Below are 72,089 nucleotides of genomic sequence, written 5' to 3' on the forward strand. Positions count from 1 at the left end.
ACTACACAGTTTGGTTGGTCGTCAGAGAAATTTCGATTTGTTTTAACATCAAATCAAAACATATAAAAAATGTATGTTGTAAATGACGATGAGCTGTAATTGTTTATCTTATCACCCTTCACTACGACGAAATACTTTCAGCCACTTCAGACTTCATTAAAGGTTCCAAAACTATTTAAGTTTTACAGGCTATCAGACGAGCTTAAACACGATCTCAAGTCAAGCGAAAACTTAAGATTTTATAGTTAACTAAATGCGTTTCCGATCATGATTGGAGTAGACGGTGCAGCCAACCATTTGATTGGAATTTAGATAAGCTTGTCTTTGTTAAGCCTTAAGCCGTGGATTACTACATTCTTAGATGTATAAATAATAGAATTAAATTACAAATGCAGTCAAAACATTGTCCTCATAACGAAGTTTTAAAAATAACAAAATAGTATTTTCTTTCATTAACGCGAGTGTTACACATTTAAATAAAACACTTTTAAGGATTAAAACGTGTATAATTGTAACTGTTTTTACATTAGAAGAAACATTAAATTTTACATTACACATTTTTACATTAAAAAAAAACCTTTGACACGATTTTTGTCCCTACTCTTGTAAACAATCTGGAAAATATTAGAATTAGAGGTATGCCATTAAGTCTTTTAAAAAATTATCTTTCTCAAAGAAAGCAAAGAGTCAAATTTGAACAGTGTTCCAGCGAAGATACAGATTTAACATAAGGTGTACCTCAGGATAGCGTATTAGGCCCTACTTTATTTCTAATATACATAAAAAATTATGTAACTTTAAAATCGATAAGGCTAATATTTTCTCGTACGGTGATGACACAGCTGTTGTCTTTTCTGGAAGTATCTGGGCAGATGTAAAAAACAGCTGAAAAAGGAATGGCTCAAATATCTACTTCGTTGAAGTCTAATTTAAACCCTCTCGAAATACGTCTAAAACTAATCATACCTGCTTAATTATTTATAATTACAATCACTCCGATGGAGAACTACATTCTGAAAGTTCATGACTGTAAATTTATCATACATACTAACTGTAAAAGTCCCCTAATCAATAAAATAGACAACTACAATTATCTTAGTAGTACATACATTTATCATTTAAGTCGATATTTAAAATAATGTTCTTACCCGTTACCTTACCTTTAATAATTAAATTATTCTGTATTGTGAGGGTATTTATACAAATAGTTAATAAAATGTTTCGTATATTTTTCTTGACATTATTTAACATTATAAGTTCACGATATATGATTGGTTTTTGCTTAAACGCTTCAAACATATGTTTTGCTAATTATCTGAATAAAACGGGATGAATTAGAGAAACCTCAAATGTATGTGGTTCACAGTACCTTTATAAATTATTGGATGTACTTTTTGTTGAAATCCGCTTGGTATTTCCTAAATAATTAAATAAAACTTCACACACACTGATACTGCTGTCAATACAGTACAGTTTCCTACGAAAAAATAAAATTTCTTCGAAAGACTTATTATATTAATAGGATATTAACTAAAATTATGTACCTATTCTAATTAATATTAACCAAGTAGCAATTTCAGAGTTCAACGTCAAACAAAATTCCTTCAGGACGTTTCACGATATTTGGGCGCTATATTAGTTTCCAGAATTCAATAGTTCACCCTCCTTACCTTGAATTTATGAAGTTTAATAAACATTAATATTCTTAGACGCGCTGTAATTTTAGACTCCAAAATAATTAAGAACATTCATCAAGACATTATATTTTTTTATACAAATACACTTTTAAATCATAAACACAAACATAACTTTTAAACAGATAAGCAACAATATAGACATCAAAAGGAATTCTAAAGGAAAAAATTTTGAGAAAATAAATGCCTTTTATGCCTTTTTATAACTTATCCTTGTAAGTAAAGCTCTCAGTAATATTAAATAATATGAATATATTAACCAAAGTAAACATTTACACACATTAAACTAAGCGTTTGGCTTAACCAGTGGGAGACGCCTTTGCACAGGATGCCGGCTAGATTATGGGTACCACAACGGCGCCTATTTCTGTCGTGAAGCAGTAATGTGTAATCGTTACTGTGTTTCAGTCCAAAGGGCTCCAAATCTAGTGAAATTAATGGGCAAATGTGACTTAACATTTTATGTCTCAAGGTGACGAACGCAATTGAAGTTTCGTTAAGAATTTTTTGGTTTCTCAAGAGCTGAGAGACCAAAAAATTTATTCCTGAGCGGCACTGCATTGTAATGGGCGGGGCGTATCAATTACCATCAGCTGAACGTCCTCCTTGCCTCGTCCCTTGCTCACATAAAAAAAAATAGTAATATTTACAAAAGCCAGTGTAAATTAATTCCTAGCAATAGCAACGTACGTTATATGAACAACACGAAACATGTTTAACTAAATTTTTAGCATTTACGTTAAACTGAATATTATTTATACATTTGTCATATAAAAAAATATGTATAAATACGTTATTTATAGTAATTGTCACGTTTAAGCTTGAACATCAGTAGCAAAGTGTTATTAAATAATGCTAAAGGTGTTGAGACGTGTTCAAACGATCTTGAGACGGCAACAGGATGATAACAAACGGCCGTTCCCAATTCAAATTCAAATATTTTTATTCAAAATAGAATGTGACATCACTTATTGAAAGTCAAAAAAAACTACAACCCATTCCAAAATGAATGCCTCAGGCCTGAGAAGAATGGGCGCAACAAACTAAGCGGGCTCTTTTTTTTCATCAAAAATATATTTTACAATTATTAAAGTAACATTTACAAAGTAACATTGTACAAATGAACTTACTATTTAACAGCCTGAGGGCGATCGCTCCATTCCCAATCAAAGGTATTATTAAGAAAGTCATTTATGTTATAGTAACCTTTACTACACAAACGTTTTTTAACAATTCTTTTGAATAACGAAATACTTTTGTTTTGAATATTTTCTGGGATCCTGTTGTATATACATCGCCCCACAAAACTTTAACAACTTAGCTGTCCTGGCTACTTTGATCCGCCCTAGGCCTCCTTTTCCGCCGCCCAGTTTGTACTTCTACTCCGCCCTAGGCTGCTGCTATCACCGCCCAAGTTGCACTGCTTCTCCGCACTAGGCTGCTGCTATCACCGCCCAAATTGCACTGGTTCTCCGCCCAAGGCTGCTCCTCTCGCTACCCCGGTTGTACTGCTCCTACTACTACTTCTTCACTTGCACTATTCACTGCGCGCGTACTTTCGACAGCGATCCACTGCCCCTTACTAGTACGATATACCGTCTGATCCGGCACGAATTACTACCACTCCGGTAAAAGTACTGAGGGGTTTAGCTAATCAAACCAGCCTTGTACTATCATAAATTTTATTACTAATTGAACTATAATTATTTTACATACTAGACATTTTGCGAAAATTATTAAAAGTGCGTTTTAAGAACTAACTTATTTTACATACCGCCACCTATGATGAACTTATAGAACTAATCACAACGATCAAGCGATCTGTCGTGAACATTCGCTGTTTATAAATGATACACAAAGGCACACATGAATAATTTAACATTGCAATAGCACACTACATTACGATTACACGTCAAAGAAGGATAGTAAATGCAATTATCGCAAGTGAAAAAGAGATAAGTCTAATTTGCTAATTGCTTCGTATTTGCATAGCAAAAACACAGAATCATTCACCAGATATGGTTTTTTACCGTACCGTAGATATGATTTTATGCCTAAAATACGATTAATTCATGTGTTCATGTAATAAAAGTTATAAAGTAGTAAAACTACATTTAAATTAGGGTATATTAGGTGTTATTTATTTAAAAAAAAATATTGATTATAATATATAGCCATGTTAATGATATAAATTATTTGTACATAAAATAATAAAAAACAGACATATCATAACAAAACCGAAATGTATTAACAGTAAGGGTTCCATTTTTTTCCAATTTTACTAACGACGGCTCCCAAAAATTTTAAAGTTTACAATTATTATTTGTTGTATATTATATTATTTATGAATGTATTTTTGTTGAGGGTTTATTACAATAAGATAATAGGAGAAACAGAAAATGATCCATTGATACTTCTGCAGTTAGCAAGGGATATACCGAAAAGGCAGTGTTACTGAAAAAACTCCTACGCAAGCAGATAGCACTTACGGTCTACGTCGGCTACCTCCCCTAAAACTTGTTTTTGTAGTTTAATAGTTCAGCTATACGCACTTGTTTATTAAAAAATATTAAATTTCGTACTACATTCACTGCAACAAAGCCTTTTTTACATGGTTTCCTAAATTGTCCTAAAATATACTACCTCGATCATCCCGCAGCAGACAGGGTAGTTGCGGTATATTCGGAGTATTATCGTATCGTTCCAAATGTGTCGTTGTCGATTTTGCGAGTAGACCTCCTGGTACGTTACATACATTCCAAGATTAAGTACTAATATAATATCAAATAGCCTGCTATTACTAATCTCATTCATATTCATTCCACATACATTCATACCACCTTTATTATAACACTTTGAAAGCCAGAACTTATTATAATCATCATAAAATTAATTATTTAAGAAAGACGCTCACTAACTAACAAGAAAACTCAAGTAACAAGAAAAATCAAGCGGTTACGAACGCTATTTATTCTGCCTACGATTTCACTTCTGGTTGATTAATCTATGACACATACTATTTGTCCTTGTCGCGCTGCAGTTGAGATCATATTCTCTATCTTGCTCGAACCACCACGTTAATAATTCGAGATTTATTTGTAAATAAGAAATAAAATCGTGATAAAATACAAACACGGCGTTCTTTTATATAATTTCGTATGGTATGAAATACCTTCACTCTTATATATCTTTCAAACATAGTTTTTACATTTTCTTAACACACAGGTTGGCATTTTAGATTATTTTTGTCACGCCACGAAAACGTTCCGCTTAGCTCGCTGCTATTAGCCGACTAAATGAAATTACGACAATTGTCTGAATTTGTCTGCAACATTTTGCGCGCGCTAGTCTGAGTCTGCAATTTCGCCTGTCAAAGTAAAATAAACTGCGAAACAGCGCCATCTATTAGAAAAGGAGCACACTAGGTTCAACTTACGCACAATACCAATACGTAATCCAGATCTAAACTAGAGGGCGCATCCAATACCAAAACAAAATAGACACTATGGAGGAAATTATGAAAGCCTTACTAAATATTCAAAAAGAACTGAACCTACAAAAAAATAGAAATTCAGAAAAGTGGCGAAAGGGTCACAGAACAAGTAACACTTAACATAACCAACAAATTAGAAGAGAAATTCACCATATTGGAAGAAAAACATCAAACCTTGAAAGAAAATGTTGAACAACAAGAAAAAAGAATTCAATTTATGGAAAAACAAATAAGACAAAGAAACATAATTTTCTTCGGTATTGAAGAGAGTGAGACATCATATCATAACTTGGAGAACAATATATTGCAATTCATAAGTGAAAAATTGTTCTTAAAATTGTATTGTAGAGATATTCAAGAAATAAAGAGAGTGGAGAAAAAAGGTGATAGCCCGCGACCAATAATTGTAACCTTTTCTACCCTAGGTTAAAATTCAAATTCTTAAGCAAAAAAAATTATTAAAAGACACCCAATATTACTTGAACGAAGATTACCCTAAATACATATTAGAAAAAAGGAAAGAACTACAGGAAGAAGCAAATAGAGAACGCGAGAAAGGAAATAAAGTTACGATAAGATACGATAAACTTGTTATATTAAAACCAAATAACAAAAGAACACTGACGACATCACCAGAGTCAGATCCCAATTCTCAAGCACTAGTTGGAAATATTACAACTAGACCCATTAAGAAAAACAAAATAAAACAAATAAACCCATCTTAACCCAGATTAAACAGTGTCTCAGAAGGAGGTCTAAAACCAAGCATTCGAAGCTACTTAGTAAACAACAATGTCAACACTCCACATAACCAAACCAAGGACAATACAATCAATAACCTACATTCATAGCAACCAACTCCCCCCCCCCCTCCATCAACAATGCAACATTCAATCAATTCATCAACTAAGCAACGAAAACCATCTTCCAATCCGGCTGGTCACCGTGGAAGATCAAGACCAAAACCCTCTAAAGAAGACATCTCCAAACAACAAATAACAAAGGCCGGCAACACTCTTGTAATTTCTCTGGTGTTGCAAGAGAATGTGTGCGGCGGCGATCACTTAACACCAGGTGACCCGTACGCTCGTTTGTCCTCCTATTTTAAACAAGAAAAAAAAACTCCAACATCTTCAATAACAAGAAATGAATTAAAAACCCAAGAAATACATAACTTAAAAGAAGAAAGATCATCATCAGAACTTTATATATACCTCCTGGTCGCACATAGCTCAAGAGACACATGGTATTCTTTAGAGGAGGCCTTCACCTTCACTTGAAGAGGGGTTCTTCCAACAAACTTATATTTTATTATCTAGACCTAAACAAATACTTGTAAATATCATCACAAACTTTCTTTTATTTATTTTTTTTTTGTTATGTAACTATGTATGTATCTTACTTTTTGCATGAAATAAAAGGCTTATTATTATTATTGCACGATATGCTGCTATGACATCAATTATTGAACTTATGATTTTAACAGAAATGCCCTATATATCAGTAGTTTTTTTCATGTCTAGAGATTTAAAAGTTTTAATCATTTCTCCAAGGCTAACAAAACTAAAATTGAAACTTTGTTTACATTCTACAACATTTTCCAGGAGAAGTGACTCAGCAACACTGGTGGAGGAGACAAGAGTGTTTGTGATAGAAACTGGAATCTCAGAAAAAAAATCTCAAAAGCAATAGCAACCTCCTGCTGAGATTGAATTATTGTATTGTTTATTGATAGATTGTATTCAATGTTGCGATCTTTCAATCTTCCAGATTCCCAGTTAATGACATTCCAAGTCATCTTAATTTTATTTGGTGCATTTTTAATTATTTGTCTGATATGCCTGGACTTTGCAATAGAACAAACACTTTTAAATAATTTAGAGTATTTTTTAACATACTCGAGAAAAGATGCATCACGATTATACAATGATCTCTTACTATATAGTTCATATAGCCTTTGTCTGCTCCTATGAATGCCAACTGTTGCTCAGTCATTAAATGACAGGAGACCACCTGATTTGACTGTCGTAGAAGAAAATATAGAAGCAAACTCTATTTTTATTATTTTAAATAACATATCATAAATTTCATTGGGATTAATATCATATTTGAATAAATCCAAATTTGAGAGTTTAAGTGACACATTACCTCTATATTTCTCCATTCGCCTATTATTCACAGGAACAAACGTAAACTTTTTAATTTTAGTACATTAATTATTGACCTCAATATTAAAAGAGGCTAACTGACCAAAGTGATCTGAACTCAATTTGTTAATTATTGCCTGAGAAATGGGTTTATAATATTGGTAAATATGTTATCAATACAGCTTTTGGAGTTGCTAGTTACTCTAGTAGGCTAAGAAAATATTGGTTAAATCGTGTGATTGGAATAAAGATCTCAAAAAAATATTCAGTCTATCTCTTACTTGAGATAAAAATCGTAACTATCGTTGACTTTTCTGTTCCAATAAACTTATCGACGGTAACTCACCTTATCCGTACATGCTGTCTGTCAATGGGACGACGTATACCTTACCAGCGATAGAAGTTGGGTATGAAAATTGCAATTCACGCGTCCCAATATAAGGCGATAAGAATGACTTGTATATTGGGACAGCTTCAGTTTATTGATAGCTAATTACTGACAGTAGAAGGTAGTAATTTATCTCTATCTGTAGATAGCATATTGGGAACGGCCGTAACACAATCTAGTTCACAAATTGAAATAATTGAATAGTGTAAGACTATGGACTATGAAATATGATTCTTAGAATATTGACAATACTGATATCATTAGCAGAACATCGTATTTTGAAAATCATATACAATAGATTAAAGAATTGTTCAAGCCTATGTGAGCCTGATAGCCATCGATCTCAACAAAAACTCAAATCAGATTTATTGAAGCTCCAAACAATATTTTGTAGGGCACATGTGACCCAACATTCGGGTCACATGTCAACCCATTTAACAATTGCTAACCGTAGCTTGAATGTTCGCCAAATTGCTCTCAATGTATTTAAGGCCTAAATGGCTTTACTGTATTTTAAAATAAGTCATTGAACTAACTTCGATCACTGAGATAATTCATTAATAGAATTATAATACTACTAGTAGTTAGTAAAAAGATCCAAATTTCGTTTAGTAAGTTTAATGATATCGAAAATTCAGAGGTTACAGATAAATTACCTAAAGATAAAGATTTCTGTAACAAGTTTAAAATATTACAATTTTTTAATTCAAACAGAGTAGCAGATTATGTGTTAAAATATTGTATATAAATATATTTCATTATTACTTTAGTTGTGTATATAAATCGCAAATACCAAGTAATAAAAACAGAAATTCTATTCGTTCGGATTATCGGAACATACATCATATTCACCCAACCAGAAATTCCTTTTTCTTACTAACATTCAGTTTCCTCAAATTCCCCAACGTAATACGCAATCAGGAACACTTTAGTTGTGAAATTAAGTTTCGTTCAGTCCACAACGTAATAAACTTGACGTTAGTAATGTTGTAGTAGTTAGTAGGTTTGTAAACGATGATTTAAATTATAAAATAAAATAATAAAATAAGTTCTAAAGTTATTTACTTAGCTAATCGAGTAATTCTACGAATACTAATTCGTAATAAACTGGATAATATTCGAAGCGGGGATATGTTTTTTAATTAATTTGGTTGAACAAAGACCTAATTTAAACATTAAATTTATTTATCAGTGGCAAGAGACTTTACGAGAGATTATAATTTATTGTTAAGTACTTCTTTAAAATGGATTATTATACGTACAAAATAGGATAGTATTTCTTGAACATAAAATAAATTGCTTAAAACATATATAGCCTTACAAATAAACATGGTATAAATGCCTGAGAATAACCCAAGAATATGCCGGAACCGGCACTACTGCTGCAAGTTAAAAACATTAATTTTAATAGCTTTCTACTACTAATTAATTAATTTCTACTAGCTAATTACAACGAATATAAATAGCGAGAATCATAAATAACTGTAGCGCCGCTATTGCACTATTCAAACTATTCTGAATAGTGTAAGTGGAACAATTTATATTGAAGATATTCTCATGTCACCTACACGTTTCTGTTGGATACATTTTATATTTTTGTAAGACGTTAGTTTTGTATACGTTACTTGGGAATACGAAACCTTGTATAGCTACATTTTTAGCATTAATCTGGCTTATTAGGTTTTAGTGTTTTGAATATTGTCACAGATATTTAAGTTAAAATAGCTTTGACATGCAAAACATTTTAATATATAGCTTTACTGCACCTAGCAGTTACTGTCAATTATATTTTATTATTCTTAGAAGACGCATATTTACTCATCTAAATGTAAATATATAATATATGTTTTATAATTTATCTTTTGGGAGCATGAGTTTGTTTCAAAGTATATTAAAGCATAATGTGGTATAATAAACATATACATTATTATATTATTTAGTAATTCAGACTTTCATGGTAGACACAATTTTCTCTGCCTTGGAAACGAATGTAATCTTCACATGGTGGACAGATGCATGTCAAATATCTTCCATTCCACCAAAGACCAGCCAGTTGGCCAGCGATATACTGCACCACCTGTATTCCACCTTCATGGGCACCTTAATAGCTTATAATAAAACCAAACTAAGATAGTTTGTATTGTGTCTCGTTGTTGTGGCTTTGAGATAGCGACTTAATGAGATTTATTTATAAATACCAAATATAAAATCAAATAACAATACACGAGCTTAGTATACTTTGATTTATATCTCTTTATTCAATATTATTAACGTGACTTTATATTTTCATGGCAGAGATGCATATTTTACTTGTATCCGGGCAATAATTTATTTAGAATATCATTAGCGTATCAAATAAATAATGTTATACATTCATTCAATGTTACACATCAGACTTACTCGATGGTAAGTGGCCAATTACAATAATAATTATAATATATCAATACAGAGCATTGGAGAGATTTCTCATTCCATTAATGGTAAATATTGATTATTAATATTAAGCCATTCATCTTGCTAAATACGTTTACTTATTATTCACAACACATCTTTGTATCTTAACTTCTTCTTTATACATTTGTCTTCTCAAATAAACAATACCGCATAATCTTAGATATTACAAGCGCCTAACGGCCGTTCCCAATATTCAGTCTGTCTCTTACTTGAGTTAAAAATCGTTACTATCATTGAATTTTCTGTCCCAATAAACATATCGACGGTAATTCACCTTATCCTTACACGCCGTCTGTCTATGGGACGACGTATAGCTTACCAGCGATAGAAGTTGGTATGGAAATTGCAATTCAGGCGTCCCAATATAGGGCGATAAGAATGACTTATCGGGTATATTGGGACAGCTTTAAATTATTGGCAGCTAATTACTGACAGTAGAAGGTAGTAATTTATCTCTAACTGTAGATAGTATATTGGGAACGGCCGCTAATCAACATGTAAACTATCTCACGCTCTGTCACGTAGGTATTGTATTATATCAGGAAGATTATCATTACAATATTTGACATAACTACTAGACTTTCCTCAAGAAAGTATTTGATTGGATATTTCTTAAGAAAACCTTCGAACAATCAGTGATATATCGGTACCCGCTGGACAACGTGGATGGATTATACAACGAACGAAAAGCTGACAAAACAAAACCTTAAGGATTATATCCGCTGAGACAGATGAATAGAGCTAAAGTGAAAATTTCCTAGAGAAACTTGCACAACATCTATTAAATCCTCATTTTTATTTAAATGCCTGAATACTTACACTACTGTTTTGATTTTTGGATAGGAATTTTATTTACAATATACATTTTATTGTGATTTCATGATCAAAAATATTTCTGCGGAAAAAACACTTGAAACTATACAATATTTCTAGAATAATACATAATACTATTCATTGTTATTTGAAATCCAACAGCTGATGTTAAATCGTCTTGACATAACTCACACGGTTACGTCTGTTGACACAGATAGGGCCTTCATTTATTCAACGGACATGACAAATCATTGCAGAGCAAGATTTAAGCCCATCGTAAAACATATTTACTTGATTAAATTTATTTGATTAACGCGAGTGTTACACTTTTAAGGAATTAAAATGCGTGTAATTGAAACTGTGTTTTTACATTTAAGGTTTCCTTAAAGTTACATTTTAACTCGACTTCTCACACTGCTAACTTGATTTGTAATATACCTAGATTTATTATAATATAACTAAAACCAGGCCGTTAAATTGTAAGAAATGAAAATGATTGACAATCTACCATTATAATTTCAAAAGTGATGAAGACATATATATTCCCAATTCCAAAAGTTACACCAAAATGACTGAACACGGCCTATGTAAATAAAATTTCTGAGCTTATTATGAAGAGTGACAACTTGGGTAATTTATCAGAGAAGGGTTCATCGTGTTGATACGATATTTCAATACTCGTAAAGGCTTATTCAATTTGGAAGGTCAGGTAACAATGTCCCTCGCAAAGTCTTAACCCGATTGTTTAGCCATGAACACGCAAAGTGGGAATATTTATACGATGGAAAGTACAAAGATGACATGGCTTCATGTAAAACAAAAAACTAATAATTATTGTACGTAATGAACAGTTATGAAAGTAATTTCAATAATAAACTAATTGTATGTCACAATATTTTTATGGCAAAAGAGGACAATCAAGTGTACGAGTAATATGATATTACATATATATATATGTATATATGTATATATATATGGCGGGGATTCAAATAACCTACTTTACTTTACGACGCGCGGCGTTCTGGTAGTGTGGAACGCGAGTAAACGAAAATGTTCTTTTTTTGAAATTTATACAGATACCACGCATCGAGCAATAAGAATGTGGCTGTCTGTAAAAAACTCTTTGAGCATGAAGGGTTTGAACGAATAATAGGAGTGTTGTTATGAAATTCAGTACAACATTACAACACTCCTTTGGATGATGTAATGTTTATTAGAACATTGGGTGTTTTAATGTTTGCAATAAGCTAACTGTTTCAGAATCTTTAATAGAGGATGAAAAGCATGGGTGTAGATAAAATAACTAACAAGTACGTATTTACATTACTAAACAATTGAACAACTACCACGTGATTTCCAAATACCAGTGTAAGGAAATTAACTTTATTAACTACTAATACAAACTGTATTTTAATAAAAGCTATAATTTATAGAAATATGTTAATATCATCTTATTTAAAAGAATATGAATGATTATAGACATGAGTTGAGGGGATGTGTTCAAACTTTAATAATTATTTATATAAATATGATAAACATTCGGGACAAGTACCCTATTCTGGAGTCTGGACTGGCTATAATATGACTGTTTGTAAGTTTATAAAGGGAAATTAACACACACAGTCAAATATAGTTTTAGGCGACGCAAATAAGTGCCAAGATGTGAACTACAAAACAGTAAAATAGTGGGTCTTTAATATTTTTGATCACATTTGTTGCCCCGCTTAAGAAACTCGAACCATGAACCTCGCTTCCATTCCTACGGAAAGAAACAATACTTTAGAGAGGCATTGTAGGTGGCAGTTAAACACAATGAAAGTTGAGCTGCACAACTTTTGTTAAATGTATGGGGTATACCATATATACCAAAGCCTTTTTAGAATTTAATGATTTAAATATACGTTCTACTTTTTCAGATTTAATTTTTAGTAATAATTGTTAATGTTTAAAGTTATTTTCCATTAATGAAGCCGGTGACTTATTATTATAAGCGGGTGCAAAATATTCTACAAAACAATTCACAATGTTATTTCTGTCTCTAGCTGGTCGTTGTTAAGTGCTGTAGTGTGCACTCGCCCTTATATTATGCTAGCATATAAGTATATTTTTCTACGTAATAAACGTTTAGTTATTACTCAGACATTGGTGTTTCACTTACATCCCGATAGGAACCTTACATGACGACCCTGCTGGGTCGATAGCTCGAGCGTCGTGTTTCACATGGTATCATATTGCTCTTACAATGAAAAGTTATACGATTCGTTCCCAGACTGTTTCTGCATTAACATACATAGACCTTGTTTTAAACGGTGTGAAAGTGCGAAATTCGACTTATAGTACGAGAAAATGGGTGGCTCTCAATCTAAACAAGAAAAAGTAATAATAGCTCAAAGTGCTGCTGGAAATGACAAGAACGAGGCTACGTCTATGCAGAAGGAGTTGACATATCACGTCAGCACAACAAATATTATACTCGGTGTGATCCTGCTCATCGTGGTTTTGGCACTGCTGTATGGCATATATTATCGCATCTATATACGCTGTTCTGACAAAAGAGTAGAACGGCATGTAGCGCATCATATCCTGTACCCTCGATCTTGGCGCCGTCGTCGTGATGAGCTTCGCAAAAAAGAGGACGATGGAGTACGTCCAACAGTGCGTGTTTAAGTGAAAAAGAGTGCGTCCCGCAGTAATATAAACTGACTTTTTCTGATTTTTTTTTCTCCTCTAGATTTGCGTGAAGTAACATGTTAACAAACATATGTAGTAGGTATATAGATGTATAATAGGTATATTAACTAGCATTTAAGTTATAATTTTCTAGCAATGGAATGGAACTCACGGAATTAAACGAAATCTATGAAGAAAGTCTATAAGACAATACATAGTTAAATTAGGTTCAAGTCGTCAAACTGTCAAAATCCAGTCCGATAAGAGTTCAGAAGCTAAACAATTGTATGACAAATTTTACATTATTGTTAATTCTTTAGAAAAAAAGGAGTTAAGGGTAGGAGACCTTGAATTAATAATATAGATGTTAAATCTTTGTGTGAGGAGATAAATAGCTTTTGTTCAGTATCGATAATAAAGGAAAACGTCAACATGGAGAAATTTTAATTGAAAGTTGCAGTTTCTCTACTGCCTATAATGACTGACGACGAAAAAGTCACCAAGCAGCCTATTGCAAATATTGAAATGTATGATGGTATGTTAGAAAATAGTTCTAAACCAGCTTTGATTATTTTATCTTAAAATCTAGACTTTTGGAAGGTACTAAACTCCGTTTGTCTCAAAGTTATGCGACTGTTCCAGATTTAATTAAAGACATGAAACAGTTTCTGCTTACTAGGAAATCTGACACAGCGATTCAACAGCAGTTGCAGATGGCCAAACAACATCAAAAATCCATCGAAGACTTTGGTAAGTCTATTGAACAGATGTTTGTGGAACTAACTATTTCGCAGTCCAACGGAGACTCTAATAAATATAACATCTTAAAACCTATAAATGAGAGAAATGCAATAAAAAGTTTCTCTGATGGGCTACGACATACGCGACTTAGTACAATTGTCGCGGCACGCAATTATGACACCTTGAAGGACGCTATTCGTGGAGCTATGGACGAGGACCTGTCATACAATTCAGAAGGTGCAATGCTGAACTACTCGAGAGGTACTTCACATCACCGACCGCAATTCCAAGGTAAATATAACACAAGTACATTTAATCGCGGTTCTAACTTAAACCGTTGACGCATATCCTATGCAAACAATTTTACTTCTCAGATTCTCAGAAGATCGCATTTTAACAATAGTCAAAACACTTCGCGGCAAAATTTCAGAGGCAATCGTTCTGTAAGCCGTAGTAATTACAATACTCGAGTTTTTCGGGGCCATAACCGACCAAATAATAATGGAGATAATAGTACTCGTACTGGTCGAGTAAATATAGCTCAAACGGAAAATAATACCAATCCGAATAATAATGAATCCGCTAGTACATTTTTTCGTCAACACACATAATCATGCAATTTGTTCATGCAATTTTTTTAATTCTATTATTTTGTACCTAAATGGCGTACAAAGTACATGGCTTATTGACACCGGAGCATCGTTGTCAGCGGTAAATACGAACACGTAGTTTCTAGAAATATTCCGTTCTATAATGAAAAGATAAGCATAGATGGTATTGGTGGGAAAATATGTTCTGAAGGCTTTGTTTATTTAACTTTGTGTCATAACGATTTAAAGTTTATGCATAAATTTTATGTAATTAAAAATTTACCTTGTCAAACCAATGGAATAATAGGTCAAGATTTTCTTACAAATTATATGTGTAATTTAAACGTCAAGTTAAATACTTTAACCTTAAAAACTAAGACTAGCCATTGTACATTGCCCTTAAAAATAGGACCAAATTTATCAAATAATTACATTACACTTTTACCAAGATGCGAATCTAGTCATTACATCTGTACTAACTTAACTGAAGAAGTTGTAATTAGACCTAAAGAATTATGCGTAGTTGTTTATCTAGCAAGTGTTGTTGTCAAGCCAAAAGATAATAAAATCCCTATAAAAATTTTAAACACAAGGGACGAAATTGTGAAATTGAGTAGATTTATAACAGAAATAGACAATTTAAACTGTTTTACTATTTGTTAATATACGTATTCTGACCGAGTCAAAAAATTATTTTCTTCTTTAAATCTAAAGCATTTAAATTTGGAGGAAAAAACTTCTATAGAGAATATTTGTGCAAAATATAACGATGTGTTTTTCTTAGATGGGGATAAATTAGGTGTTTCTAATTTATATAAACAAAAAATATATTTAAATCATCGGTTTTTGTCAAACAATATCGTCTCCCGAAGTCCCAAAAAGCTGAAATTGATAGGCAAATAGGAAAAATGCTAGAGGATGGTGTAATAGAGGAAAGTATTAGTGAGTGGTCGAGCCCAGTTTGTCTCGTACCGAAAAAACAAGATTTTTCGGGCGAAAAGAAATGGCGTGTAGTGATTGATTATCGAAAATTAAATAATAAAATTAAAGACGATAAATTTCCTTTACCCAACATTGCCGATATTTTGGACTCGTTGTCAGGTAGTGTTTATTTTAGTCATCTCGACTTAAAACAAAGCTATTATCAATGTGACCTTGAACTTGAAAGCAGAAAGTATACTGCATTTACGACAGATAAGCAGTATCAAATGACGAGGCTTCCAATGGGATTAAAAATAAGTCCAAGCGATTTTAGTAGATTAATGACTTTTGCTATGTCAGGTCTTCATTATGAAAAATGCCTAATATATTGTGATGATTTAGTTTATTTTGGAAGAAATTTGAACCAGCATAACAAAAAAAAAATTGAGCCGTCACGGGACGCCTGGCAGATGTGAAACATCGATATTATTTTGTAAAAGTAATATGCAGAAAAGAAGATATTGTGATAGGAACTAAATATGTCATAATGATAAAACAAAATATTACGATTTTTTTTCAGATAACGATGACTATTTATTGAATAAACATTTATTTTCATTAAATACAAAAAATTACGAATTTATTTCAAATCGTGACTACTTAATTCGTTTAATCAGTGACTTCGGTAATAGTTATATTCGATGTTGCCTCTGAGGACGGTTTTACTGTGACAAGGCGACGCGTCGCCACGGCATGCGTCGCCACGCCAGAAATCGGTTTTATGTGCGGCTATAGATGTTTCACATCAAAATTTTATAGATATTTTAAATAGACTTCGTAAAGTTAACTTAAAATTAATCCTTATAAATGTCAATTTTTAAAGAAAAAGTTATTATATTTAGGTCATATAGTTTCATCAAAATTAATTTCCCCTGACCCAGAAAAAATTAAATCAGTTCAAAATTATCCAAAACCAACTAATTCAAATTGAAATTCAAATTCAAAAACACTTTATTCATGTAGGTCACAAAAATGACACTTATGAATGTCAAAAAAAAATATATAAATATTGTTTCTTATTGAATTTACCGCTAATTTAAATTATAATAGTGACGATGTAAAATGTTTTGTGGCGTTTGCCAATTATATTACTCAGACATTGGTGTTTCACTTACATCCCGATAGGAACCTTACAGTGCTCACCTTCACGATCTCATATCAACGTGTCTCGACTTTTACGGAACTTGACGCGCTTTTTTTGTAATATTGTATTGTCCTGGAAACAGCGGATTCTACACTGAAGTTCAATACTTTTTATATTATTTATAGTTTGAGAAGAATTTTTTTCAGTAAATATTGTATATACCGAGTATTTCAAGAGGAAGGATAGAAACATTTATATTAAATATATATATCAGGCTCGAAGACAGTTGAAAGTAACATAATATAAAAGTTTTAAAATGAATGTGGATATCAAGAAGACAGCAATCGTTCACACAATTAAGCCGAACTGCGATGTGGGAGACGCCATTATGGAGATTTTCAATTTCCTCTCACAACAACGTTAGTCGGAGCCGCAATCTACTACAAGTGTAAATCGACTCTTTACTGATCTAATTGTCAACATGCGCTTTTTATATTTGATTTATGTGTCTGTCTATGTTGAATATATTATATATTTATATGGTAAATAAGTTTTTGTGGTAACACGTAGTAGATACATGTAGTGGTACAAAAAATTTATATCGAGATTTGAACATTTATATGATGAATATGGATGTTTGTTTCCAAGTTATGGGTAAGTATATTGTATTGTATTAAATATTATTGTATCACAATCCATTGTAATACAATCTCGAGTATAGCTCTCAAGTATGGAACCCACAATATAATAATTATATAATAGAATACAAACTAATCAGCGTAAAATTTTAAAATTTCTATATTATAGGTGTAAATCCTTTGAAAACGACTACTCATTAAGGTGCAAAAAACATCGCATACTACCTGTCCAAGAAACAAGGAGGATTGCTGATATAACTACTCTAGTTAAAATTGCTCAATCTACAATTGATTCCCCTGATCTCCTTTCACTCGTAAACCTTAGAGTTCCTCTAAGGATAAGTAGGCAACCAATTATCATACAAATTAGTCATAACTCATCTAATTATAGAAATAACTCATTCTTTATACGATCTGCGAATATCTTTAACAATTTGATTGACTTTCCTGACTTCAACACGTTTGATATATTTAACTCTAAGCCTAACACTATTAAATCATTACTTTCAAAATATTGGTTTAGTAAATTATAATGTAAGTCTGAATTAACTATAACTCTGACCCAATGTTCTGACTATTAATATTATTTTATCACATGTCCTTAATTTTAGTTCTTTATTAATTTAGAATAAGAAATCCTATTTAATTTGTATTAAGTATTTTCTTGTATAGATTTAGCTAGAATAATAGAATTCTTGTTGAATTTTACTTCTTAGTTACTGTATTTTTCTTTACTGTATATTACGATAATTGCTCTTGTTAACATATAAGTGAAAACTGTATTAGTGTAAACTGTAAGTTTTCCAAATAAAATAAATAAATACCTAGTCTGGTATAAAATAATTTAAGTAAAAGTGTGTCAATATTATGAGGTATAATAAAGTGTGTATATATTAATAAAATACTTTTTAAATAATAGTCGTAACTGGTCATATTTATGGAAGGAAATATTTATGGGTGCAAGTACTCGTAAATGCTTCTGACAAAGTCATCAAAAATTCTTGAACGCTTTGTAAGCAAATATTTTATCTGTATTTAACAAGCTCCTTTTAGGGTTAGTTGATTAATTGATGTTTATAATTAGGGGTACATATATATAGGCTCGTATCTATTAACCAAGAAGAATAATTATTTTACAATCTGGAGCTTCTTTTATTTGCTTACTGCAGCTAGAATATTATTTTAGTTTGATTGAGGTTAATCTGAGAATAGTTTCTCAAAAGTAACACCTCATTCTTAATCTAGGTCTTGTGCTATTTTCAATTTAGGTGTTTATTTCAGTCTTGCTCAAACATATCGAGCTCCGAGTTTGGTTAAGTACACTTATAGAAATATATATAAGAAGGTTCTACAAGTGACATAACCGCGTTAAACATGTAGTAAAATAAGTAGTGATTTAGTATTAATCAGGAGGGCAGACGTGAAACAACACGTAAATGATGTACGTACTTCATTATAACTAATGCGGATACTGTTCCACAACCGGCAACTACATTGGCCTGCAAAAGTAAGTATCACACTTTTCAAATTAATTTATTTTCTTAACTATAGACGGTAGAGATTTAAGATTAAAAACGTTTTGTTGCAAATTTTATAGGCTTTAATTCTTAGAAACTAAAATTATACATTAGCAACATTTTTAACTTAAAAAAGTTAAAACAATGAAAATAGACATTTTTAGTTTAGTGTAAAAAAATTCAACTAAAATGTTATTTAATTTTTAATAACTGGTATTGCCTCCTCGAGCTCTGATTACAGGTTCGAGCCGGTTTGGCATACTGAACACTAGGTTTCGGAGCCAATGTTGGGGAATATTCTCCCATTCTTCTACCAGGGCCTGCTTTAGTGCCCTGAGGGTAGTAGGTAGTGGTCTGCGATTTCTGACTAGCCTCCCAAGCTGATCCCAGGCGTGTTCAATCGGGTTGAAATCAGGACTTCTTGATGGCCAAGCCATCACGCTGATACCGACCTCCTGAATATACTCTTGTACGATATGAGCCGTGTGTGACCGGGCATTACCATGCATCATCATCGATCTATCACCCATATTTGTTAAATACGGCCATACATACTCATTGAGAATCTCTTGAGCATATCTTTGCCCAGTGAGGGTGCCATTTTCTATGGCTAACTCTGTGCGACCTGATATGCCAGCCCATACATTTTACTCTTTCTGAGAGGCAGGCTTGAAGGTATCGCTCACCAGGTCACCTGTAAACACATCGCCTTCCATCAGAAGTGTAAAGGGAGAATTGAGACTCATCTGCAAACAAAATTCTTGACCATTCTTCTTCATCCCACTGCATGTGTTCACGGGCGTATCGCAGTCTCGCTACTCGATGCTGTCTCTCGAGTTTTGGGCCACTCGCTGGTCTTCGGGGTTTCAAATTTGCTTCAGCAAGTCTTCTTCTCACTGTACTGTCACTAATGTAGTCCCTCCGGATCTGAAGTAGCTGTTGCTGGACTTCAACTGCATTTTGGTGGCGATTTCTTAACACAGTGGAAATAATATAACGATCTTCTCGGGCACTGGTACACCTGGGTCTGCCATTACAAGGTCTCCTCAGATAGTGTCCAGTCTCTTCGTACCTTCGCTTTACCTTCTGGACCGTTCGTACCGTCACACCCACCATTCTTGCAGTGCGACGTATACTGATGCCTAGTTCCAGAAAAGCCATGATCCTAGCACATTCTTCAACTGAAAGAGGCATGATAAATAAATGTTATGTGCTTTTTAGCATAAATTTTTAAAACAAAACCCATCGATCTTGAAAAAAATTTAAAACAGAAAGAAAAATGTGAATGGTAAAATTGTAATTCGGAAACGTCCACTTTGAAAAAGGAATGGTTTTGTTTTTGAAGTTTTTTTTCAGCCAATTCTTAAAAGAAGGTTACCGACTACAAAGTTTTTATGTACAAAATTAAATTCTCTTTGGAGTCCTTTTTATTTCGAAAGTATATCTTGTGAACTTAAAACGTTATCCCAATTTTAAAAGTGTGATACTTACTTTTGAAGGCCAGTGTATATGGATCAAAATAATTATAGTTAATTATACATTATATTGGTAATTTTTTTTTCACTATTGCTGTCATTTTTCACAGTCTCTCAATATCCGAAGTGCAAGCGTACATAGCGATGTAAATAAAAAATAAATAATAATAATATAAATAAATAAGAGACAGTCCTCTCACACTGAATTAGAATATTTCTATTATATTCTTGGTATGATTTCTATGGTTTGGACACTTAACTTGTTTCATATGTTTTAACATGAGTTTCCATATAAAAATAAATCCTATTTTATATACATTTTCTTCTACTTCTAGTTTTGGTGATAAAAATGTATTTGTTTTTTATTTAGAACATAAATTATAATAATTATTTAACCATAATATAAATATTCATACGTAATAATATTAAAAAACGTAAAATGTTATGTATTACAAAATTCAGCCTGTTTGAAGTCGGAATGTTCATCTGCTACAACAGATATATCATAATAAATTTTTCTATCGTCTCTTATGTACATACACATACTTGCACAGAAAGTTTATTTTGCTGTTTTCGTACATAGGAAGGGACCTATAGACTAAAAAAATCAAATATATTTTAAGTTTGTTAAGATACATACATACTAATAACTCTATATTAATTTATTATATAATAACGTATTATATTAATTTTTATTTATAATTTAAATAAATTAAAAATTCCATTTCAACATATAACTTTCAATATCACGATTTACCAACGAGAGTTCTTGCCATCGTATAAAATAATTTAATTAAGATAGTTATGAAACCTTTTTGAATTGATCTTATTATTGACATTGAAAACTCGAGAACTCGTTTCTGTTTCAGCATCAATTTACCAATTAAATATTCGCAAGTAGAAAATTTTTGTAAGTATTTGTTTATTTATTGAAATGCTGCTTTTCATTTATTTTTTTTTAAATACCGGATAAATCTGGATTCAGCTTAAAGTTCAACTACAGTAAAGGTGTCAAACATAAATCTTAATTAAATTTGATCAAACAAAATTCTTTCCGTAATAATTTAAGTTAATTTACATTAAACGTAGGTAGGTAGTTAATTATTTTAGGCTTCTTTGTTTTTATTTGGTAAGAAAATCTTTGGAGTTGAAATTCCTGCCAGAATCCATGGTAAGTAACAAGCCCTGCCCGTTACGATGCAGCGCCGCATGGCTCTTGATTGAACCCAAAACTGCTCACGTCACTTGAGAGACTTAAAAGACGTAATTTCAGAGATTCGTACAAACCAAATCATATAAATGTTTGCACAAACTTCACGCCCAACAAGCCGGCAGTACTAAAGACGCGAAGTGGGAGTAACTTGTAATCTGTATGTGATGATTACAAACCTAGTTAATAGAGAAAATATTAAAACAGGCTGCTTTTACGGTAAAAAAGTAATCATATCTTTACAATTCTGCTCTTCGATGGACCTGAGAGCTCAGACGACTTGTTCGAGTTGAAAACAGCAGCCATATTTCACCACCGGACATCACCTCAAAATGCGAAAGTGCAACCGCACAAGGTTTTTTGTGCAATCTTCCCGTGAGATAATTAAGACGTTTAGGTTAAGTTAGCCGTATATTAACATCCTTTGTCGAAGACCATGTAAGATCAGGGCGGTAGCGTGCTGTTACAACTAAAAAGTCTGATAATACTGTTGAAGCCAGAATTCGCCGAAATCCTATCAGGAAAGAAAAAACGTTATCGCGAAAAACAAAGATTCCGTTGGGACTCATTCGCGTATTATCAAAGAAGATCTGAAGCTTGGTGTTTATCGTTGATATACAGGACATGCATAATAGGAGTCTATTAGAATTATCTTTATTGGATAAAACATTTTTGAATTAAAATGTCAAGACTCATTTGCCCAGTAATAAGAACAGCTACAGTGCCATTCAGACCAAACCATAATAATGCTTACACATTTTTGCTACACGGCAGAAAAAGGTGCCGTTGTGGTACCCATAATCTACAATTACAAATTTGGAATTATTTTCAATGTAACTTGAAGAAAACTTCAAATAATTCTACATTGAAGTATGTGTATATGCCTTAAGAATAGACATTTAGACACACACAGAGCAGTAAATATCGTGTTTCAAAGTACAATTCAAAGAGTATTTACGCAGACAGGCCGATCTTTTCAACCAAACATATTTAAAAAAACACAAAATGTAAAAACACAGTTACAATTACACTAGTTTTTATCTTTTAAACGTGTTATATTTAAATTTGTAACACTCGCGGAAATCAGAGTAAATACTAACATAACATAGTTTCATAATAACATTAGAATTAAAAAAATCTTTATTGGGTAATACATAACTACAATAAATACAAATTAAGAAGTATTTTCAATGTCAGCTAAAGCAAATGCACATACAAAATAACTTTGTCTTCATGGCAAAATGAGAACACAAATTGCTTCACAGCTGCAATGAATCGTAGGCATTTTACTATTATCTGATATTATGTCACATCTACGTTTTTCATCTGTTTAAGGTAAAACAGAGTTCAAAAAAACAGCTGATTAGGGTTGAGGGAATCATACTTTTTGCGAAAACTTAGCACTTTAAATATTGTATTAAATTATAATGCTAATTCATTTCTGACTTCACATAGTCATTAGAGATGACCTAAGGAATGTCTGGTTCAAAGCATAGTATACCCATTTAGTTTCACCTTGTATAATTTAAATATTAATATTGTTTCTGTTTTTTAATCAATTTTAATAATCATTATCATGAGTTATGTAATTTGAAACAAAATTGTAAGTAGAGGCATTTAGTAAGTATTGCATAATATGTAGATAAACTTGAATTGTTTTGTTATTCAGTAGATTTCTCGTGACAGGTATCGTCATGCTCGCTTAAATGCCTCTGCTTGTGACGGCGACGTGGGGCGGGTCGTTCCCTTCCCTAAAATATGGTCGAGGGAGGCGATGGCTGGTCCATGCGTCATGCTCGTGAACGGGTGCTACTCGTGGGGGCTGGATGATCTTGTTACCTGGAGGTCTGCTTGATGTGTTTTTTATTATTATTATTTCCTTTAAAGTTAAAGTTATTATATATTTTATTTTATGAAATGCTCACATAATGCCTCTATTTATTTACGGTATGTGTGGATTGATGCATCTACTATACTCAATAACTCTTGTGTTTATAAGTATTAATTTACTGTTTTTTTCGTTTTTTGACTTACTCATGTAAGCCTTTAAGTTTTTGACATTTGAGTATTTTTGTTACGTCACTCTGCATATATTGTAATTGAAATGATTTGTAAAAGAACTAAATTGTAAATCTTGACTTAAAAGAGTGGCAATGAGTTTCTTGCTACTTCTTCTCATTAGCTCAACCCTTTACGAAGTAGCGGTAAATTCAATAAGAAACAATATTTTTTTTATATTTATTTTTTGACATTCATAAGTGTCATTTCTGTGACCTACATGAATAAAGTGTTTTTTTGTTGAATTTGAATTTGAATGCCCTAAATCAATCCCTATAGTTATATGCGGATGAAAAATACATAAAAAATATTTTTTCTCATTTCAAAAGCGCATTAACTAGCAAAATGATTACATGTACCTACGCTCATGGCTCCAAATAAGTAGCCAGAACAGTGCATCATCCTGCGTTTGGCAGGGGGGGGTCATTCAATATCTGTAGCTTGAAAGTTTCAAGAAACTTACTTAAATCATGTTTTGAAACCTCTTAGTAATATGCTGTTTAAAAATGTGGCTTGATCTTTTCTATCCACAAAGAACCTCCCGAGCGTGGCTGGAACGTTCCGGACTTTATAAGAGCTGAGGACTGACCCTCGACTAGTCTAGATCTGACTCCCTCAGGCTACAAATTATGATCAGTCTTAGAAGACATGCCCTATTTGCCCATATTTATTATAAACGACTGAGTCGCTGCATCTTTTACCCATGAAACAGTGCGTTAATCCACGTACAATAACTACGTAATATAATATTGATCGTTACTTAAAAGAATTCTATGTCATTCTAGCCTCGCACTGGCAGCGTACGTGTTGACTGTTACAAAACATCACCATTAAAATAAATTACATACAAATATTTGTAAGGTGCCGAACTTCATAAATAAAATATAATTTTACTATCACGACTGTCTACGATAGCTTTTTGTGGAACGCTGACATTCTGAAAGTAAAGTTGTTGTAAACTAAACTGTTACTTTATCTGAGTTATTTATGAAATACATTTTCTTTTGTACATTTCCTAAATATATTCTTCTCGCATTAGTAAATAGTTCACACATGGTTCAAGCACTCAACGATACGTGACCTCACGTAAGTCGATATTTCTTCATCTCCATAATATCTGTAATGCACGAGTTGTGTTTAGTAAGTGTGTACACTACAAAGAGAATCTCTTATTTGCAATTTTTAAATTCAAACATTCATAATCTCAGAACAAAACTAAAAAAGTTGACTCTATCTTGGTGTGAGTTATATCAATATATGTTCACATGTTTATATTCTTAAAAAATTCTCCAATGTCTGAAGAAAAGGCGCAACTAACCAGGCATAATATGACGTGTATGTTATTAATCTATCTATACTAATAAATGTAGAGCCATTTTTGTCCTTCGGTTATACTACGAAAACTACTGAACCTATCGGAATAATACTTATACCATAAGATGTAATGGGCAGGGCGTATCAATGTCCTTAGTTGAAAGTCCTGCTCGTCTCGTCCCTTACTGTCATAAACAAAATGTATCGTGTTTTGGAGAAGGTTAAGGTAGTATAAAATTTATGATGATTACTTATCCGGATCCTATATTATTTTTATTTAGAAATACCAATATATTCGCATTACAAATTATTCACTCAATAACATTATATTACATACTAGCTGACCCGACAGACGTTGTTCTGTATATCTTTCTTATATATAAAATTCTCGTGTCACAATGTTCGTTCCCGTACTCCTCCGAAACGGCTTGACCGATTCTCATGAAATTTTGTGAGCATATTGAGTAGGTCTGAGAATCGGCCAACATCTATTTTTCATACCCCTAAATTTTAAGGGTGGTCCACACGAAATTTTTTTTTTTTTTTTTTGACATTTTTTTTAAATTTGTTTGATTATGAGTCAACATTAAAAAATACAAACAACTTCAAATTTTCACTCATCTACGATCAACAGTTACTTTTGTATCGCGATTTTAATATCGGCAATACAAATTTTGCTGGGTCAGCTAGTAATAAATAAAATAATGTTTTTATATGAATTTGTTAATAATATATCATAACATCAAAAATTACTTTGTAAAATATGCACCCTGGTGTCGTAATGAAATTGTTTCACAGCAGAACTGTCAAACCGTGCGTCTATAAATTTTCTCATAGAAACTATGTATGGACACATAAAAGGAAAAACAAATTTGTTGTTTTTATTTAATTTAGAGCATTTTCCTATTTATTCACATTTTAAACCTTCTCTAGACTTCCACAAATAATTCAAGACCAAAATTAGCCAAATCGGTCCAGCCCTTCTCAAGTTTAAGCGTCTCGCTAACAGTAATAATAATAATAATAATAATAATAATAATAATAATAATGATAATAATAATAATAATAATAATAATAATAATAATAATAATAATAATAATAATAATAATAATAATAATAATAATAATAATAATAATAATAATAATAATAATAATAATAATAATAATAATAATAATAATAATAATAATAATAATAATAATAATAATAATAATAATAATAATAATAATAATAATAATAATAATAATAATAATAATAATAATAATAATAATAATAATAATAATAATAATAATAATAATAATAATAATAATAATAATAATAATAATAATAATAATAATAATAATAATAATAATAATAATAATAATAATAATAATAATAATAATAATAATAATAATAATAATAATAATAATAATAATAATAATAATAATAATAATAATAATAATAATAATAATAATAATAATAATAATAATAATAATAATAATAATAATAATAATAATAATAATAATAATAATAATAATAATAATAATAATAATAATAATAATAATAATAATAATAATAATAATAATAATAATAATAATAATAATAATAATAATAATAATAATAATAATAATAATAATAATAATAATAATAATAATAATAATAATAATAATAATAATAATAATAATAATAATAATAATAATAATAATAATAATAATAATAATAATAATAATAATAATAATAATAATAATAATAATAATAATAATAATAATAATAATAATAATAATAATAATAATAATAATAATAATAATAATAATAATAATAATAATAATAATAATAATAATAATAATAATAATAATAATAATAATAATAATAATAATAATAATAATAATAATAATAATAATAATAATAATAATAATAATAATAATAATAATAATAATAATAATAATAATAATAATAATAATAATAATAATAATAATAATAATAATAATAATAATAATAATAATAATAATAATAATAATAATAATAATAATAATAATAATAATAATAATAATAATAATAATAATAATAATAATAATAATAATAATAATAATAATAATAATAATAATAATAATAATAATAATAATAAAGTGTGCCACTGGTCCAGCACAACTAATAAACATTCATTAGAATATTATCAAGACCTAAGTGTATCCCCAATAAAAACTAGTCAAAGTATGGATACAAGTGCATCAAGTAGGTTTATATTATTTTCAGATAAAATTGGCCAAGGATTTGGACCTTTATTAAATAATGCAGTTAACAAGAATTGTGAGTTGATAAATATATGTAAATCAAATATAACTTTCAATAACCTCATAAATTCCATACCAAAAATAAATCTAAAAGAAAAAACGATCATAGGTATAATGTTTGGTAATAACTCTCATAATATTAGAAATAAGGACCTAATTAAAAATATAGAAAAATTAATTCATATTTCCAATAACGCAAAATCTAAAGTGATAATGTGTTCATGTCCACACTCCTCGGATTTGACACAGGAGCAAAATAGAAAAATATTTAAATTAAATACAACTTTGTATAATGCGACATTCCACAACAATGAAAATTTTATTTTATTTGACACAAATAAATTCATTAATTATAAACTGAAAATAACCAATGGTAACCAATACCTACCATTTAGAGTTAAGCGACAGCTGGCTACTTTATTAGCTTATAGTCTTAGTCAACAAACTACTTCCTCTGTAGTATTATTTTATAAACATGCCTCTATTGGGCAAAAATAATCGACATACAAGCCTCTATTGGGGAATGTATTAGTACTAATGTACAAAAATATAACAGTGAAGATTTCTCTTCAATTAATTTAAATTAAGTTATTTGACAAGGGAGGACAACTCTTGCAATATCATACAAAATAGGCAACATTCACCAAATATAAATGTTACTGCTAGGGATAATCATAATATAAAGCTCGTAAATATTGTTCACCAGAATATACAAGGTATCTCAAGTAAGGAATTATAAATCGAACTGTTTTTGAGCTGCTGTTATATAGATATATTATGTATTACAGAACATTGGCGTAAGAGTCATCAGCTCCAGTTTAGTTTTAGAAAACATAAAGTAGTCAGTTCGTTTTGTAGAAGTAGGGCAATACATGGACCTCCATGTATTGTCTTCCCTAATTCCAGGGAACCTTCCCTAATTATTATTAATAATAGATTAAAATGTAAAAATAGAAGAGATATTGTTAATCTCTCTATAGAACAACTAATTGAGATAGCTTGTACAGAACTAGAGCAATTTATTTTTGTAAGTGTGTGGAGATTTTAATATAAAATTGCTTGAACCTTCGGCCAATTGTACTAGCCTTAAAAATTTATTTCAAAGTTTTAATTGGTTCAATGTATTTTGGGAACCTACTAGAATCACTTCTACAACAGCAACTTGTTTAGATAATATTTTTACAGATGTTACTATTACTAGTAAACTCATAATTAATAATCTTCAGTCCGACCATAGTGGGCAACTTATAAAAGTAAATACAAGATTGGACAATGTCAGACCAAAAAAGGTGACCATTATACCAGTTACGGGTAGCCGTCTTGAGAGGTCTAGAAATAATTTGGTAAATACGATACCATTTTTACACTGTGGTGAAACTGCTAATTTTCGCTATAACTTAGTCTTCAATTCCTTCTGTGAGGAATTTGACAGGATTTTTACTCCAGTAACGATGACAGTAGACAACAAACTTAGTTTTAATGATTGGGCAACAATGGGTATCCACAAAAGTCGTAAACGCTTATATGACCTTTATTATGAGAAACATTACAATAATAGTGAAGAATTTAAAATATATGTAAAAAAATACTCCAAGCTCTTTAAAGTAGTTTGTCATGAAGCGAAAACACGTTTCATTGCAGATAAAATTAAAAACAGTAATAATAAAGTAAAAGCGACTTGGAGTGTAATTAACAATGAAACTGGTAGATCGAATAGCCGTAACAACTCTATCTGTTTAATTATTAATAATTGCGTTATAAATTCGGAAATAGAAATTGCAAATGAATTTGATAAATACTTCTCCGAAATCCCGATTGTCATGACCAAAGACCTTAACTCTTCGCCAAAAGCAGCATATGATATGCTTAAATTACACGTACCAGTATCTTCCACTGATTTGAAATTTAAGTATGTTACAGGTAGCGATATAATAAAAATCTTCAAATTAATTAACCTAAAAAATACAAAAGACCTATGGGGCCATTCGACTAATATTGTAAAATACATACTTGACATTATAGCACCTGAATTAGCAATAATATTTAATGAATGCATAGATGAGGGTGTGTTCCCTGACCTCATGAAATACAGCAAAGTTATACCTTTGTTTAAATCGCGCAGTTCTTTTGACCCTGCTAATTTCAGACCTATTTCAGTGCTGCCTGTTTTTAGTAAAGTTTTTGAAAAACTTTTGCTTCAACAGCTACAAATGCATTTTTGTAAATTAATGAACAAAAATCAGTTTGGTTTCACTAGGGGCTTATCAACAATTAATGCGGGTACTAGACTCATTGAGCACATCTTTGACACCTGGGAAGAGTCACAGGATGCATTGGGCATTTTTTGTGATTTGTCAAAAGCATTTGACTGCGTCCACCATGAAACTTTACTCCTAAAACTAAAGCATTATGGAGTGAAAAATAGAGCCTTAAATGTGTTAAAATCATATTTAAGCGAAAGAATTCAGATAAATTCAAATTTCAAAAATTCAAAAACACTTTATTCATGTAGGTCACAAAAATGACACTTATGAATGTCAAAAAAAAATATATAAATATTGTTTCTTATTGAATTTACCGCTACTTCGTAAAGGGTTGAGCTAATGAGAAGAAGTAGCAAGAAACTCATTGCCACTCTTTTAAGTCAAGATTTATTATATTTTTAATAGATTTAAGATAGTCGATGTAAATAGCAAACGGTCTTCGGGTAAACCTGTGGGTAGGTGTATACAGGTATAGATAGGTGTTCCACAGGGTTCTATTCTCGGTCCTTTCTTGTTTCTTATATATATTAACGATCTACCGTTTGTGGTAGATGATAGCCATGAGATTATATTGTTTGCTGATGATACTTCACTTATTTTTAAAGTGAAACGACGTGCGGATATTGATGACGAGGTAAGCAATGCACTCTCAAAGATAGTGCGTTGGTCTGAGACGAATAATCTGCACTTAAACAGTAAAAAAAGTGTTTACGGTTCATTACACCAAACACAGCGGAGGTACAAACCAACGTACTTATAAATGACCAGAGATTGGAACTTGAGGACACTACGGTCTTCTTGGGTATCACGTTAGATAAAAAGCTTCAGTGGGGTCCACATATTACCCATCTAGCAGATAGACTCAGCTCTGCGGCATATGCAGTTAGAAAGATTAGAGAGTACACGATTGTTGCGACCGCTAGATTAGTGTACTTTAGTTATTTTTACAGCATCATGACGTACGGTATATTACTATGGGGTCATGCTGCTGACATTGATATAGTGTTTGCACTGCAAAAGAGAGCTGTTCGTGCTATATATCAGCTTGGTTATAGACAGTCTCTCAAAGAAAAATTTAAAGAAATAAATATTATGACTGTTCATTGTCAGTACATATATGAAAATTTAATATATGTTCACAAAAATCGTCACCTTTTTGCTCTTAATAGTGATTTTCATTATAACAACACTAGAAATAAGGGATTGCTTGCAACTAATTCTAGTAGGCTTCATAAGATACATAATAGCTTTAAGGGTAAATGTATACACTTCTACAATAAAGTCCCAGCCACTGTTCAGGCATTATCTTATTAATTAATTTATTTATATAAATTTAAATGTTTTATATAAAAATGGCTCTGTCGTAAATTATATTACTATTACTCCACTGCTGAATATCTAAATGATCGGACAGCCTGGGACTAGATTGTGATTATTTTATAGCGATAGAAATGACTGTATAATATTGTATATTTTTATTGAAAAGAGCGCAAAAAAAAGAATGCTGGGAGAGTTTCTTGCGCCGCTTTTTCTCTCTCAGAGCGCCATTTGTTTCCGAAGTGGTAGTAGTATCTAGTAGTATAAGAAATGACATCAAAAATAATTCTAAAGGAATCAATTTTGACAAAATAAATGCCTTTATGCCTTTATGCAATTCATTTTTATATATATAGATGACATTACATACCTACAATGAGCGGGCGCGAGGCACTTAATTTATTTATTTATTTTATGTATATATTTAAATGAGAAAACAACCGGCAAATAAATGATAATGTTTATGGTAGAAAATTATACGATTAATAAGATTGATATTTATTTATCCTTTGATAGTTAAAAGGCCTGTTAGTGATAAATGATAAATAGTTATCCTCTTCTTCTTGGTCGTGTTCTTCCTTGCTGAAGAACCTTGTTCAAAAGTAAAACCTTTGCTTATTAATATAAAAAAATAAAAATATTTGATTTTTAGGAATATTTAATTTAAATAATCATAGAAGTAAATAAGTTTGTTTATATTAAATTGGCATTTCATCAACTCTTAATTTCCTGGGTTATATGTAAGAAGGGCTTTACTTTAGAAGGACAATCCTAAATCACTTGTGGAAAGGAATCTTCTTAGATCTCGGCTAAGCAAGTTAGTAAGTCTTTTGTGGGACCCAGAAAATGTTCAAAACAAATGAATTACGAACTTCAATACAATTGTTAAAAACGTTTGTGTTGTAAAGGTTACTATAACATAAATGACCTTCTAAATGATACAATGATTGAGAATAGAGCCGCGCACAGGCTATTAAATAACAAATTTTAGTGTACGACTTAACATGGTAACCATATTTTTATAAAAAAAAGAAGCCATCTGAGTTCGTTGCGCTCGTTCTTGTCAGGTCTGAAGCATACCTTTTGCAACGGGTGGTAGTTTTTGACTTACACATATATATATGATTTTATCCTATTTTGATTAAAAATATTAGAATTTGAATTCACATTAAATACCATCAAATAAATGGTACAGTTGTAAAATGAACGCCAATATCAAGTAGACACTAATCGGTCGCACAATCAAGTAAAACGCTACGAGAACTGTGGTGGCTAGTACAGCTGTGTGTGGGAGACTCCATTGTGAAGATTTTTCAATTTCCTCTGTAAACAGTTCATTGGTGCCTCAATCTAGTACAAGGTAAAATTGAAACTGTATTGATCTAAGTGTTTGCATGCTTTTTATATATAGTTGTGTACATTCTGTTACAAATATTTACTGTTAGTTATCTTTTTGTTATTAATACAAATAAAATCATATCATATTATTAATTTTAATTACGAACTTATTAATTTAGAATTCAAAACTAAGTGAACTTTGTTCAATTTATATGACATTATTACGCTGAAAGTTTGTAAACTAGAAACTATTTGAGCTTCAATTTACTAATTAGATGGGATAGCTAATTGAGTCTTTACCAAATTCTGTCCTATCCACTGAAATCTAAATATAATACAAAATCCGTCCATAAATCTGTTAAAAGTAAAGTTAGAAATGTTTATTAATTAAGTTTTTCTTAAACGTTTTTTTTTTTAGAAATGACACGTAATGAAATAAAAAAATAAATTAATATTTATTTATTTCTCCTTACAAAGATTTTAAAGCTAAAACAGTACAGTAGTGTTATATTTTTAGGTACAGTATGTTGACCCTGTATTACAGATCACCAGGACCTCACCTCTAAATATAAGTATCACAATTATTAAAATAGTATACACCTGTACTAGTAGCTAGAGAAGCATTAAAAATAACAAAAGATTACTTTAAACTTGTAAATGACAAGTAATATAATGTGTGTGTGTGTTGAGTGTACTATTGTAGGAAAGTGAACCGTTTTTAATGGACTGATAATTGATGATGAAAGATGGATCAGGTACAATCAGAACGCTTTTGATAGATAATATACACATCTCATAATTATTTAAGTAAACTTTAAAATAACTTTTCCTACCACAAGAGTGAATGCACCTAGCTATACATTAACATACATACAAAGAAGTAACTACTCCGGTCATCTGTGACACGTACTCTGTTTGTTATGAAGTGTACTGTTTAGGAACATAGCCGGTTATTACTCTTCTATATGTCGTCGTAAACAACGTTTATATTACTACCTGACTTTATGACGGACGAGTATATCGAAGATAGCATTACAGACTTTATACGATGAACATTGAGCTGTGTGTGTGTCACTATATTATGATAAACTATGGAAATACAAGGACGCATCTGTATACAAATAACGTAAAGTAAATAATAATAACATAAGGTACGTAACTGTGTATTTATTTTAACACTAATAATTTTAATATTATGCATTTGCCCATGCTCATTACACGCTTTTTATAAGCTTCACCTGTTTGTATGTTTGCTAGTAAACGACTCATTTGGGTGTGATTTTGACCCATTTTAAGCAGCTAGATTTTATTCAAACTTCGTAGATTTATCGAGGACCGATGTCAATAGATTAATTTGATACCTATTCCATTTTCAATTTGAAAAAAAAGATTTTTTTTAATTTACATAATTTGCATCTATTGTCTATAAGGAATTGATGTTTATTTTAAATTTCAAAATAAATTTTCTATTTTTTAGTTCAGTTTTCTATAAAAAGCGTCTTTTTTATTTTTTTTAACTAGATTATTTTTTTTATTTCAACTTTATATTTGACTTGTAATAGAGATAAACTGTCTCGTCGAGAAAATAAATGCCTTTTATGCCTTTCGTTCAGATACAATATTGACAACGGACAATAAATAAATACAATGTTTAAACTAGAAAATTTTAATACTATGGAAGTCCGACACAAAGTGGTTAGTTTCCTCAATTTAAGCGATATTTTCCTTATTTTATCGTACGATTAATGTTTTCCCAGCGATCTTCTTGAACATTTATTTCCCTACCAAATCTGAGTCTCGTTCAGTTAAATCAGGGAATTAATACTACTGAGCTTTGTCGTTTGTATTCTAATTCAAAAGGTGATAATCTGTTTGAATGTTCTTAATCACATTTTCACTTGAATCTGCTTTTCTTTAGTTTTCAATCACTAAGTCAGTGTGAAACTTACTGTCTTATTAAATCTGTCTGTCTGTGTAAAATTTTATCCGCTGTCCATTAGCTTTGTCTGTTTGTAACTATTTATGTAAGAGACACTATAAACCTAGATATCAATCACTACAACAAGTCCCATTTACTTTATTTTGCACACGTATTATCAACAATCAATATTAACTTATTATACCTACTACTCGTATTAGAAGTGAGGATGATCAATTTTAAGATGTTTGACTTTATACAGAGGCGAAATATTCACTCCATGCCAAGTCTCTGTCTTATTAATTCAAATTCAAATATTTTTATCCAAAATAGGATTCAAAATCACTTATTAAACGTCAAAAACTACCACCCATTCAAAATAGACTGACTCAGACCTGAGAAGAACGGGCGTAAGAAACTTAGTGGGCTTTTTTTTATATAAAAATATGGATAACAATATGATGTCGTACAATAAACATTTATAATTTAAGAGCCTGAGGGTGTTTGTTCGCTTTATGCTTTATGCTACACCCAGTCTGTGGTGTCATTAAGAAAATCGTTTATGCTATAGTAACCTTTCCCACACAAACGTTTAACAATTGTTTTAAATTTCGTAACACATTTCTTTTGTACATTTTCTGGGATCATATTGTAGAAGCATAAACATCGCCCAATAAAAGACTTACTAACTAGACTTAACCGAGTAGTAGGCATAATAAGTTTGTGTTTATTCCTTAATGATGTAAAGTTACTCCAAATTTAAAATTATTTCTATCTGTCATGTAATTCTGTAGTGACAAAGGTTAAGATAAAGACAATAAGTTTTCGACTTAGAATATCTTTACTTCACGTTTATTATTTACGCAGTAGATGACCATATTAACTTAAAGAAAATTTTGTTATAACTAACTATAAGGAATATTTGTCCCGTTACACAACCTTTGTAATTGTTGTAATAAAAATGTAGCATCATAATTTTAGCACGAGGAACAAAGATGAACATGTTATGCCTACTACTCGCTTAAGTCTAGTTAGTAAGTCTTTTATTGGGCGATGTATATGCTTCTACAATATCATCCCAGAAAATGTACAAAACAAATGTGTTACGAAATTTAAAAAAAATATTAAAAAACACATGTGTAGGAAAGGCTACTATAGCATAAACGATTTTCTTAATGATGCCACAGAATTAAAAATGTTAGTACAATATTACATTGTAATCAATATTTTTAATAAAAAAAAAGAATTTAGAAGTATGTAGTACAAGTGTAACGCCCCTGGCTGTATGCAGACTTCACGGTTGTACACACAATCCCTTCCCAACAGTCTGTAACTCGAAGCTGTAAATGTTGCGATGTTGGAGGTTCTGAGGGCCTACCATCAACTTTTCGTATCATGAAGTGCCTTTTACTGAATGGCGTTTGGATCCGTTGAAGAATGAACGAAATAAATTTTTCTGTGGTGAGAAAGAGATGACGCTCTACAGTCGTTGCATAAATTTGTCTCTCTTACTCGAATCATATGCATTGCGTTTCGAAACCTAAAATGATATGATTTTAGCGGTATTTTTGTGTAGAAAATACTAAAATAACATTTTAAAATTGCGCTTTATAGCATCAAATTATAAACCATTAAGCCTTTTTTTGTACTTATTAAATAAAAGTAATATAAATAAATATAGTTCTTTGAATTACAAATTAAATGTTTGCTTACGTGTTTTCGTAAAAATAAGGAGTTATGAACGCACCTCCATTGATGTTTGATTTGATAGGACCGCAGCGTACATTTTTTTTATTTCGTTCTTGCGAACAAGCTATAGTGCCCTTACTGCCTCGTCTTTAGTATTTTCATTTTTGGTATATATTTTCAGTATTTTGTTTTACAAAAAAGTCCGATAAAGTATTCTGACCTCATCTTTCATCAATAAAATTTTCCTTTTCTGTATGTTTTCACTATTTTTAAAAGTCATTCACAACACGATTCACTTTCCTCTACGGAAGTAGGAACTTTTTTCGAATCGCTCACTTTGACACATAAGCTATCATCATATCATAAGTTTAGGTTGAAATATTACCTCATGGTGCGAATGAATGAACGAACTAAATCATTTTGCGATTCAGTTGATATCATTTTTGACATTTAATTGACATCATTGCGATTTAATCAGTTGATTTGACGTCAGCCTAAATAAGAAAGCTCTAATCACGTCGTGGTACGTAATTGCAATGCAGTTCATTTTAGGTTGTCAATTGAATCGCAATAAGAGTTCATGGTAGGCCCGCAGGTATTAATTAATTATAACTCTATATAATATTATTTATTATTATAGGCTCCTTCATTATGCTGTGTAAGAGCTTATATAATAGTTGGAGAGATCAGTGTGTGCATATGTGTATAAAGGTAATTAATACACACTACAATGTCACCGTGAAAGTATTCACAGAGAAGATAACTCGTAAAAAGTATAATACACGTCAACAGATGTCTCTGACTTAGCAGGTGACATCTTATAATTTAATATTTTCAACAGTTTAGCCTTGAATCAACCAGGACCAGCAGGTTAATTAAAGGCTTTATGTGTGAATGTAACAGAATCATTGAAGATACATTTTCTATATTAGTATTTTTGATTGTGCTAACTTTGTAAAGAATATTTCCTTTTGTCTGTGTTTCATTCATATCTATGTAAAATGTTTATGAAACCCAGTCATTCTTTTAATATAATGTTGTTAGAAAGCCAGATATATATTCATTATTTAAAATGCAATGCGGTTATTCAGATCTCGTGCAATTCTAAGCGACCCGCCTTGTACAGCATGACAGACGTCTGGTTGTAAATCATAGCTTGGTTTAATAACGGTGTAGGTGACATAGTAATATAATTTAACCAGAAATTATTCAGCAAAATACTGCTTAAAAGCCAGACTGGCTTGAATTAATGAAAATCGCATAACACAGTATGGATCACGCTGTGAGTTATTGTTGAGAAAAAAATAAGATAATACGGAAATATAATTGTGTGTACAAATATAAGACGTAGTGGACTCTTGCCAACATCTTCAGATATCTGATTAAGACTAATTAATACAATACTCATCTATAATTAAGCTATTGTTACAGTAACCGAATACAAAACAGACAACCATTGCTTGTTTTTCTAGACTCTTATATATACACTGGCCTAGAACGCCTTCTGTTTATATATATATCAAGACATGTGACTTGCTTCATCTTTTATTTATAAAATAAAAATATTTTTAATGTGACCACAGATAAAAATAACTATTTTTGCATCGACCTTTAATAAAAAGTCGAAATAGTAATCTTATAACTTATAACTTGTAGGTAAATCGTAATATTTATTATGTGATGTGATGATTTCAAAACACAGTGCGTTAGTCAATTACCATTCAGTTTCCTAGAAAACCAAATTAATGAGTGCCGAGCGTAATAGGATAGAAGAAAGCAATTCTTTAAAATAATACACTTTAATCTGAAAATATTAAGCCTCTTGCTTTAAAATAATACGTTGACAAATGGTATCATAGAGCGATTCATTGTCTGTCTTCTATCGTATCTATCACGGCAAGTGTTCTCAAAAATATTTAAATGTTCCGTAGAGAGGACACTTTATAAAATCACCTGCCTCCGCCGTATTCCTAAACCGAATTAGATTACTGTAAAGCTCAGTTGGGAAAGTATATGGACAAATATTCTCTTTCGTTCAGGTGAGCCAATTGCTTCCTTGAAATGATAATGTTAATTTACGAATAGATGTATAGCTTATTTGATCATAAGATTATATCTCCCGAACTAAAATTGCTACAAAATTTGATAAAATATAATACCTAATAAGGCACACTGGTATGTATATATGTCTATAACTACTGTTAAATCTTTACCAGAGGTATCAAATAAATTCAAAAGATCAAAACACAACACTTATAATCCGTACTTTTTATTCAAGCAATCACCTCGTCATCATCAACGTTTTAACCCAACAAAATTGCTAGACTACTAAGTCTTGCAATTAAAAAAACCACTAGGTTTATTCTACATACTTTTATTAAACCTTGGTATAAATTAAAGTGCCTGGACTCAACATTCCATTAATGTTTGCAAAAAAAACATTTTGAAACTAAAACAATGCCACGGACGACATCACAAGATATTTATAGCAAAGTTTATTAACATATGCACGGGTGAACTATTTCTGTTATTTAAAAAAAATACGCGTGAGTTAGTAGTACATAATAAGAATGCGATGAAATGTTGAATGAGTCTAATTTTCAAATCCATTAGCTGACAATGAGTTATAGCATTAAGTATCCTCTAGCGAGTTATAGCATTAAGTATCCTCTAGCGTAGTATTATAGGTGTACGTACAAAAGCGATATTTCTCTAGACATATTGGTCATTGGATATTTACGGCCGCCCTAACAGTTATGGGGCGACCTCTATCAGTTTTATGTGCTGAGTTACTATCAAACGTAAATACACCTTGAGAGCCATTACAGTTAATTAGAAATACTGCAACATCAATTACCTTATTATTTTTTATTTGCAGTCTTGAAATAATATGAGCGTACAAAAATATATAAGGCCTTCGGGTAATTCTGGGTTTCACGAATGATGAACATTAATATAGAATTTTTAAGTATAACGGTATTAGGACTAATATTTTTTGTTGATTAGTGTCTCAATAGGCCAAAAAGGCTTTTAAGGAGGCTAGAAAGTCTATTTCAAGTTTGATCCTATTTTACAAAAGAATTATATACATAAAAAAATACTGATTTATAGAAATTATTGACTCATTATTAAAGGGCATATTTAGCTCTTTTTATAAAGTGATATATATATTATATGGAATGTTTGCCTTAAAATTGCTCTTTAGTTTTATTTAATTAATAGTTTAATATTCATGTGTTGTCCCTTTTGTAATGTACGTTTCTTAAATGTCAAGTCACTAGATAATTATGTTCCACGCATACCAAGTAACCAGTCAAAGGTTAATCCGAGTTAATCTGGGTTTTGCCAGAATCTGTGAAGCCTGATCAACCTTTGACCTTTTTCGCACGTCATCCACTTTACATCACCCGTTATCAATCTGTTCAAAATGGTTCAGTTCCCAACCGGACCCCAAATGTCGATCTTTTTTTGTACAGATGTTTTTCCAGTTATATCATGTCTTTTGTCGTCACAGCGAGTAGTTCTTTGTCCGTGGTGACAGTTATAAAAGTCATTTAATTGGAATAAAGGAGCTAATTATTTAAAACATATCAATGTCATTATCGTCTCGTTCTTTATTGTCATTAAAAAAAACAAGCAGGACGTTCACCTGACGGTAATTGATACCCCCTGCGCATTACAATTCAGTGCCGCTCAGGATTCTTGAAAAACCCCAATATTCTGAGCGGACTACAATTACGCTTGTTACCTTGAGACATAAGATGTTAAGTCTTATTTGCCCATTCTCAGTTACTGCTTCATGATATTGCTTTACCCATCATAAGCGCCGTTGCGGTACCCATAATCTAGCCGGCAACCGGTGCAAAGGAGCCTCCCACTGGTAAACCACCATTCCACGTTTTCTTTTTTAATTAGCAAAAAACACATAGCGACATTCCACTTCAAACAATCGAAAGTACTATATAGTGTGTCAGCGATTCAGCTAGTTTTTGACTTTTAATAAGTGATATCACATCCTAGTTAGAATAAAAATATTTGAATTTGATAACTTAACGAGTATCTTATAAACCTAATGTAAAGCTTGACGTATTTTAATTACAATAAATATTTTAATATTCATTATCTTCGTAGCTATCATCGGACCATTAATATCATACAATATTCAAATATTTTGAAAGGGTACTAATTGTAACAAAAAATATATTCAATGTTATAATCATTGGATTTCTCTTGAAGAAGATAAAAGATTTATTTTTTAAAAATCTGTTCAACTTTTGGGAATAAGAAATGAAGGAAAATTATATTGATCCGCACGGTTAGGTAATGTTTGATGAAAACTATCTCTTGGAAACCATACATACTAAGTTAATTTTTTTTTATATATATTGGTGGGAATATTATAAATAAAAGAAGTTTAAAAAAGTGAATAAAGAAAATGTTTTGTTCTACAAACCAATATATGAAAACTTGTGGTCATTTCTTTCAAATCTAATGTATTGACACGAGAGTGGGTCAGGGATTGGAAATAATACTCCGGGAACGAGGAACGAGTCTTTATTTAGGTTTCACTTTTTCTGAACTTGCACTTCAGCGGTCTGTGGCTGTTCCTCGAACCTTCAACGCGTCACACCGCACCGAACACTACGTCTCTTCTATCTTCTTCTTCTTGGAACACTTCCACTTTTCACTACTTCTTCTTTTCTTCTCCTTCTTCTTCTTTACACTTTACACTTTCGAGTCAGAACTAGAACTGCCGTAGGCCACGCTTAGTACGGCTTATATACCTCCGGATCTGTTCTATTTTTAAAATGATTCTCCCATTCCATCTTTAAATTTAAATTGTACTAGAAAATTCTTTTAACTATTTTTATCCTGCTTACACATTTTCCATCCCTTTTTTTCTGTTCGATTTGATCCTGAACTTACTAGAAATTTCCATTAACTTTACAAAAACCAAAAAATTCCATACACTGGGTAGGTGTATCGAACCCGCGTCTACAGCGTCTAAAGTAAACACTTTTACGCTAAAGCTACGAGTATTGCTGACGTAGCTGTTGAAATTATCAATGTATTGAAGTTTGACAACTCTTAGTAATGGATTATTGCTCATCGTCAAAACACTCTACCAAAACAAAATTATAGTATAAAATTGCATACATGCACTGATAGTACTAAAATTTGTAATTGCCAATCTCTACATTCAGTAACGAGCATGAAATACCTGGGGCTCACTGTAGATCGTTTTCTCAATTGGAAAGAACATATCCAAAACCTTACTCTACGCCTGAGGAAACTAATTCCCATTTTTCGTAGGCTTAGAAATGGAGCTGATCTTGAAACACTAACTACAGTTTACTATGCTCTAGCTCAAAGCCTAATAAAATATTGTGTGACAGTATGGGGAGGTGTCGGTATTAGTACACTTATGCAGCTAGAACGCGGAAACAGAGGAATTCTAAAAATCCTACTCAGAAAACCTCTCAGATATAGCACTAATTGCGTCTATTTAGAATCAGGTGTACTTACGGTCCGCCAACTTTATCTGCAAATGACTATCTTAAAGAAGCATAAACATTTAACGTTAGGACCTATTCTGAAACGAAATAAAAGTGAAGTATGTCAAATTCCCCAACATAAAACAAATTTGGCAAGACGACAATTGTATATTTACAGTAACCAGATATATAATGATATAAGACTAAACATATACCCACAGACTTTATTACAATGCAAAAAAAACAACCAAAAACTGGCTCCATGGGCTGAATTTCCATGAGACCGAGAATTTTATACAGTAAAACAACTTAATAAATATAAACAAATCATAATAACATATCTAAACACACACACACATACACACACATTCTTAGAAGTTATACTTTTATTTTATTTTATCTGATTTTGATAATTTGATTGACTATGTAATGATGTCTTGTACGGAGAAGTCTCTGACAGCTGAAACACAGTTCATACTAGTTTAGCTGTCTTTGCTCCCTGTTTCTATGTAAATAATTAATAATATAATTTAGAACTATTTGTAACTTGTAACTACTAACTATTATTAATTATTGTAATGTTTGGGAAATAAAGTTAGTATTATTATTATAATTTATAATTTTATTTATTAATCTTAATATATAAATACATACAAATATTACATATAGATACATACAAATATTACATTACATACAGATATTTTATACTTCTAGATACAAAAGAATCATCAACCAATAAAAAAAGAGCCAGGTATATTAGTTTAGTGTGCGTGACAAGCTACGCCTCACACTCGCGATTTGTTTGACACTTTGTGTTTGTGTGCGTGAATTGCTCAACATAGAGGTAAGTTCTAAACTCAATTTTCATAGCTGTCAAATATCTATCTAGACGTTTAAATGATGTAAGATTTATATAAATCGGACGGATTAGATATCTATTTAATTACAGATTCAGAATTAATTGACTCATGTCATAAATCTGAATTATTGTAAGTAATGTTAAACTCCACATCCACTAAAAGCGGTTGTAAGATGAACATTGCAGGTAATCAATAATTTCGATATAAATTTCAAGATATTCTTCTTCATGACTATTTCATGCCACACTGGTTTATTTAATCCAAGCGTAGAGACCTCTCTGAATTAGTCCTAATACCGTTATACTAAAATTCTATATTAATTTTCGTTAACGTTCATCATTCGTGAAACAATTTATCAGTGTGGTATTAAATATTTTTGAAGTTTGAACGATTTTTTTACGATGCACGTGTTTATTATTATATATGTATGTATTATTACGATTTATTGTTTTGATTTTATTATATCACTACAAACATAAATACATTTATTTGAGCAAGTATTATAAATCTTCTAATATATAAAATTCTCGTGTCATGGTGTTAAACATTAAACTCCTCCGAAACGGCTTGACCGATTCTCATGAAATTTTGAGTGCATATTGGGTAAGTCTGAGAATCGGAAAACATCTATATTTCATCCCCCTTTATGTTAAGGGTGGTGCACATGAATTTTCTTTTTTTAATTTTTATGACATTTTTTTTAATTTGTTTGATTATCATTATCATTAAAAATACATACAACTTCAAATTTCACCCACCTACATCAACAGTTACTTTTGTATCGCGATTTTAATATCGGCAATACAACGTTTGCTGGGTCAGCTAGTCTTAATATATATTAATTACGTGACACAATGTTGTCCGGGATTGACTCCTAAACTAATGAACGGATTTTAATGGGGATTACTTCATGGAGTGCAGTTTGGTCCAACTTGAGAGATAGGATATTTTTATTTCGGTTTGGGACAGAAAATTATTTTTATTTTCAATAAGTATTTGTTTTGTATGAAAATATTTTCTATGAGAGAATTTTGTGGCGCACGGTTTGACTGTTCCGCTGTGAAAAAATTTCATTATAACAACAGGGAGCATTTTTAAAAAAATAATTCTTGATGTTTTAATTAATATTGGCAAATTCCTATAACACACATATACATACAATAACAGTATTTTTTTAATTATCTACAGAACAACGTCTGTCGGGTCAGCTAGTATAATAAAAATAAAGATTGTATGTCACTATAATTACTATCGCTATAGCTATATTCGATAGTAAATGATTGATGAACAAAAAATGTGCTGAAACTTTGAGATAGTGCCATTTTTTCGACAATGATAAATTGTATTTTGAAGTAAATTTTTCCAGTATAACTTTTAGGGAAAGGCCGAAGAAGACGAATGAGCTTAATCTCAATTTGAGATTTTGCTTCATTTCTCAGATATACAAGAAGGCTTAAAACATCCATATTTCAAGGATTACATAAATTGTTTCCAACACTTGAAAAAATATATTTTGAAAAACACGTTCGAACCCACATTCTGTCGACAGTCAGCAGAGTCTCAGTGATAGACTTACTGTAGGTTACTGTTTTGGGTACCAAAACCTGAAATGAAATAAACATTTACGTCGTAAATAATAAATTTATGTATAAGAAATGATTTAACGGTATTATTATATAAAATATATTATATTATGAGTTATTAGTTACAGTAGTACTATATCAGCATTTTGTATTACTTTAATGATAAATTTTATATAATTGACAAAACTTTTTAAATAACAACAATATGCACGTGCTTTCTATTTAGCAAAATCAAAACATTTAAGTACGCTGTGATCGATACTATTTTATTACGTAAAATATTGTAAATAATTGAAACTGAACAAGCAGTAATAGAATGTAAACCTCAGTTTATTAACCTTCGAGTTTATTATTACAAATATAAATGTTTATGTTATGACTATTTCTTACACAATCGCAAAAATCAACTGAGATGAAATTTTTGTAACAGATAAATGTCGTAAAGTTACAAAGCGTAACGACTGTTCTCAATTTGAAAATATATACAATATAATGGAAGTCATTGGCACAAGTAATCTAATCTATAAGTTAGTTTTCTTAAAAATATATTTATACTATGACGTCATCGGTTAGAGCCGCACATAAGAGATTTTCGTGACGTCCCTCAAAGTCCCTTCACAATTTCATTACAGCCCGAGCCAAAAATATATAAAAATGTTCGGCTATTTACTGTTTGTAATACTTTGTAAAGCTTTTTGGGGTTGAAACTTACAACCCCAAAAAGCTATTCAATGTTATAACTTGAAACTCTAACGATATAGGTACTAACAACTCAAATAACTATGATCGGAGAATATTCACATTGATACCAATGCTTCACTATTTTAAGAATATTTATTTGATTATTCACATTTTTTTTCTTTCATGGAATAGGAGGACAAACGAGCGTACGGGTCACCTGGTGTTAAGTGATCACCGCCGCCCACATTCTCTTGCAACACCAGATTAATTAATTTAACATGAGTCTGGAATGGTAATCCGTATACTGACTGGAACATATTTGTATTAAATTGAAACAGTAACCCATGTGTCTTCTGTTCGTCACCTCACAGTTAGTAATCACAATTTCATAGTGACTGATAAAGTCACACCGGAAGTAACGCTATATTTATATTTCTTACAGTATGTCTCATAATGACAATTCAAGTTCTGCTTAAAGAAGAAGATTTGTGAGCAGTTAACTGAGAATGACGATGAGTGCTCTAAATTTGACAATGATATACATGACACTGACTTCGTTCAAGAAAGTGAGCATGATACAGAATTCTTTTCAGTTGATGAACAACAGTTTCCAATGTTGGACTAAAAGATTACCTGATTAACAAGAATCATGTCAGCCAAAACAGGCCTTTCATGACTTACGAAGAACTGTGGTCATTATTATCTTTAAATTAACTATTTATTTAAATAATGATCTACTTAATGCTTGTGACAATACGACAAAAATAACTAGGGGTACTTTTTATTATGTTAGAGTAGATTTATAGTCCTGCCTCAGTTGAAACTCCAGGATTGTAATGAAATATTAATTCTCAAATTGGTCCCGACTATAGAAAAGTGTTGATGAATTACCACCTCGAACAACATGTTGTTTGATGTGGGCATGACACATGTAACATGCCCAATACTATCCTGGAGTTAAAAGAACTTGAACCATTTATCCTCTTCGTCTGTTCTGTTATACTGTTCGTCTTTGCCTTTTGCTTTTGTATTCTAGGATAAGTTTGATAAGATGATTATTCCCAGCCACTGTTCAGGCATTATCTATAAATAAATTTAATTTTTTTATAAAAAAATGGCTTTGTCGTAAATCCTATTACTCCACTGCTGAATATCTAAATGATCGGATAGCCTGGGACTAGATTGTGATTATTTTATAGCGATAGAAATGACTGTACAATATTGTATATTTTTATTGAAAAGAGCGCAAAAAAAGAATGCTGGGAGAGTTTCTTGCGCCGCTTCTTCTCTCTCAGAGCGCCATTTGTTTCCGAAGCGGTAGTAGTATCTAGTAGTATAAGAAATGACATCAAAAAGAATTCTAAAGGTATCAATTTTGAGAAAATAAATGCCTTTTTATGCCTTTTTATTTTTTGTTGATTAGTGTCTCAATAGGCCAAAAAGGCTTTTAAGGAGGCTAGACTAGTCTAGACTATAGAGCGTTTGTAGATTTTAGAAAAGCCTTCGATAGCATCAGTCACATCTCCACCTGGAACGCACTTTACTCTTTAAATATCGACCAGAAAAATAATAACATTATAAAAAACGTGTATGAAAATAGAACAAGCAAAGTTATAGACTGGAGACCAACGGAGAACCTTTCAAAATTGAACGAGGTGTAAGACAAGGTGACCCATTATCACCTAAGCTTTTTATAGCGGTTCTTCAAGACATTTTCAGTAAAATATATTGGACACACAAAGGAATTCTGTTAAATGATAAATACCTCAATCATCTGCGATTTGCAGATAACATTGCGATACTGGCTGAATCACCTAAAGACTTAGAGGAAATGGTAACGACACTCGACCAAGAAATTAAAAAAGTTGGTCTTGCAATACAAACAGCAACTTAGAAGAAGTAAAGAGGAGAATAACTAATGTTATTGTGGTAAAAATTCTGTTCGCTTAAAGAAATATTAAAAGGCAACTATAGCCTGCATATGAAAAAAATCGTGATGGACAGTTGTATTATGCCATGTTTGCTATATGGCTGTCAAACCTGGGCATTCACAAAAGAAATAGAACAAAAAATAGAAAAGACACAAAAAGCAATGGAGAGAAGCATATTGCGGATCAGAAAACTACAAAAAGTACGTAGTGAAGACATTAGAAAGAAAATCAAGCTTACCGATGCACTAAGACACGCGCTAACATTGAAATGGCAATGGGCTGGCCACATTGTACGCGTCACAGACAGAAGGTGGACAATATAGACCACCAAATGGAAAGGACCGCCAGGTAAAAGATGCACTGGTAGACCAAAGCAGAGATGGGCAGATGACGTCGTGCAGTCGGAAAAAGTTGGAGGACTAACATTTGATTGTATATTATGGGTTATGGAATAAATGGCTTATTATTATTATTATTATTATTATTATTATTATTATTATTATTATTATTATTATTATTATTATTATTATTATTATTATTATTATTATTATTATTATTATTATTATTATTATTATTATTATTATTATTATTATTATTATTATTATTATTATTATTATTATTATTATTATTATTATTATTATTATTATTATTATTATTATTATTATTATTATTATTATTATTATTATTATTATTATTATTATTATTATTATTATTATTATTATTATTATTATTATTATTATTATTATTATTATTATTATTATTATTATTATTATTATTATTATTATTATTATTATTATTATTATTATTATTATTATTATTATTATTATTATTATTATTATTATTATTATTATTATTATTATTATTATTATTATTATTATTATTATTATTATTATTATTATTATTATTATTATTATTATTATTATTATTATTATTATTATTATTATTATTATTATTATTATTATTATTATTATTATTATTATTATTATTATTATATTGTTACGTTCAGTAATACCAAGAATGTATTCAATTATTCAATTTTAACTCTTTATCAAAATTTGAGGCTAGCCGCGGGTTCCGTCCGAGTGCTCTTACCAACTGAGCCAACGGTCCGAGTTTCGTATCGACCGGAATTTTGTTATGCTTGGTTCAACTTAGGTTGTGGCTCCATCTACAGGATCTACTTTACAGTTGATAACCTGCTGTACGGAAATTGACTTGAGATGTCGCAATTGCAAATCTAAACATCGAATCCCGCTTCGCCCTTAATTTTGGAACAAATTAAAATTGGATATTTAATACCTGAAGTGGCAGTGAGCAGGGCCCATAGATCGACGGACAGATGACCGTTGGGGCAGTATGGTCCTCGAATGACGACAACATACCGGAAGGCGTAGTGTTGGTAGAAACAAGATGGACCGACGATCTGGTCAAGATCGCAGGAGAAGGTTGGATGAGGGCAGCGCAGAACCGATCGTCGTGGAGATCTTTGGGGGAGGCCTTTGTCTAGCAGTGGACGTGTTCCGGCTGAAATGATGATTATTAAAAATAGTAACAAACTATTCAAATATCATTGAAACATTTGTGGTGGAACAAAGAAAGAAAAATACAATCGATATTGTATACGTTTAAGTTGTTACTATCTTTAGGTGAGTTATAGTTACCCCTAGAGAATACTTGTTTACAGCAAAAAGCTTTTCTAAGTATTACAGATAAGAAACCTGTTTTATATTTTCTTTATTCCACTATTTTTGGCACGAAATCACTTAAATTCGTGAAGGGACTTTGAGAGACGCAATGAGAATATCCCAGAGGAAAACTTCAAAGGCCGACCACGGCTTTTACTCTCTACAGGTGATGCAATTGTGTCTACAACCTACATTAAAAAAATATAAACATACGTAACACGAACAAATTACGTTACAATAATATATATTCAAATATACTTTCCAATATATTGCACAAGCGACTGCCCGTGACTTTGTGCTATACCAGTATCTATATATAAATGAATTGCTGTTCGTTAATCTCGCTAAAACACGAGAACTGCTGGACCGATTTGGCTAAATTTGCTATTAAATTATTTGTGGAAGTCCAGAGAAGGTTTAAACGGTCGAATAAATATGAAAATACTCACAATTAAATAAGAACAACAATTTTGATTTTCCTTTGATGTGTCCTCCGTTGTTCAGAAATCAATTATCAAAGGTTTTTATATCTTTCTAACTTTCCTACGAGGTAAAAATAAACTTAATTTTAGGTAACTATAGTAGGCACATTGACTACAGTTATTAACTATCTATCAGATTATTTTTGTGTAAATTGATAAATCTTAAGTTTTGTCACAAACTAAATTTCTAAACGCAATTAATATTATTTGACATTTGAAAACAAACTATTTTATAATATATTATCCTAGCTGACTCCACACACGTCGTTCTGCACATAACAAATAATATACTGTTTTTTTTTAAGAATTGTCAATAATATTTCATAACATCAAGAACTATTTCGTAAAATATGCTCACTGTTGTTATAATGAAATTGTTTCCCAGCAGAACTGTCAAACCGTGCGTCAATAAATTTTCTCTTATAAAATATGTCCATACAATACAAAAAATTTAAAATAATTTTGGGTACCAAATCGAAATAAAAACTATCCTATCTCTCAAGTTGTTCAAGTTCAGTTTCAGTTCAAGTTTAGTCAAACTGCACTCCATGAAGTAATCCCCATTAAAATCTGTTCATTAGTTTAGGAGTCCATCCATTTATATATATTTAGATTTACAAATTTCATTCGTTTAATAAAAAAAGGATTCCTTTTGTTCGTTTTAAGTTTTTTTTTATACAAATGTTTAGGTCTTTTATTTATCGATTGAGGCAGTACGAAGTCTGCCGGGTCAGCTAATCATGCATAAATGTCGTTAAGTTGTATCATTTTCAAGTCAGACTTTCGAGCTATTATTATATAGTAAGGAACTTATTATAGAGTAATGCTGAACGTAACTGGACTGAATTGGATTGAAGCGGAATTTTTCTTTCTATGCGGTAGAGAGCTGTTCTGGCTATGTATTAGATGCACGAGCAAAAGTGTTACTTAAATCTTACTTTAATGATTTTGTAATACCGACTGTTAACTACCAATTATTATATAAGTATGTGTTTAAAAAATTTGATATAAGTATATAGTCGTTAAAGAAAAGTGAGTGTATTTTAAAAACAACACGTCCTCTTTTACACAAATATCTAAATAAGTTCTGGAAGTAGCAATTCAAGTTGATTTCAGGTTGTGTGAGGGTCAAGGAGTTATGAATTAGATTTCTCGACAGTCTCTGGCTTCGAACTACTTCTTTGGTTAGATAGCTGTCAACTGATCCATTCTGTTGCAATACAATCTTGATATTTGTAACATCTTTTACTTAAGATTAATCTTATACAACATGGTGAATAAGGTTGATCCTGTTGAAGCCAGCCTAGGAACCAATAACAACATGCGATATTTCATGGGTTTTTTAAGTACTTCAAATATCGTTAAGGCAGGAATGCCCAAATAGCGTTGTGAAAAACTTATGGCGAAATAAAGTCAACTTCATTCAGTAAAAAATAGTGTTTTTTATGTTTAATTATCATAAATATTAAGTTTTTTTTTTAAAAAACGAACATAGAGAAAGAAGTTACAAAAAATTAAATTAACCGCAAACACCTTAAACGTCTAACATCCTAAACGTACCTATTAATATGCAACTGTGCAACTATTTCTACACAGCGATCTGGGACTTCCCAACATAACAAAAGTTAAAGTACATAAGTAAACCTTTCCATTGATATATAACATGTTGTTATTGGCTCCTAGGCTACAATGCCCGTCCTCCATTGTTTTAACAAATTTATTAACAGAAATTGGTGAACCATGACGAACAACTATCTTCTTGCGCTTTATATTAAAAGGGTAAGTATTGTTTGTTAATAAATTATAACGATTTGGATAATATTTAATAGTCCAGACTTAAAATCTACTGATCCTAGCGGGAACCAAAACCGCTAATCGTTGTTCGAAGGGTAGATACTTAAACCACAAAGTAAACATAGATACTTACGTATAAACTTTAGCCAGTCAATCAGTTATGAATAATAATTGTTTCACGCAACACAATTTATGATCATTAATAATGCGTTGGCCATTAACCAGCAGTATTTCCCACCTGGAACGACTCAGGGACCTTCAGGCTTGGAGCATACTCCCACCTTGAAGACAGCACGTCTCTTTACCTCTGGTATTTCTGATCGTCCATGGGAGGCATATTACATTCTCCATAAGCTGATAAATTTTCTCCTTATTTAAAAAAAATCTTAACGATATTGGGATCCGAGTGGAGCATTATCATCAAGAAACAAACAAAAGGTATTGCTGAATAAAAGTAATAAAAAGTTATTTGCGGATGTTATTGCGCCCTTTGTACCCAGAACTCATTTTCCTTATAAGGGCCACCAAAAACTTAACTTTCCCATAACGGATAATATATTTTCCTTGTTTATTTTCTCTTTTGATGAATAGATTTTGAGATCTGTAATAAATCATTTTAACACATTCCATTCAAAGGCTAAATAGTTCTATTTTATTGTATTTACTAATACAGTTAAAATAAATGTTTATACCATAAATCATAAAGGTCTATTTAAGTTATTTTCCCAACTAAGTGATTCATTCATTTATCTCTCGATACTTCTTATTTAAATCAAATCATTATGAATTGAATACTTAATGATTACTATAAACTAATTATTGAATAATTAAAATTTCAATTAAATATACTAAGTCTAAATGGAATATGAATCTTGTAAATAGTTGAAATACACTCTTTCTCCATGGAAAAGTTCTTCGCTGAAATTCTTATACAATGTTTTGGGAATTCCAAATTCTCATGGCTATTAAGACATGCCATGCTAGCTAAAACTGATCATCAATAGTAATTCAACTAAAGATCGAGAATAGATGATGCCCAGTCTTCGATCTCTCTCCACACACACAGTAATGCGGAATGTGAATCGAGCCGCCGCTGAGTTTTTTTGAAAGGTCTAAAGAAAGAACAATCTTAGTTATGGACAAAAGAGCAGCTATGATTCTAAATAACCTTCTACATAATAAGTCACTTCTTGATAACACACCACAAAACTAACACTGAAGTGGGATAACACCCACGTTGTACTCTGATGGCTGATGGATAATAGTTTATTGAAATAAAACAAAACCGGCGAGAAATTTTTTACTGAACCAACAAACGTTGTATTGCCGATAATAAAATCGCGATACAAAAGTAACTGTTGATCGTAGATGGGTGAAATTTTGAAGTTGTATGTATTTTTTAATGCTGACTCATAATCAAACAAATTAAAAAAATAATGCCAATAAAATTAAAAAAAAATTTGGCGTGGACCACCCTTAACATTTAGGGGGATGAAAAATAGATGTTGTCCGATTCTCAGACCTACCCAATATGCACTCAAAATTTCATGAGAATCGGTCAAGCCGTTTCGAGGAGTTTAACTACAAACACCGCGACATGAGAATTTTATATATTGGATTTCTTTGCATAGGTAATGCATAATAATAATAATGTTAACTTGACCATCGTATTTATTCCTTTTAAGAATCATAGATTAAGTAATGAACAGTACCATATTATTTAACAACTCATAAGATCTAAGTCCTAAGTTATCTTTTAAAATACGCAACATGTTTCTACGTGCTTGCTTTAGTCATTTCTCAAGATAATGTCTTTGACTATCGGATATAACTTCATTGAATGTACGTCACTAGTAGTAAGTACACTACATTCTGTACTTTCACTTCTTTGATCGCCTTTTTAGTACGAATACTATGTGGACCTCCAGATGTATTTTGTCACAGACAGTAAATGTTTCATTGTACTTAGGTACCTGTCTATATATAGCCCAGTAAATGAACATTCAATGAATACTGAGCTGGTGAATAGTATCCATTTGGATACGTACTCTCTCTAATGCTCATCACAGCAATGTTTTCTTTTAACTGATAATTGATAATAAAAGTGTAGGCGGGTGTAATAGCGCGACATGCGATGTCTGGTTTGCCTGTTAAAAATAATGTTATTATGTGAATACTTCGTTCATTTTTGTGTACTTTCAACCACACGATTTCAAAAAGCATTAAACTTTGTCAACGATTTGGTATTTCCGTGGGACAACTTATGGACATTAAAGCCGTGTTACCAACTTAACACTCACGTATTGATAAAAATATAAATGTGTCCTGTTATAACAATAAAGAAGAGCCAATGAAAAACTTAACAAGTCCTTAGACCACCACTCATGCTGCTGTGTATATCAATATTTCAATATTATTTACCTACTTTAGATACTTTATGTACCTCCAATGATATTCAACTGATCAAATTTGCTTAACCATCAAGTGACTGATAAAACTAAAATAACTCCTAAAACCTATAAGCCACGTCTTGGTAAATAAGTTTCGCAAAACGACCGAAATTTTTCCGAAGTTTAATTGACTTCCAAATGACGTCATGACAACCCGATCACGTCCCCGGAATGTACAATTTCGTTCCCAGGGCCGCCATAATTATATTATGGTTCATAAATATTTTTCCTGCGAGCTTAGAGCAAAATGAAAATAGTTAAAATATATATTATATATTTGGCTTTATGTGTTTTAACGAATTACTACTTACCGGATCAAACAATTAAAATAATAATTTGTATTTTCTTAATTGTATTTTTATGAATAATTTATTGTTTTCGAGGCAAACGTAAAATTTGCATCTGAATTTGTTGTAACGTTATTAGCGTTTTTGGGAATGTAATTAAAAATATATAAGATATATACTTAGATAATTTATACATCTAGATAGAGTCTCTTGCTGTTAGACAACCGGTGAAATCAGGCCAGGAATATTAGTTTATAGTGTGCGTGACAAGCTACGTCATACACTCGCGATTTGTTGATGACACTGTTTTAGTGTGCGTGAATTATACAAAATAGAGGTTACTTCTAAACTCAATTATTTTCGACATTTTCACAGCTGTCATAGTCTATCTAGACGTATAAATGACCTTAGGATATACATATATCCATTTACGATTGTGATCTGAAAAATCCGACCGAAATAAATTATTTATTTATTTTATTTATTTGTTTACAACACTTACGTCTAGACTTACAGGAATATTCTTATGCGCTAGTGTAACATTCACCTTAAAAAATAATGTAACATTTAAAATGAGCATTAATTAAAAAAAATATGGTTTAAAATTACTTTTTTAGAACACCATTTTAGAATATCAGATTGAGTTTGAATTCAAATACACTTAAACAAAACACTGAATATTTCGTACAATCTACCTCAGCCTATCCCGAATAAACCTTGATATTAGTTTATGGATTACAAGGGAATTAATATCCTCGCTCTGTCCTTAGCTCAGACTCTGTATGTTTTGTTGATCCTTTTCGATCGTGAACTATAATTGCCTTTCAATGTTTTTATAATGTTTGTGTTGAGGTCTGATCGAAGTTTGTGTGCCGTTTATTTAGGATTTCAGTTAAGCCGGTTAGGATTTAAATTACAGATTATTGTGTGTGGTTGATCTATAGCTCAATAAAACTACAATCTATTTGTGCTGGACAAACCCCTTTGATATTATTATTTGTGTTGTTTACAGTTATTATTATGATTATAATATAAGTATAACCACTTAATGCACTCATTGCTAATTCATGTGTTCGTAATATTATAAGAGTGAAATGGCTTTTTACTTCATGTAGATATTTCCTTGACATAATTTGGATACAGAGCAGCAAATTCTTGTCTCATACATGGCACGTGCGATGTTTATTATGAAGTGTACAATAGTGTTATTGTCCTGTATTTGAATTATCCTTTCGCGTGCAACTCATACGTCTCATACGTTGAGAGTTTATTGTGTACATTCAACTAATAGAGTTTGTCGTATCACCACTCTTCGACTTCTCTTAAAGCCTCGCGTAGTATCGGAATACTGGGTCTTGAAATCTCGAGCGATTGCCAATTCCGTGGCCATCTGGATGGCAAAGCCAAATTGGCTACGAAGAAGCTTGGCTTCATAAATAGAGTCCGGCAATACTTCAAGCCGGCCCACATTCAAGCGCTCTACAAAGCAGTGCTCACTTAACACCAGGTGACCCGTACGCTCTCTAGTCCTCCTATTCCATAAAAAAACTGAAAGAGACCTTACCTCACTCATTGTAAGCTTTCTATGAATATCGTGAATGCATTCTGGTTCTAATATTTTCTAAATATGCCAAATAAAATTCTTCCTAACAAGCACCGAGCATATAACATAGGTTCCCTCTTTTTTCCATCATGAGAGATGCATCATTATGCCACTTGTGAAAGCACCACGTAGCCGCGTAAACTTTGACTACATATAGGTAACCAGCCAGCCCTAAGGGTTAAAATGTAAGCCCCAGAGGGTTATAAATGTTATTTATTAAAACATTTATTAATTTAATAAAACGATAGACTCACAAGCCATGAAGAGACAGACTCTTCTCAGATCTTAAGAGTATTAATTTATTTTAAACATAATGCTTTCATGAACTCTGAGTCCTTTCTTAGAACATGAAGGGAGGATGCTACATGTATTAGATATAATTTTACACTTTTTAGGAAAAATTTCTCACATTAAAAGTAAGAACGGATCAACCACCGTCAGGTACGCTATTATTAATAATCTATGATAATTTGTTATCTTCAATAATAAAGATACTGTATTGCTAGATTACCTTGACATAATATCCTATGTCATCGTGTAAGCTTCGTTGGCTTAACAGAATCGCTGTTCTTTTTTTTTTATGGAATAGGTGGACAAACGAGCGTACGAGTCACCTGTTGTTAAGTGATCACGGCCGCCCAAAATCTCTTGCAACACCAGAGGAATCATAGGAACGTTGCCGGCCTTTTTATCGCTGTATCGTCAACGCCCTTATGATTTCTCAGGTGTTACAAGTCAGGTCGCGGTGATGATGAAAAAAAAATATGGAACCCACGCGAATTTAATTTGTTGTTAAATTTTGAAAAGGATTATAGTGGCTGTCCTAAGTTTTACCTATATGTAAATTATAAAATAAGTCTCATTGGAGAGTTTGAATTTTATATTTTACTAGTTGACCCGACAGACGTTGTTCTGTATATACAGTATGGAACTAGCTTGTTAGCATACTTGCTAGCATATTTGCTGACGATATACCAAAAATTAACGGAATCCGTGCATTGGTTTTGTCAAAAAGTACACTTTTCATTTTGCGCAAATTTATACGTACTGTGTAGTATTACTTAACTGGGTCAAGAGTTCAATGAACCTGAATATTTCAATAGTATCATAAGACGGCCTTGCCGCCAGTGGCGGTTTTCTTTGGCAGCGTACACGTGCCGGCGGTATCTCTTTGAGGGTTGCGGGCGGCGCGATTCAAAGCAAGCTCGAAATTCGTACGGGCGGGGTAGGGTATAGACATTTTCTTTCGATAATTAGCTTTCTTTAAAGGGAGTTGTAATCGATAAACAATAAGTTGTTTAAGTTTATTTTAAAATTGTTCTGTAATGATTGTTGTAAAAATACACTACACCCTAGGTATTTAAAACTAAACAGCTTCGTGAATTTGTTTTTATAAATTATAAAGGAGTTGAGAGATAATTATTGTGAATAGGGAAGAACGTAACAATAACGATTTATTACTTGTTTCGCATGTTACGTAATTTGAAAGCAACCTGTAAAAAATCGTACCAACTTACCTATTTGCTGCTCAAGAAATCACCCAGAAAACAGTGGTTTTGTAAGTTGAACTTACGAAAATAATTTATTTTTTACAAAATTTACCCATTCATTAATTTATTGATAATTGTTTGTAGGCTAATTTATCTTGTTGGTGTATGTGTAGAAAAGTATCGATAAAATAGAATTGTGGGGTCGGTATGCCTTACATCTTACGTAATACAAAGCAATCTAATTGTTAAAAATCGTAACAAATTGCCCGTTTGATACTCAGGATTTTTTATGGAGAAATGAGCTTTAGAAATGTGTACGTACTTTTTTTGACATTTGTCCACGATACACCGCACAAGGACTTTCATTCTACAGCCTGCTTGAAACCGAACTGTAAAGTAATGCCAGACACCCCGATGACATCCTAATTTGTAGCGTGTCGTGCGATGGTGGAAACCAGCGGCTTCTTCTGAACTCTGCCCTTGATAAATGCAGTAGAAGACAGAATTGACGGGGTTTCATCTTTTGTTACTCTCCCACATCAAAAAGGTCTTGTTTGATCGTAGAAAAATATTTTTTAAAGTTTATCTAATAAATAATTTGTTAAAATTATTAAGAAATTCGAAAAACACAAATAGTAGCCATGTTTAGGTATTTGGTGATGGTTGCTAAATAAATATAAAAAAGTGTCGATAAACTATAATTGTGAGGAATTCCCTATTAAGGAATTATTTTTTCGTTATTTTAGTTAGTTAGTGAGCACCACATATGCCCAGAAGACTCGCGATAAACTATAGTTTATCGCGAGGCCAATTTGCATTTCGCAATGATTTTACACTTTTTGCGCGTTTGCCTCAAATGATTGACTGTGAAAAACTAATTGTACTTATTAATTGAAGTTCTAGCTAACTAGCGTAGTAAGTAAAAAGTAATTGTATTTGATAATTTAACTTTTAGCTAATAAAATTAATAAATGCAATTAGTTTTTTCAAGGTGAAATAGACACTTATTAACTAGGTACTTGACTTTGTGTATGTGTAAATTGTGTTTTTAAGTTGTTGGTGGACATTTTGAAAATTTGAAAATTTAGGTTTCCATTATTATTGGAATGCGCAATATTTAATTTAAAGTTCAGTTCAGATATTCCGAAATAAAAAAGTGTTCGTAAAAATGAACATGGTGAATTTAAATAACGTCGCAAATTATCAAACGAAACAAACTAAAACTTTATAACGATATAATTAATTTTGCGTTAGTTCTGTGGAGTAGTATTACTTATATTTTTATTTATTTCATAGGTATGTAATCCATGCTGTACCATACTATATGTTCATAACATCAAGAATTATTTCGTAAAATATGCAGCAGAACTGTCAAACCGTGCGTCAATAAATTCTCTCACAGAAAATATGTTCATACAAAACAAATATCGGACGACGGGGGACACATCAAAGGAAAAACAAATATGTTGTTTTTATTTAATTTAGCAGCATTTTCCTATTTATTCACATTTTAAACCTTCTCTGAACTTCCACAAATAATTCAAGACCTAAATTTGCCAAATCGGTCGAGCCGTTCTCGAGTTTTAGCGATACTAACGAACAGCAATTCATTTTTATATATATACTAGTGGACCCAACAGACGTTGTCCTGTACACACGTCTTAAATTTGAACAATCGGTCCAGCCGTTAGGAGGAGTTTACTAACATACACATGAGCAGGAGAATTATATTATATGGACGGAATTGAGAATCTACACCAATCTCAAATTCACTGAAACAAACAAAAAAATCATCAAAATCGGTCCAGCCGTTTAGGAGGTAGTTTAGTTGTGAATCTAAACCATTCTCGAATCCACCTGAAGACACACACCAATCTCAAATTCACTGGAACACACAAAAATATCATCAAAATTGGTCCAGCCGTTTAGGAGGTAGTTCAATTGTGAATCTAAACCATTCTCGAATCCACCTGAATACACACAGAAAGTTTCATTAGAATCGGTCCAGCCGTCTAGGAGGAGTTCAGTGACATACACACGCAAACAAGAATTATATATATAAAGATAGATAGATGACGATAATATATTGTGTAGTGTATTCACTTTAGTTTTATTTATATTTAGGTTTACATAACAAGTGAACAACGTTAAAAATGTAACATCTAATATCTGTACTCCTAATTCGTTCATATTAATGTGTTCAATATCGGTCCACCACGATATGATAACAACGCCTCCGTCAATCTCGTGCTTGAAATTTTAATTTGTTCGTTGATTGAAGCTCTATGCGAAATCGAATCGTTATTCATGCAACGGATTTATGATTAAGTGAGATAAACTTATCGAATAATTTCAGTTTCTTTGAAATAAGTTTGTAGTTATTATGCATTGTAGAAGAGCTAAGAAAACGATCATGTTTTTAAAATAATCTGCAAATCAAGTTTCATGAGGATTTTTAAGAATTTTAGTGAAATAAAATGAAAAAAAAAATTGAATTAGTGTCGTTTGTCTCGCATTTTTTAATTGAGCCCGATAATTGTTGTTTTAATATAGATAAATTATTAGAGTTAAATTATTTTTTATAAATCAGAAAAAAATGGGCTTGCAATCGATACTTTTTTTAAATAATTTTTTGTTGCTACAATTTTGACTTCATTTGGAAAAAAGCTAAAAAACCTGATAACTCTAAAATGGTTCACTTTTGCATAATGTATATGAAATTATCACAAATAGTCACCTCTTAACAGGCCTACGTCGAATTACCAATAACCCTGTATAATGGGAGGTGAGTAATTTCCTCCGCACATTCTCACTTGCGATAGGAGTATCACACCAGAAGAGTCACAGGAGCGTTGCCAGGCTTTTAGATAGGTGTAGGATATTTTTGAAGGTACGTCGCATGGTAGGCAGTCACATTTAATTAATCTTATTTTTATATCCTGCTTAATGTTATCCCGAAAGAGGCATTTCTAAACCCGAGTGTATATATAAGGTATTAGGTAAAAATGGTGATAAAAATAAAATATAAAACTTCTATTGCATCGACGAATCGTCGAATTTATAGTTTTGTAGTAATTTTAATATTTTTCTGACTAAACTAACTAATAAAAGCATCGGAAATATCTCAAAAATGTGGAAATAAAGCAAATTCAAACTGTCGGGAAAAATTCATAATTAACATACCTAATATGTGTGTATATTATGTTTCTTCGTACAGATATCGATATTACTTGAACGAATCTTTTTCCTATCTCCTTAAATTTTATCACAAGTCTTTGAGAATTCTACATGTTCATGAGTAGTTTCTTTAGATATATTATATATGTAACTAAACTATGTTACAAAACTATTAAATTCACCGGAGGAAGCTGTGAGTCGGGTTCATTGTTGTTTTAACGTAACTTTCTACAGTTATCGTCACAGCGACGTCAGTCGACATGAATTTGTTTTACCAAATGTACTCAATATAGAAGGGCGAAGGTACTTATACTATTTACTTCTGTAATACTTACTTCTAACGTAACTAAATGTTGATATTTAATAAAGAATTTCTTTCTCTCATCTATGGTGTTATCACTTCCTTGTAAGTGAACCCACTTCTTTTTGTATGTAGATGGCGTTCTTCTCATCAAAGTACAAGTGTTCTGTGATTGATGGCTACAACGTGATTGGGACAACAGCGGTAATTATTAGCAATATCCAGGTTTTCCCAGTTTACTGGATTCCCCCCTAAAACATTTTGAAATTAGCTTTGAGCATAATAACATTGTATTCCTCATCACGTAGATAGAAGGAATTAGTTTACTTAGACAGACTACATAATATAAGGCTGAATTGCTTTAATGTATGTCATTTAATTATTTTTTTAACAGGGGATTATCTGTTACCAGTCGGCGTGCCAGGTGCAGCTCCGAGCGGGAGCCTGTTCTTTACGTTCCTGTAAATCAATCTGATTTCATATAACGGTACAAATCTCCGGCATATTATATTAAATTTGACTTAACGCAACATTGTAAACCAACCCAGCCATTACATGTAAAAAAAATATCAGTATTTAACACAAGAACAAGTTTAAGAGTACTAACTATTCTAGTTAACAACTTCTAATGAGATCTTGAATCGCTAAGCGTGCTCGCCAAGTTATCCCGATACTTCTTAATTCGACCGAGCTACGAACCGTGATGTACATCATTTCAATACTTTTGTTTTTTTTCCTCATCTGAATGTACCGGCAGTGTTGGTGGAAATAAAAAAAATCTATATTTTAGATATTGCAAGCTTTTTGGTTGTGTGGTGTAAGACTTGCTTATTGAGCAACGGGTGATGGTTTCAATGTCAGTCAGTGAACATATAGATGCAGTATCAGTCAGTAGTAGTACTGCCACCACACGTACATCTGTCACTTAACAGCTATGTCTGTGAGTCGTCACTCACGTATGTAGTAACGTGATCATGAGCCATTCTGTTTTTGGTCCTGGAGGACGAACCCTCGCCATGGGAGACGTGCTCCATGTTGTACTATACGACGCTACGTCTTACGACGTGTCGCTATATTCCAAGATCCAACCGCTTGATTCTGAAGGTACGTGTTTTTATTGATAAGACTTATTTTAAATGAACGTTTATGTAATGGGAGTATACAATGTATTAGCGATAGGTTGCCTATAAAAATTGGCTGCAAGTATATAAAGTGTAGTTCATTTTAAAGAAAATTATGTCAGGAATTGAAAAAAATATGTTTGAAAATTTATTGAAGTAGGCGTTACTTTGCGATAATGAATAATTATCCAAATGTTTTATTTATTTTTTTTTGTTAATTTCGTCAATATTTGTCTTCAAACAATTCGACACGTGTTTCACCTCTGCACGAGGCATCCTCAAGACATGTTGACTCGCCAAATCCTGGCACGAGACTAATTTAAATGTTTTTTCTCGAGAGGAGGAAATTACATCCATCCTACCGACTAAAAACCTCCTCTATACTGTTAACCCTCAAGGCTTTTACAGCGACATAGGACGTGTGCCGTGGAGGTCGCAAAGACTACGCAACAACAGTCGCGAGAGTCGAACCTCGAACCGGCTGTGTGCTTGTGTGAAGGAGGTGCCGTTTCTAACACTAGAAACGGCACCTCCTGAAGACACCTTCACAGTGAAGCGGTGGAGGTGGTAGAGCCGCTCTAATTCTACCACCATTGAGGTTGTTGTGCTCAACGGTCAGTACGAGTATTCGTCTCCCGGATATTGGGGGCATCCGGGATCCGGGGGGAGCCGGAAACCGCTCTGTTATACCGTCGTCCCATGAAATGACGCGCTGTGATTGGTTGGCTGATGTGACGTATTAACCCCGGAAGAGATACGTAACAATAGTGGACCAAATTTGTTTGTTCATTCAACAATATAATGATGTCATTTTTATGTTTTGTAATAACAATTAGAAATATCTAATTGCTCTAACACATTCAAGCGAAATCCTTTTTCACATGTATGTAAAATATTAAAATTATTATTGTTTCCGAGTGAGTGACCGGCGTCAATGTTTCGCGAAGTATGATTAGGGATGATTATTTCTAAATGCGGCAATATGTTACATTTTTGTTGTCTGTTTTTTTTTATTTTAATACATAATCGACGTTTTATATTTACTATTTACGAGAAACCATGGTACCAGTTAAAAAATTGCCGCAAGAACAGATTGCCCTGATCTGTCAATAAACGATTCTCACTCCAGTTAAGTGTGAGCGCAAAAGGAGGTTCATTTGTTTACGTGGATGTCCATCTCTGCTGTCATCTCTTATTATAATCTCTCTTTTAACTGTATGTTTTACTCATTCTTAAAATAATTTTGAGCGTTTGAACTATAGATAACACAATTAGGACATTCTAAATGCTCCCTTAAAATGTTAATGTTGACCATACATAAAATATTGGCCTTCATATAACAATAAAAAAATGTAGTTTTCGAGTTGATGTCCACTGCGTGACGTCCGCCTAACTACGAATTAAATTTGACATCATTTTTGCATTTTAACAATAGAATATTATTATGTGTCAGACACATTGATCTCATGTCATTTAAAACAAAGCATTTTGTCACAATATTGTGAGTTTAATCTACTTTAATAACAGCTACTGTTGTTTTCTATTGCAATTGTTGATTCATCTCAACATGTTATAGAGCTTTCCGAATAGGCGGTAATATTGAAATAAATATTTGACAAATCAAATTTAATGTTATTTTATTCGAATAACTTTATTTATATTGCTGAAGAAGTCAACACAGAGAAAATAATTTTAGCGGTAACACATCTCAATGTCACTTAAGGAGTGCATAATGCGATAATTATGATTTCAATACACTGAACTACAACGGAACATGACAGTACAGACACTTCTGTTTCACTACAAAAGCTTTATGAAACCCTCCAAAACCTTTCAACATCACAGAATGTCTACATTCATACAGTTTGTAACGAAGTTTTCACCTTCATTGAATCAAATGAATTACTGAGTCACACACGTATATTGATCATTAAAATTGATAGAAAATATTTCTACAATATCAGCCAGTGTATTACTACAGCCACAATTACGTCACATCAATGTCTATATTATAAATATTGTATCAAACCACGTTATTAACTCGTCAACTGTTATCGTCCCGTTTATTTGATATCGTCTGTAATACCGCTTTATTGCTCGCAATTCGAAAATTATGATCGCTGTTCTGTATTACCTAGGGGTAATAAAGGCAGTAAGGTGCCACCCGCTGTTTGTATGAAAATTTATTTCAGTTTTCGTTTTAGAAATACTTTAACCTGCCTTGTATTTGTTGTGCTGTCTTCTGTGATTGATGTGATTATAAGTCTCTTGAACCTTAATGTTTCAGATCCAGAAATGGATATTTAAAATATTTAAAAACAGATATCCGATACAGTGTGTGTTGCCATTGATGACTAACGGTACGCAGTTGTGGTCGCTAATTATGGCCCTGATGATAAAACTCATGGTTGCTCAGAGGGCAATGGAGGGGGCTATGCTAGGAGTTTCCCTGCAATATCGAATCAGAAATGAGGAGATCCGTACCAGAACCAAAGTCACTGACATAGCCCAAATGATTGCGTAACTGAAGTGGCAGTGCACATAGTTTGATGAACAGATGGCCCGTGGGGCAGTAAAGTCTTCGAATGGCGACCACGTACCGGAAGAAGAAGAGTTGGTAACAAGATGGACAGACGATCTAGTCAAGATCGCCAGAATATATTGGATGAGGTTAGCGCAAGACCGATAGTCGTGGAGGTCTTTGTCCAGCAGTGGACGTCTTCCGGCTGATGATAATGATCCGAGGCAGTTAAGTGTTAAGGTGATAACGACAAAAAGCAGTGTGTAGCATTTCTTTTCTGCAACGGTCGAGTACGGCATGCAGCAACGCTAAATAGAACATTTTCTTTTATCCCGATTATTTTTTGTTAAACCTCTTGTTCTCTTGGTTTGCACCACACACAAACTGATTCCCAGCGGGCTGAATCACTGATTTATATTGGGCTGTAGAAGTAAACGGAGCCGCTAATTTGACCCCCAACTCCTTCGAGGCCGTACAAAAATTATTACTCTCAGATCATATTCACTTAGTGGTCTGTGACAATAATTATACGCATCCAAATCATTTAATCCTATTGAGGTTTAAATTTTAAATAAAAGACATTTGATTAACTGACTTAATTGGTATATGATTATTAATTTTGTCGCTGTGTCTTTTCCCACTGACTTCTTAAGGTTTATAATAAAGGTATCAAACGATTTTAAAGCTTTTGATAGGTGGTAAAACCTTATCTTTAACACCGTTCAACTAAGGCTGATAGTGGTGTCTTGTATGCCTTTATTACAAAATCAGAAAATAATATAATACATAACGCTATAATGTTATGAACCTATATTAAAATAAAACACAGAAACTGCTCTTATTAACCTAGTAGGTACCTATAAAACAAATACAGTTACAGACGGACTCAGCATATGTAAAGCACTCAGTATATATTTAAAGAAAATGTTCCCGGAACCAGGTTTGTCTAATCCAGACTGGTTTTCCACAATTATCTTAGATAAACACACTCTTTTGAAATTATTATCTACTCTCGAAGAACACTTCAAAAAATCCCGTGTTAAAACTGTGCTGAAACCTATTTATTATTATTATATATCATACTATCTACACTATTATATTAACGAAATTGACAGACTGTTACACAATATAAACACCTGAACACACACATACGAAGCATGTGTAGTCAACCCATTGGATGATGTCACTGTAAGCTTAATACAATATTAATTAAGTCTCTAAGTTAACAATTATTTAACAATATCCGTGAGGGGGGGTCTTTGTATGAGGTATTTGTCTGATTTGAGTGAAATGGTGAAAATGTATAGTGTTGTTTTGACTTGGAATTGTCATAAGACAAACTCCTTCTAAGATCACAACGATGGTATCCTGCGGTACAATTGGTCAATTTAGTCACATCTAATGTGTATTAAAAACATAATATATACTTAAGCTTATACATTTTTGAATTCATTTTATAGACATTTGGCGAACAGCAAAAACCGTAATAATAGCTTACTGAATGTATTTAGCGCTCCTCCTCATAAAGGGGTGACCTAAGCTTTATGGCTTGAGTAACCATAAACCGTAACTACAGAGTGAGAGTGCTTCAGTAATATCAATATATTATCATATCTCGACGTACTCAGCTATATCTTCAATATAAAGAGCCATGGCGGTATCTCGAACAAATTGCTGACAATCTTTCTTCTGTTTAAAAACCTGGTAAATTCCTATTTCCTATTCCTACTCCTCTTCAATATAAAACCTTTATCATCGGAACTTGAAGTACATTTTTTATACCGCATTAAATGTATTATTATACAGATTTGGTTGATTTGAAGAGTCATATTCCTTATTAATACAGAACTTAACTAACATTTAATACGACGAGCGAAATCAAGATGCTGTTCAGATTTGAGGGTTTTCAAGAGCCAGTTGTAGAGGGCCGGGTGTACAGAAATGTATAGCTTTAAGTGTTTCATTTTAAGTCAGTTACGATTTCACAAGTAAACCTTTCTCACACAATGTTGAAACAATGCAGTGTGTCTTCTGTCATGTGGTCTTGTGGCGTGAGAGGCGTGACAGGAGAGCTCATTATTCTTATTTGACAAGGGTTCGGTCGAACATTAACTAACTCGACGTGTCGACTTTTCCATATCATTCCAAGTTATTTTTTGTGAAGCATTTAGTAAATCAAATCAATAAATCTGTTTCAATTTCGAATGGAAGCTTTATTGGTGATTTCTTTATTGGTTTACTGATTTTGATATGTTTTAGACAAACGCAAATGATTTCAAATGTCCTAAGAACACACAAAACAAGTACAAAACTTCGAGGTTAATAATACGCAATATATCTATATTTTTAGTATTTTTAACGACCTGTATAGCCCAGTGGCTAGTGGTTCGAATAACGGTAGATGCAAACCTTTCTACGATGAATTTGGATGTTTATTTGTATTTATTATATAAGTATATCGTATTAAATATATCGTTGTCTTAAAACCCGTAGCCACAGGCTTATGCTTAGTTTGGGACAAGATAATAAATTAGAGGGTAAACGTGTCAATATATTATATTATGGTATTTTCAAAAGTAATTAGGCATTAACTCGAGATTTTATTGTTTATAAAATTATTATAGTAAAGTATTTGACTTAGTCTAACATGAGCCGATTCTACCCTTAAGATTGTAGCGTGGCTTAAGGTTCACTTGAAAGACCAGTTTGACGTCAAAGCCCTGACACACTATCACCGTCCTATGTATGTTCTATGAATTAGTCATAAAGCAGTATCCACTCTATACTGGGTACAGCCACTTCTAGGGGATAATCGGGCGAATATCGCAGTAAGAACTATTCTACAATCTAGCCAACTTAGACTAATAAGTAATTCTACTTTAACTTAAACTGCTAGATAGATTAAACTAAGAATGTGTGTAAAACACATTTCTTAATGTAGGAGGAGTCTTAAGGAGAAGTCACTTTGTTCATTTGTCTTTTATAATATCAATATTTTATGTTGTATTATATTAATTCAAGAACTTATTTCTGCAGCAAATAAGGAGTGTACGTATACTGCTGTGTTCCGGATGGAAGGATGTGGTAGATGTAATATGTAGTAAGTAATAACAACCACAAGTCGACCTTTGGGTAAGTGGGGCAAACGGGCAATGTCTCCACTGATGAAAAATATTGAAAATTGGCTTTTTACTGCGAAATTCGACTGGAATTAACCTACGCGAAATAATACCTGCCTTGGTGTAGCAAATTTACATAACTTTACATTATTTTACATTATGATAATTTTCAAGTCTTTTAGAAGGAGTAACTCGATGTAGCAATAGGTAGAACCGTTAATTCTCACCACGAAGCCATCGGTTCGATCCCGCCCGCCAGGTTTGGTTGTCGAGTCAATATGTATAAACATACATATTGACTCGACAAGTTGCAAAACATATAAGAGAATCCTCTTATAAGTTTTGCAACGCTCGTATCCTCTGGTGTTACAAGATAGTTTGACCGCGGCGATCACACCATCTGACATGGATACCTTCAAAAAAACCGCGAATACCTTCTGGTGTTGCATGAGAATCTGGGCGGTAGTGATCACTTAGCGTCAGGTGACCCTTATGTTCTTCTCTTTCTTAAAAAAAATAATACCAATTAAACAATCAAAACTTTCTATTATGTTATAGTGTATATTCATTGTGTTAATTAAATTAAATTCAGTTAATCTAGAATGTTACATCAAATGGACAAGCTACCGAGCAATTACAAGCTCGCAATATCCGAAGCAAAGTGGAAACCTTTGTTAAATTATTCAGATGTTTGTTTATTGATACCTATTGACTAAGACTCTTCAAGCTGAACGTTGATTGCTTTTGAAGTGTACTTGTGTTTCAGAATCAATTAATTGATTTAAACAGAACCGATATTTATTTCCTGGAATATTCATTGGAATTTCATTCATTATTTTATCTAATGTATTATTATTATGAATAATTATCTATATTTCTTACAGTGACAAGAATACCTGAAGTAATATTTCTAAGCGCTTGGAAATATTACCACAGGTATTCTTAAGAGAGCTGAAAAATTATATCATATTTTAATATCCGGTATTTAATATTATACATAATATTCAAATTGGTTTAATTATATCTTTTACATAATATATCAGGTTAAGAAAAGTTTCATTAATAATATCTTAATATTTTTAGGAACTTACACATACTTGGCATGTTAGCATCAAACTGATGAACGCAGCGAAAAAAAATATAGAACCATTCAGTAGAGGCTGTCAGAAGAGACTCTACAAGCACAGAAACAAAATTGCTGGTCAACTTCAGGGTCCTGGAAGCCCTAAATTCTCGGGGCTAAAACGCAATTTGCAAACGCAAAAACAGCATTCAAGGACAAGATCCTTCGGCAATGACGTAGAGATAAAAACTCATTGATAAAGTCTCTCAGATATATTCAATATAATAAAAACATATTGAGTCAGAACATTGGATTATCCTTGAAAGATAGAATGCTATGAAACAGAATACAGAAAGAATAAAATAATATTTATTGGAAGACTCTAGCACCATTTCATTTTTAATAATAATTACGTCAGTAAGTTGGATAATATCCTCTATGAGGTCCCCTTAGCGTTATTATTATTAAAGGTTCTCATCGGGTTACACAGAATAATTGAATTCCGGTGTATCGGCTAACTAGATAGTCACTGATTCACCATATTCTATGCTAGCGTTATATCAAACAAGCAGTGGTCGCGATTTAATGCAAACAACACAAGCAACAAAATCGGTACTTTATAGGAACTAATAAGCAACAAAAAAACTTACAAATTGAATATTTCAATTAAACATAGGTTATAAATTGAATTTTGCTACTTTGTCATTACTATCTTGATAGAGCAGCTGGTTACTACACTTGCTATGTAAGTCGTATTAAGTACTATGTATTGTAGTGTTAAGTAGTAAATGATGCACATTGAGGTTATATTTAATCATAACATATTTTATAGTCGGGTTCGGACATTATTATAGGCTGTTACAACTCTCAAAGTTAGTTATTGGATTGTGCCAGGTGCTTAGCCATTTTACTGCTCTTAAAACTTTCCCGAAAATCCATTGGGATAATAAAGTTGGAAAATTCTGTGACAGGGTAAAAGAAATAGTTTTTTCTTTTATCCTGTCACAATCAAATTCAAAGTCAAATAAACTTTATTCAATTAAGCTTAAACTTTTTTTAATAGTCATAGTGGTATGTTCAAGTTTTTTGTATTTTCTAGTGTAATGTTTTATTATTTGTAATGTAATGTATGTTTTGTAATTAGGCTAAAACTTAAAATTTTTGATCTGATTAGTTTAGCTGTCTGTCTTGCATGATTGTAACTGTCACATTAGGTCTCCAGTAATGACAAGTGGTATGAATAAATAAATAAGTATAACTATTTCTTTGAAATTACTGAATTTACCATAACATTCGTGAGAATAACATACAAGCAACTCAACGGCCACTCTTTTCAATCTATATAGTATTTTACAATGGCTGTAATATACATATCAAATTAGTTTGTAAGGTGCTGCAACCAATATATATAAATCGTGCTTAAATAATATCAAATATTTCATAAAAAGTAATAAAGAATAAACTGTATAAATATAAGCTATCGTATATTGGATGTATCAACCTTCGAGCTTGAATTCATTGTTTGTGTAAGGACGCTTCGTGAACATGATGGTCGTGACTAGTGTCATAATTTAGTAATTGCATCCAACAAATACAATGATTTATTAACTATAACAGTTCGACCTGGCATCACAAGCAGCACCCGTTCACGAGTTGACGCATGGACCAGCCATCGTTCCCTTTGCACATATTTGAGGGAAGGAGACGAACCGGCACACGACGCCGCCAGAAGCAATGCCATTCAGTGAGCATGACGAACCATGTTATAGCACACCTACGCATGATAACTCCTCTAGGTATCCCAAGAGCTGGCGGTTGATGATCGACTCCATTACTTTGGAAAAAATAGAGGTTATGGCAATGGGGCGGTTGTTGGACGGATCGGAGCGTACACCTTTCTTAGGGATCGGGTGCACTAAAGCTGCCTTCCATAATTTCGGGACTACGATGATGAGTTGGAGAGCCTTAAAATACGGGTAAGGACCGGCGCCAATTACGGAGCACATGTCTGCTGCACTATCGGGGGAATGCCATCGAGCCTGGTCGATTTGTGTATGTCCAAGGTGAAAAGATGATATATGTCATCACAAATGTGATTGTATCGCACTTACAAATAAAATGAAATGAAAAAAATTTATTGAAGGTCAAAGGTCAAAAAAATGAGTTTTTCGCGATTTTCAGCAAGACGGTAAGTTTGATCATAAAAGTACCTCAGACAAAAACTGTAGATCATAAAAGTATCTAGAAAAATGTATCAATGTTTTTTTTCCTACGAGCGCCTGTTTCTGAGATATAACGTTTCAAAAAGTTATACTCGCGCGAAGGTATACTACCTATGTTATACTACCTCATAGGTTACGTGGACACGTGTGCATATTATGACGATAATAACTTTTATAAGTATTTGAATCGTTGTATCTCAGAAACGGTTGGTTTACCGTTATGCTGAAAATCTCGAAAAACTCATTTTCTTGACCTATAAAAAACATCCATACCCGGGAATGATGGGGAACTTTTAAATATTTTTTATAATTATGTTTTGAACCATTTTACTGATTTTCGTCTTGTTGGGATTTTATGACTACACAAATTATGTGAAATCCACCGTTTTGTTGAAGTTGGAGTAGTGTTGTATGAACCTCGGTCAATCATTTAGATGGTGTACTTTGACCAAGAGAATATTTTCTTAAATTATTTCACATTCACGTAATATAATATTCCTAATAAAATATAAAAGATTTTGTATCATTAGTGAAAAAGAAACTACGATGTTTTTGATTTTGTTCAGAATTTGTGAGTTATTTTTTTAAATATTTTATCTAAACGAATAAAGCGGTTTAAGTTAAGAATAGTTATATTTTCCATGAATTACCCCAAATTCCTCAATGTGTCCTAGGTACATCATAGTACTGGCCTAGGTACATAGGGTATGTTGTACGTTGGCCATAAATCCCTTCCTTCGTTTTAATTATTCAACTAATATAAGTATGAAATATACATTTTTGGTAATTTGGTGGTGAAAATTAACCTTTCAAAATATGCAAAAATGGTATGAGTAGGTACAGATCGTCAAATAAAAAAAAATAGATGTCTAAAAAACTGTCCTAGGTACAGCAGGTTTCCCTACGTTTTTCGCGGCTTATGTATGTAGGTGACGGCAAACATCAAACATCATGATCATCAAACACAGGTTCAAACAAATTTAAAGGTAATCGTTTCCTTTTATATATTGTATTCTTTAAATCAATCTTTGTTTGTGTTATTTCTTAATTATTATAATAGCTCGCAAATCACCACCAATTCCAACTAAGTCTAAACAATCGTTCGTAAACTCAAAACCAGCAATCACCGCTGAGACTTGTAAATAAATTAACATTTCAGCCAAGTTTGTCGTAATTACATTTTACAAATGAACTTGGCTCAAAGTCTGTTTCTCTAATTAACATAATCCAGCCCCGCTTCAAGATTACAACATCAAATTAAATATCTCCTGATGGCAGCATTTTGGCGTAGGTATGTTGGATATTAGAAGTGTAAATTTAAACGGCTCCTTATCAAAGTTATTTAAAAAGCAATTTAACTGAATCTTTATGATTCCGATTATTTTTCCGACGAAAAAACAGAGACTATAACTACATGGGGCACACTAAAAGTTTTAGACTTCTAGCTAATCGGAACTATTTGCATTTCGAATGTTATATCGTTTGAAACGTTGCAAGCTTCTCAGTAATAAAAAAAAACAATTGGCAGGAAATCATTTGTCAATTGTTTTCTAACACATATCAAAGTCCTACGAAACTGGAATTAAGTCGAAAAGATTTTAGATCGATGATTTTTTCATGATTTTAAAAGTTCTCTCGCTCCGCAAGACTGTGCCGCTCGTCTTAAAAATGCTTTTGGGAGAGAAGCATCTTGCTTGAGCATGAGTGAGGCGATGGCTGAGTTTGAGAGAGTTCGGGTTTCTTTACATGACGACTTTTGAGAAAGGCCGCCTTCAGCTACCGTCAACGTAAATAATGTGGCTACTGTTAAGCGGCTAATTGAAGAAAACCCGCGGATTGCCTATGAGACAATTTCAGGACTATTGGACATAGGTGTGAGCCAAATTCAGTAAATTTTACACGAAGAATTGAAAGTTCGGAAACTTTGATGTCGTTGGATCCCTCATAAAGTGACAGCGGAGCAGAAGCGGGCTCGCGTGGAATGGTGTTCACAGATCCCAATGAAGTACGACCACGGACATTCTAATGCTCTTTATGACATTGGCACAGAAGATGAGACGTGGATTTATTGTTTTGAACCCGAAAAAAAAACGGCAATCTTGTGAATGGGTGTTTGAAAATGAGAATAGGTTCACAAAAGTGAGGCAGGCGAGAAACGTTGGTA

This window comes from Leptidea sinapis, chromosome 22 (genome assembly GCF_905404315.1).
Source record: "Leptidea sinapis chromosome 22, ilLepSina1.1, whole genome shotgun sequence".
Taxonomy (NCBI): Eukaryota; Metazoa; Arthropoda; class Insecta; order Lepidoptera; family Pieridae; genus Leptidea; species Leptidea sinapis.